We start from the raw sequence: 72,089 nt of genomic DNA on the forward strand, positions 1-72,089 counted from the left end.
TCCTGCTTGTGGATGGACAGGGTGAAGGGTTTCTCCAAGTCTGGAAGGCCTAGACTCGGGGCCTGTGTAAGTGCCTTCTTTGGACTCTGGAAAGCATGCTCTTATTCATTTCCCCACTGGAATGGGTCTCTCTTGCCCCCTTTGTGACTTCGTAAAGAGATCTTGCTAAAAGCGCATAGTTTGGAATCCAGACTTTGCAGAACTCAGTTATCCTCCAAAACACTCCGTCTCGTTTTCTGGAAGTTGGTGTGGGGATGGCACAGACTACCCGCTTACACTCTGGCCTTAGGTTTCAGGGGCCTTGCTTTAGAGGTTCAGATTTTGGACATGCTACTGGAGGATTTGGGCCTTTATCTGGTAGCCTGCCTGGTTCAGGGGGTGAGGAAGGTGCTCCGTCCATCTCTCGCAGTCACTGAGGGGTTTGGGGGCAAGCAGGAGGTCTTCTATATTCTGTGGGACAGTGCAGTTGTAATCTTTAGCTGGGAATAATTGCAAGTTCTTTCCTAGTGCTTTCCTGAAAATAGTGTGGGAGTTTTTGAATCCCTGAGGCAACAGAGTCTAAGTATACTGTCTTTTGGTTCCCACAGAGAGCCTTTCCCACTCGAAGGGGTGGCCTTGGATTCCCTTGAGAGCCCTCTGGGGGATCGGACACTGCCATATTGCTGCTGGCTTTGCCATCAGTTTCAGGGTGGTCACTACAGGGAGACAGTGTTTGGCTAGGCCTGGTGGATTGTGTACAGCCCAGATGCGTGGAACGTCCAGAAATGGCAGGCTAGGACAGACCTCCCCTCCTGCCTTGGGCTCCTCGTGCAGCTGCCACTCTTTGCCCACTGGTGTGGTTAGAAATAAGGTCTTCTGGGGCCATCAATCCCTAAGGAGCCTTTTCCTCCCGGCCTAAAGGAAATCTGGGCATGCAGCTTCCTGAGGAGGTCCCTCCCCAGTGATAGCAATAGGCATTCAGGCACATGTAGGAATTGGTGAGACACTGAGTGGTCTCCAATACTGCATTTTCTGGTCTTCAGGAATGTCTTTCTTTTTTATCTGTACCATGCTGGCAGCACTGACTATGTCTACTGTTCAGCCTGAAAACGGCTGAGCTCCCCAGAGACTGGGTTACTATCAAGTATCTGGCACAGGTATCTACCATAAATCCAGTGCTTGATCCCCACCCCCAATTTTACTTTGACGATGGGTTCCTGGGGACTAAAAAAATGGAACCCAGTCTGTCGTAGCCAGAAAGCTTGTCACCTGCCAGGGCAATGATGGCAGGATTAGGGTGAGACCTGCAGCCTGCATCCTGCCTTCTCCTGTGTGCACATGGGGCAGATTAGTTGGGGCACCTCTTCCAATGCCCTTCCCCCTTGCAGTAGGCACACTGGTTCTGTCCCTGGGGTGCTTGGGCTCTTCAGGCTTGCCCTTCGGTTTCTTGTGTGGTTCGTCTGCCACTTGGGTGAGGAACCCTTTACCCACCCTGGCTTTTTCTTTGCAACTTCCAGCCAGGTGGCGATATAGGGAATGATCTATAGGGAATATAGTGCCAGGAGTCCCTGACACTACACTATACACCACTTTTAGCTTTTCAAATTCAAAACTTCCCTTGGATGGCCAATCCACCCCAAAGGTGGTCCATTCTAATTTACACAAGTTCCTAAATTGGCTGGGAGTCAGCTTGACTCAGTAAAAGCTTTCTTAAAGCTGGACATCATTCACCATAATGGTGTCTTGCTGACCTCCCCTCCCATATTGCCAGAGCCAACAGATAGAGAAGGGGTTACTAATAGTGCAACAGAGGGTTTCAGACAAACAGTCACCTCATTCAGTCTGGCAGTCCCCAGTGGGGTTGCAGGAATCACGGGGTCCAAACTCAATCATGGCCTGGAACTCAGTTCCTAGGGTCCAGGACTTCCTTTCACTCACACAGTCACACACACACACTTCTCTAACACCCATCCTGTACTGCCCTTCCAGAAACCAAACCTGAAGACTTCTGCTTCCCCTGGTCCTCTGGACAGAGACCAGTACTCAGAGAATCTTGGACATGCCCTTCCCAGAACCAAACCTGAAGACTTCCATTTCCCCTGGTCATCCAGATGGAGACTGTACTTGAATAGTTTGGGAAGGTGATCAGGCTCCCTTTGCACTCAGGCTCCCCTTCCACTCAGGCTCCTCTAGCCTTTTATGAGTGGGCTGATTCCGAACACACCTGGGTGCTTCAGTCAGATGGGCAATGCTCACTGATACCTGGTTCCAGAAAATGTCCTGGATTTGTCTCTGCTCTAGCTGAGACAAGTAACCTGATCAGGGAGATCAGGAGTCCAAAAGATGAGGAAAAGCCCCATTGCCAGCACTGGATTCCATTGAGTCTCTGGTCCTGGCAACATTGCTGCCACAGGCGAAGGAGGCGAGAATATCACCAGCCTTTCAATCCCAGAGAAGCTCCCAGAAATGTAGCAGAAAACCAGGAACAAGGCTTTGCAAGAGCCTCCAGGAATGTTACCAGACACAGGGCTGGATTGTGCATAACCAGCAACAAGGCTACAAGCCTCCAGAAACGTTACTGGGGAAACAGAACGAACTGAGATCAAGGTTCTGAAGTTTCAGGAAGTAGGTTTTATTAGTCTATGGCCATAGGGTTCAGCCACGTAACCTCTGAAAGTCTGAGCCCCAATCAGGGGCTGATAGGTATTTATTGACAGAATGGCTGGTAGCATCTTCCTAATATGGCAATTGGTTACACACAAGGGCTACTGGCAGCATTTTCTTAATATGGTGACCAGGTACACTTGAGGGAGGTGATTGGCTACTCACTGGTGGGCAGAACTAGGAAGGGTTGTGAAAGAGCAGTTAGGAAGGAAGTGCCCTGCTTACTGCCAGGAGCTTGCTTGCTATAGCATGAATTCAGTGCCAAAGAAACCCAAGCAATTCTTTATACAAAATAAGAAAGTGCACTATGTGAGGTTAGTACTATAAAGTACAACCAAAATGTGGGCCATTGTTTTCCTATGAATGACAAGGGCCAGTGGAATTGAGACGATGGAGTTCAGGCACTGGGACCCCAAACTCCTCTCCACATTGCTTCTGCTTATTTCTAACAGGTTAGAGCCTAAGTATATATTGTCGCATATTACCTTTTCCTTTTAGCCTTTTTATCTATTTTGATGAATTGCCAATTTCTGATTATCTTTGTGGTGATAGTTATTTATTCCAAAATATAAAAAGAAATGGAATATAAATGTGAATGATTCATATATAGAACTGAATGTAAAGTTTAAAAATATTTACAGAAGCAGCAACATTTCATCTTCTGGCACATTAGTCAATGAAGTAATTATGGTTGTCTCCAAAATTTCAGTGTTTTTCATTTACCATGTGAAAAGTGACAAGCGAGATACTCTTTCCAACTTAAGCTTTATTTTTGAACTCCAGTCAGTAAGTTATAAACTTTTATATAAATGTGAAATGCAGAAAAGAATTTTTAATAAGGTTCAAGATTTTCAAATTAACATGTCTAGAGGTCTAGTACCTAGGTCAGAGCTTCTAATGTTAAATTACAAAGCAGTTATTTCTCCATAAGATATTATCAAATTAGAAATAACAAAAAACACAAAAGAACTCTGAAATACTTTCTAGTTCATTTTTCCATTATAGAGCAGATCTGAACTATAGCAAAAGATTTTCAGCCCTACTTTTTAAGATAAGCGATGATGGACAGTCTAAAGTCTTTAAAACCGTACTCCTGACTCCGTTTGCTTCCACCCAAATAACTTCTGTTTATCATAAGCTTAGTGAAGATGGAAAATAGCAGGTCAATGTCCTCAGTATAATTCAGTACCAGACAATTTTCTCTTCATTCCTTTACCTGCTCACGTATCCTGCACATATGGAGAATGTTGCACCAAATCCTTAGTATTCTTCGAACATGCTATGCCTTTTCAATCTCCTATTTCTCTGCCTAGGCTTTCCTCTCTGTTTCTTTCCACAAGCAAAATGTTTCCTCGATATTAATGTTGAAATCTAAAGGTCATTCTAGTGAAAACATTTTTACTTCTAACCTGAGACATTTCTTTGTTCTTGCTCATAAAATAGAGTATCTTGTTGTGTTGGAATTGTTTATTTAGATGCTGTTTATGAGGACTGTGGTAAAAAAAGTATCACATGTTAGATGACTTAAGAACAGAAATTTGTTGATTCAGTTTTCTGGCATCTTGAAGACTAAGATCAAATTTTACATGGGACAGGCTTCCACTTAAAGGTGAGAACACATTACATGCCTCTCCTCTTACTTCTAGTGCACAACTGGCAAACCATGGCCATTTTTGACCTGTGGTAGCAGGTAGCAGAGCTCAATCTCTGCCTCTGTCATATGGTCATCTCTTTCTCTGTCTAGTCTTTCTTATTGTCTTTGACCAAATTTCCTCTCCTTAAAAGGACACTAGTCATATTTGATTAGCGCCTTAGGTAATTTAATTTGCACTCATCTTAAGTAATAACATCTTCAAAGATCCTATTTGCAAGTAAGTTCACATTCACAGGACTGAGGATTAAGACTCGAACATGTCCATTGTGTGGATACAATTCAATCCATAACAGATGCCAGTATCCTCCATTGATTATTGATCACTGATAACAAGTGCATATTTTTCTTCCCTAAATCTGGCATAGAGCCTTGCAGATTTAATATATGAGTAAATGTACAAATGTTATTCTTAAACAATAGCTTTTCTGTTCCAGTTATACCTGAACCTTTTTTTTCTCCTCACAGAAGTACTATAGGGTTTGAAAATAGAGATTTATGAACCTATAAATGAAGTATAATAAGCAAAATGAAGGGAGAAAATTCTGTGACTATTTTAACTCTATGCCTTTTTTAACTTAATTAATTTATGTATTATTGTACCTCTGGATCTTTGCTGGGCCTTGGGTGACTGGTGGTGCACTAAACAAAATCTCTCCTTGGGAAGCTTACAGTCTATTGGTGGAGGCAAGCCAGAGACAAATGATGATAACATAAGTTATGTGATAACACATAAGTCATCATAAAATGTGAAGCACAATAAAGGCAACAAAGGGTGAATTGAAATAAGGAATCATAGGCTTTGGCTTATTAGGTACAGTGATTGGAAATTATCTCATTAATGAGGTTGGATTCTTTACTAATTCCTTCTTTTACATTGTTTAATCATTTACCCATACGCAAATACAGTCTCTCTCTCTCCATTTCTCCCCCCCCCTCTCTCTCTCTCTCACACACACACATACACACACACTTAAATTATGATCAAACTATCACATGTTTGCTAATAAGTTCTTTAGGAATTACTGCTCTGTGCCTTTCTGCAATATTGAATTATTTCATTTCATGAGATACCATTTCCTTTACTTCTTTTGGCTCTCTCCTGGTATCTGGTAGGTGATAGTTAGTAAATTATATATTTCGAATGCTTTCTTTAAATGAATGAAAATGGTATGAAAAGGATTCTGAGGCTGAAGACATGATCAGTCTGGAAAAATATACTGTTGCCTTTTGTTATAGCCGAATGGATAAATCTACACACCAGTGTGTGTGTACTTTCTTCTTTGCTTTGTTACAACGACTCCTGAGGGCTGGTATTTTCATCTTTCCAAGTCTGCACTGACTCAAGGAAACTGCTTACCAGAATTTCAGGGACTGGAAGTTTCAGAAGCAAGATTTTAGAGTTTTAACTAGCTCCAAAAATTAGATTACACTAGAAATTAGGAAGATTGGAGATTTTAAACCAGTAAAGATGAAGAGAAGGGACAATAACTTTCAAGGTGGAAGATATAAGAAGGGTTTTCTGTGAAGAAAAGCAGAAGACAGAGAGGAGATTCTCAATTTTAGATCTGTATTTTCAATCTTCAGTTATGAGCATTTACAGTTGACAAGTCTGGACAAGCCTCTTGAGTGTGTGGGGGCAGGTAGAGAAAGGGGAGATTGAACAACTTTGGTGGACATAAATCCAGAAAGGAGAGACTAATTGACTAAACAAAGTAGAGCTGAGAATTATCAGTTGTAGAATGACCCATAGGCCAGAACAGTAACTGAACGTAACTCAACTGTTCCTCTGTGATTTACTAGAATTACCCACTGTGTTTTGGTATAGGGTGTAACAACTCCAATATCAAATATGTAGAATTATTACTTTTAATGTCATGATTCTGCTGAGATATCCCTGTGCAGTTGGTTTTGCAGAGGTTATAACTCTCTTTCTCCATACTTGGAGAGCTAGTCTTAAACAAAACATTCTTGGGCTACTTTGGCTTGTGGACTTCACGCTTGCAGCTTCCTTTGTCGAAAATACATGCAGGGCTTCTAGAAGCCTAGTTGAATAAGAATTGACTTCATGCTACTAAATTCCCATGTTTTCATCACCTGGGAGTGTATTCACAGTTAAGCGAACTAAAAAAATCAACAGTTCCTATAGCATACATCCATGGAATGGAATGAAATTACCAATATTTTTTGGTTGCAAGGGTGTTTTTGTGAAGACTAAAATGCTCTACTCCATTTTTCTATCACATATTGCATCTATGTCTGGTTATTCATGCTTATTAAATAACTGAAAATTAATGAGGAAATGATTTCAGAATATCTCATAACTGCCACATTGATGGCATCAGATTTCCTATCAAGTCAGGTATATGAGTAAAAATATTCCTACGTATTTAGAAAAATGTTGATCCAAGGAGATTAATAAGAATCCTGTTACACAGGGCCTATCATTTAGCTAAAAATGTTAACAAAATTAGCCTGATTTGTCTCTTCTTCCAAGAATATAGCACCTAACAATTCTTTTTCCCTATGAACATGTTAGGCTGTACATTACTTTAAAAGCAAAGTTTGTCCAATTTATAAAAATTGACAGTCTTTGTTACTTTACTCATTCTACATGTGGTTTAAAAATAATATTAAATAATTTGTTGGTAGCTTAAAATCTATTGATAGTAGATACTAGACTGTTGATAGTAGGTACTAGAGATGACTTCTATATATTCCTTGGAGAAGAAGAATCCATCAAGTATTACTAATAATGATGAGTGAGAGAAATGGAAAAAGTCTAGACAGAATATTCATTTTTGTTGTCTTTCCCTCCCCTCTTCCTTTCTACTTCCACTGATCACTTTATAAAGCTCTTTATAAATATAAATGGTTATAATATGTTTAATCATCTTGAATGTTTAATCATCTTGAATGTATTTGCAATGTTAAAATAATAATAATAGTGATAATAATTCAGTTTCCTAAATTGAATTTCCAATTGATTAAAATTGGAAGAGAAATTTTGGAAAGTGCTGATTCTTTGTTAATTCATATTATGTATTATTTTCCTCATCTTCTGCAGTTCCCAACTAGTGCATACATAAAGAAATAAAAAAAAATAACTATTACCTGTACCCGGAATTGGCCAAATTGCAGTGTTAAGGGTGGAATCCTTTAGACTGCCGAGTCTGCCTAAGGATTCTGACACCAACTGCAAATTTGAAAGTTTCCCAAAACTACTATTAGATTCAAAAATTCATGAGAGATAACCAGAGAATTGAAAGCTGTTAAAATTATTGAATGATTTATTACAGGGAAAGGATACAAAATAGAATCAGTCAAAGCAAGAATTGCATAGCACAGAGTCTAGGGAAGGTCTTCTCCCCATAGAGTCACGAGTGACAACCTCCACTTGGCAACAATATATGATAATACTCTCAAGGGAAGATCACTTGAAATTTGATGTCCAAAGTTTTATAGCGGCTTCATTACATAGGCATAATTGATCAGCTAATTGCTCTCATGATTGAACTCAATCTCAGTCACATCCCCACTCTTTGCTGGAGGTTGGGTGATATCACATGCCCCAGAGCCCCCAAATAAATCATAGCATTGATATTTCTGATGTGTTCAGCCCCCATCTGCAGACCATCAGTTGTGGCCAGCCCTACCATGAATCCATTATTCTTTATTATAAATTATGAGATATGTTCTGAGGGACCAACCATTAAAAGGAAGGAGATTCCTATCATTCAGAAAAATCCAAGAGTTTAGAGGTTACACCTCAGAAGCCAAAGACAAAGTCCTGACCTCCCTTTGTGCAAGGCTAAATTCCTTACTACACACCCCACAAATGGTTTTCATCTATCAAATTTTTCATTTCTCATTTATCACTTATCAATACTTGCTAAACCCATCTCTCACTTATTCTTCAACAAATATTCTTTCATCATCTCCTACTATATACAATGTATGAGAATGGCTCTGAAGACTAAATAAAATATTTCTCAGAAATCCTAAATCTAGAGAGGAAACTCTAGAAAGAACAAAGACTTATGATAAAAGAGATATCAGGAGGCCTACAATGGAAATTTTTTTATTATTTTAATTGTGCTGTGAACAGAAATATCACCAAAATATAGCAAAGTAAGCAATCATATTGATAGTCTAGCCCATTCTTTGCATGATAAGATAAGAACTTTGATGTCCAGAGTAATTGATTTGAGCTGAATTGTATAGGTTTAGATAGAAGAGTTGCCACTGTAACCAGGTAAGTAGGAGCTGAAGAGTCAGAGAGTTTCAAACAGATAGAAGGTCTCTTGTTTCTCTATTTGGTGGAATATTAGTAGAAATGTTCCATGTTAATTGGAGGAGCCAGCCAACACCATGACCCTACCTGCTGGAGTGTTCCCTGATGTGTCAGTTGCTGGGCTACATTGGGGAAGAATACAGGCAGTCAAGATCCTGTCTTATGAAGGGATTGAGGATGAAAAGGAACAAGGCACAAGTTTCCAAACAATTCTAAAAGTCAGTCACGTGTGGGCCACTGTGGCTTAGCAGGCAGAGTTCTTGCCTGCCGTACTAGAGACCGGGGTTTGTTTCCCAGCACCTGTCCATGTAGTAAAAAGAAAAAAAAAAGTCAGTAACTAAGTCAGGACACTGAGTCAGGGAGATGGTGCTACCTGAAAGCAGAGCTGATAGAAAGAGAGAAAGTGAGAGAGAGAGAGGGAAGGAGGGAGGGAAGGAGGGAAGAAAGAAGAAAAGTAAAGAAAGCATTTGTAATAGATTCTAATAGCTACAGTAGCCTAAGGAAATGGATGGAAAATAAGTAGTGGAAAACATATTAGAAATGCAAAGACGTGAATTGTAATATCAGCTTTGCCACTAACCAGTTTTGTAACTAAAGGCAGTTTGCTTCATGTCTGAGCCTCACGTGACTTGTTAATACTTACTTCGAAAGATTCATGTAAGAAATAAAGTTATTCTAAAAGAATCAAGCAGAGTTTCTGTACATTTGCAATGGATTATATATTTAATTGTTATTTTATAATGTATTTCAGTACTTAAAACTCAAACCAGCTGTCACATTCTAAGCTCCTGAACAAAACAACAGGTGGCAGTGATTGGGTTTAATTTTGCCCCAAGTTGATAAGGGGGCAAAATATGGATTGTGATAAAAAAAATCTTCCAACTGCCACTACTCTTTCCCTTATAATATAGTATATCTCATGACACAACCATGTCTAAAGTTTAAACAAACCTCATCCAAACCAAGCCAGATATGTCATACTTTTGATTAACTGGCTACCAATTGCACTATAAATGAATAGAAATGACAATAGGAATACATGCCACTCATATTTCCCACATTAATTACTTAAGTAATAATTCTTTCATAGCAGAATTTCATAAATGATGTATCTAGAGGCTGACAGCAATGAGACATGAAGTAGACCATCATAACATTTCTGGATAGAGGAAGGATACAGCTGAGAAGAAAACAAGAGAGGTAGCAATCCAGAATAAACATGAATAGCTTGAGCTGGAAAGTCACCCAAGAGTATTGCAAAATTTTCATTCACTGTCAATTTTAGTCTAGGTGAGTAAGGTTGTCCCCAGGCCCAATTGATGTTCAAAGTGAAGGTATTTCATATACTGAATTCAAATATCTCAGTGATTTAGCAAATAGATGTGACTTCTTTTATTTTATCTGTGTGCTTCTTTTGAACAGATATGGTATGACATGGTTTGAAAAGAGCAACTGAAAGAAAATATGTATAATATTTACACATTGTGCATCGGTGATTGGAACATACCCACCATAAAAAGCATGTTAAGATCCCAATCTCTGGCTGTGGATGCAAACCAATTCATTAATAGGACTTTTGAAGATGTTATTAGTTGAGGTGTTCCCACACTGAATGATGGCGGATTTTAATTCAGTATAGCTGAAGTCTTTAAAAGCAAAGGAATTTGGACAGAGAAAAGAAGCCACAGAGAACAGCCAGAAACAGGAGAGCAATGGAATGAAAGGAAAAAAGGAGAAGATGCTGCCATGTGCATTGCCATGTGATGGAAAAGCCAAGAAACCCCAAAGATTGTTGGCCAACCCAAAGATACTTTCCCCATAGTATCTTTGAGATCATGAACCTATAAATTCCAACTGTTAAGACAACCTGTTAAACGGTATTTGTTTTAGCAGCTAGGAAATTAAAACAGTTTTGGATACCAGAAAGTGGGGTGCTGCTCTTGCAAAGACCTAAAAATGTGGAAACAGCGTAGGGATTGGTAATGAGTAGAGAATGGAAGTATTGTGAGGGTTCAGAAATAAGTGAGAGTTGTAGAGAAGTTTGTAACATCCTAGACAGTAATTCATCATCAACAAAATGTTGGTAGAAAAACTAATGTTAAAGTTATTTCTTTCTGTCAATTCTTAGAAGGAAATGGTGACTGTATCTTGAGAAATTGGAAGGGAGGTGATCCTTGCTATAAAATAGCAAATATCCTATCTAAATTGAGTTCAGATGCCAGATGGAGGCAGAATTTGAAAACAATGAAATTGGATATTCAGCTGGGGAGATTTCTAAGCTATGTGGAAAGTGCAGCTTGGCTTCTCTTTGCAGTTTATAGTAAAATGTGAAAGGAAAGAGATACACTGAAAATTAAACTCTAAAGCAAAAATGAACCAGCAATTAATAATTTGGAAAGTCTAGGTAGCATGCTCTGAGACAAGAAACAGAAGTGGCTCTATGAGGGCTCTCCCATAGCTTTCAGGAAGTGAACCTTCAGAGGAAAAGTTGCATGCGAGGCCTTAAATGAAAAACCCTTTGCTAAAAGGTGGCTGAACATGAATCAGTCATTCCAGTGGAAGTCAGGATTGGAAATGTAATTATCCAAGATTAATTTGTGAAAAAGTTCTGTTATCTGAAGATTTGGACCCTATTTAAGTGTATACAAAGCTGACAAGGTTTTTTTCAAAATTGATATGAGGAAAACCACTCACAGTCTGAACTGAAAGGGTCAGAGAAGAAACAAACTAATCAAAAATTACTTCAAAAGCAGAATCATGGTAGAAAAAGATCTGGACTGAAAAGATCTTGGGTCAAGAGAGGAGGTCCACATACATGTGTGGAGAGGGCAGTTTGTGTCCCGTTCTTCAGGGAGAGTGCTGCCACCCCAGTGGTGGGTGGTGGGGTCTGTGCTGTTGCATTCATGGAGAGCCTTCTGGCCTTTCTGATGCTAGAAGATGATGCAGCCTACACCTTACTGTTTGGGGAGAGTGTGGCCTTAATACAATTATTTAGGAAGGGTGGGGCTACTGCTTTTTCCAGGTTTGGAGGACAAAAAATCAAGTAAAAAATGGCTTTGAAACTCTGAAATCTGATGGAGTTTTCCCTGCTGGTTCTTGGACTTGTTTGGACCCATGACCCCAGTTTTCCTTGCAATTTCTTGCTTCTGGAATGAGCATGCTTATCCTCTGCCTATCCGTCCATTGGATAATGGAAACAAACAAGTTGCTTTCTAGATTTCACAGCGCTGCAGACAAGAAGGGATTTTGCTCCAGAACATACCATACCCATGATCGATTTTGATGAGAATACTTAGCATTTTTATTGAAATGACTTAAGGTTTTCGGGATGTTGTGATGAAAAGAACATATTTCGCATGTGGGAAGAGAATGTCGTTTTGGGATCCAGAGAAAGGAGTGTCGGGGTTTGAAAGGCATGTTCAGGTCCCAATCCCTGGTGCTGTATGTGTATACCCATTTGTAAATAAGAACTTGGAAGATGTTATTAGTTTAAGGTGTGCTCAAACTTAATTAAAATGTGCTCAGACTTAATTCAATATGACTGAAGCCCTTATAAGCAGAGGAAATAGGATACCAAAGGATAAACCATGGAGAGCAACCAGAAGCAAGAAGTAATAGGAAGTCAGAATAGAAAGAAGACACAGCTACCACGTGCATTGTCACACGATGGGAAAGCCAAAGTATCATAGAGATTTCTGTGGTCGAGATTTCTTGACCACAGCATGCTGTCTAACTTCTAAAACCATGAGCCAATAAATTCCTGTTGTTATGTTAGCCCATTTTACGTTATTTGTTGCTGAAGCAGGAAAGTAAAATGATGTAAAACCAAATTTCACTTTAATCCTCACATTCTGTTGATGAAATAGTGTTGCGAGTGATGAAATGGCAGAGCCGTGACCAGAACACTATGATTTTTATGACAAGTTCAGTGCTTTTTAGGCTTACTCATTACTGCAACTATGCCACTGAAGCACCTGCCTAATCACAGAGGTTAGAGCCATTCTTATATTGGGTGTCATTTCATTAAGGCATTACTTACACCCGTTTCAATGAAAAAGGAAGCTTTTCAGAAATTGACACATTTAAAATCTAAAAATGTTTAAGAAAACAATTTTTGGTAATCCCACAAACTAAAACAACTAAGACAATTTGAAATAATTTATTCTTAAATCCTACTTTTTTTTCTATTTTCTTTTATTGTCTTTTCATATCTGAAATATAAACTCACATACTGTCAATTTATTATGTGTACATACACCTTTTTGAAGAAATTTTTTAAAATATTTACACAGTAAATATGAAACTCAAAGTTGAATCTTATCCAATTTTCAAAGTTTAATAGGACATATTTTCTGTTATTGTATTGTTTCTTGGGTAACATTTACCAACATTTTCTGAAAATACATGATTTGAACATTTTAAAGAGTAAAAGCAGTTTCAAGGTTAGTAAAATTTTGAAATTTAATTTTGCATTTATGTTTGCTAAAAATCAGCAGTCTTCAAAATGTAAATTCTAATTTATGCTAAAATGGAATATATAAATAAGTAAAACTGCCTCATGAGCATGTGCATGAATCCATTTGTCTACAAACAAAGAAGCATTGAGTTCTGGAAATTTTAGTTGATGGTAGGTAGTCTTTACAATTCATATATGATATTTAAATGTAGTAGAGTACTTCAAAAATATGAATGAAAATCCATACTTTTTCTTCACTTCTGTAGCTTTGATATTACAGCATTCCTTGGACTGTGCAATTCTATTGCTTTTTTAAAAATATCTTGCCACAAGGTATTCTGGCCTCATTTAAGTGATTTTATGATTGACAGAGTTATCTGTGGATTGGCAAACGTGGCATAGCACTAGAGCAAAATTTCGTGAGCAGGTGTTAAACCTATTGCAGAGAATATTTCTTTATCAGCCTCTAATCTTCTAACTTTAGAGTTTTTAGACAGATGTTTTAGACAGATTTTCTTCATTCTTTGGGTTTCCATGGGGTTATCTCTCACCTGCTTAATTGCTTCTTTGCCAAATAAAGCAAAACAAAAGGAATATGAGACATGCATTCTAACTTCTCCTATGAGACGAAAGTTTCCTATTGATTTTGATTTTCATCTTTCAACTTACCAATTTTGGCATTTCCCCAGCAGAGTTCCCCGAATATCACAGGTTTTCAACACATCCCTTTCCTTTATCCAGTCTGGTGGCCAAAAGGTTTATCTTAAGTTCAAGTTTGACAGTAGTTTGGAAACAGGAAAGGTTAATACGAATACACAGATGCGGATGCAATCTCTGGTGCTGTATGTGTATACCCATTTGTAAATAAGTACTTGGAAGATGTTATTAGTTTAAGGTGTGCTCAAACTTAATTAAAATGTGCTCAAACTGAATTCAATATAACTGAAGCCCTTATAAGCAGAGGAAATAGGATATCAAAGGATAAACCATGGAGAGCAACCAGAAGCAAGAAGTAGTAGGAAGTCAGAATAGAAAGAAGACACAGCTACCACGTGCATTGTCACATGATGGGAAAGCCAAGGTATCATAGAGATTTCTGTGGTTTGAGAAGTTAGTTTGCTAGCTGCCAGAATGCAATATACCAGAAATATAATGACTTTTAAAAAGGGGAATTTAATAAGTTGCAAGTTTACAGTTTTTAGGCCATGGTAATGTCCCAATTAAGGCAAGTCTATAGAAATGTCTGATCTAAGGCATATCTTGGTTGAAGAGGGATGTTGAGGTTCAGGGTTTCTCTCTCAGCTGAAAGTATACATGGCAAACATGGCGATGCCTTCTAGTTTCCTCTCCAGGCCTCTTGTTTCATGAAACTCCATGGGGCATTCTCCCTCTTCATCTCCAAAGGTTGCTGGCTGGTGGATTCTGTGGTTTTCTCATCATTCTGTCATCATTCTCTGCTCTCTCAGAATCTCAACTCATTTTCTATAATAAAATTCCAGTGAACTAATCAAGTCCCACATGGAATGGGTAGAGACATATCTCTATCTAACCAGGTTTAATACCCACCCTTGATTGAATCACATCTCCGGGGTGATAACGCGATCAAATTTCTAACCTATAGTGCTGAACAGGGATTAGAAGAAATGGCTGCCTATACAAAATGAGATTAGGATTAAAACATGGCTTTTCTAGGGCACATAAATCCTTTCAAACCAGCATATTCAGGTTCCTAAAAAAAGAGCAAAGAAACAACATACTTAGTTCAAAGGAAACTATATTACATGTCTGTTTGTACTCTCAGCTGGACATCACGTGGGTCACATTTCTCTGTGAGGGGAGACTTGTTAGGACTTTATATATATATATGTATATATATATATATATATATATATATAAACACACACATATATATATAATATTATGTATATGTAATCTTTATATACATATATAAAGAGAGAGAGAGCTCCAAATCAGCATACGGTGACCAGTTTAGGCTGATTTGTACAGGATTTTCCTGATTTGGGAACTGAACATTCTTTATTGGCAACTACTCAGTGTCTGGCGACCGAGATAGTTGGTCATGCTAAGCCAAGCACTTGAGCTCAGGAATTCAATAGACCTCTGTTTGAGCTCCATTTCTACATTAATCGACTAGCTTGAGCCTGCATCAACATCAAGTTGTGAAAAAGCTTCTTGAGACCTCCCAAAGAACTGCAAACCCCAGGACAAAATTCATTTTCTTTGTCACATCGTCTGTTTCCCAACCCCAGTCCTGAGAGCAGTCTCAGGTATCCCATCTCTGTTGAGGAAGCCATGCTCTCCCTATAGGGAAAATTATGTGTATGTGTATATATATATATGTATACACACACACACACACACATATATATTCTATATATATATATTCTCTCTCTCTATATATATATAGAAGAGCATCCTGGAAAAGATATTTTAAGGTAAAAAATAGCCAGATAAAATTAGCTTGATGTCAGTAGGAAAGCCTTAGGCATAGAAGTGATATAGTGAGGCTGAAAGCAGAATAGTTTCATTAATTTACATTCTTGCCTAGCCAAAATGAAACACGTCCTTACGTCTCTCTACCGTACCCTGAAAAGAGATTTTTTCTTGTGGAAAAAGAATCTGTTAAATGAGCCAAATAATAGAATCAAAACTCATTTCTTTGGGACCTCTCTCCTGCAAAGCTTTATTACCATTTAATTTTTATTTTCATTTAATCTTCATGACATCATTGATGAAATGAAATGAAAAATAAAAAGATTTTCATTTAATCTTTGTGACATCATTGGTGACATAAAGACATCAATTTGGAAAGAAGCAGAACCAAGAGAGAGGATGTGGACTACCAAGGGGAAATTAGAAGTACCCAGCTAGAGTTCTTATAGAAATGGTTGTTAGGGGTTCTGTAGAAAGTTACATACAAAACCTGAAGTAGCAATTCAGATAGAAGGCTATTGTAATTTAAACTGCCATAGATCACATTACTTAATATCAACTATAAATTTCTAGAATCACTTCTATATTGTACAGGTTGGAAAACTAAATACTACCTTTCCTGGATTCCTGTAGACCTGGTTTGTATATGTGATTTCGATTTTGCAATGAAATGCAGTGAGATGAAATACAAAATGTCAGGCATCCATTCTAATGGTAGTCTGTAGCTGAACTGGTGTAGTTATGAAGGCAACCACACTGGCCTTGGTTTCCCTTATGGGTTTTTGCAGTTGTGACAGAAGCAGATGTTTCCTTTCTATCCAGTTTTGTAATGTGGCTTTTTGGGTGTATCTTCATCCTCTAATTTGTGTCTTCAACTTTTAATGGAATCTGTAATACAATTACAACCCTCAAAGCAATCACTTTTTGTTTAAAATAATTATATTGCTATTCTTCAAAACTGAAATCTGGCCAATATATACAGTTAATGTTACTCCATTACTGACAAGAGATAAGGGAAAATATATAATGCATGGCACAGGCAAACCAAAGTGGTTGGAGATAGCACACTGAAGAGAGTCTACACATAAACAGAAATCCAGCTAAGCAAGGACACAAGTCCCAAAGGAGGCTTTCATACACATAAAAGATCTCACCTAAGTGCTCTGAATGGAATTTTGTCTGTAGATAAATGGACCTACATTATTCTTCCCATACTTACTAGAGGGTCTTGAACTCCTGGCAACCATCCTTGTGATGGTGGTAAGTCAGCAAGTACAATATGCATTCGTTGATATCCGCAACTTCTCATTCTCCATAACTTCAATGACCTCTCTCCACTGTGTATTAGTAATCTGCGTGTATGCCACAACCAGTTTTCATCACCCATCAGAAGCGCTTCAATTCAAAATGTAAAATTGCTGCTTTTCATTTCTTTTCTTCTTCACGACCTTCTCTTACCTTGTGGAGCCTTATCTTGGACACAATGCTGATTTTGTTTTTGTTTTTCCTCCCGTCTAGAATGACAATCTATATTCCTCCCAGACTTACATATTTTGCTTCCTGGTGTGTATCTGACAGTTATTTTGATTGTGCCTTTTCTATAAGGGGGCATATTCAATTTGTTCAAATAGATGTTGGAGGGAGCTGTCATTAAATCATGGCAATAATTTCATTGATTTATATTTGACTTTAAAATGCACTTCAATATGCAACAGCATATTGTCTGTTATACTCTTTGCAAGACAATGCAAATCTACTACACTACTCTTTAATCCTAAAGGATCATCTGCTTTTCTATTTCTCTAAATTCAAGACTATCTTAAGTGGGCTCCTCCTCTTTGTTTTTGTGTTAAAAATCGATATTATCACACATTGACTAATGCCCAAAGCTTATTTTCCATCAGATTACATCTTTTCTCCTTCCTTTTCCTCTAGGATTTTCATCCATCAGTTATCACCTTTTTCATTTATATTTTCAATTGCTGTAATACTGTTGGTTTTTCCTCTTAATACATGTAAGTAAGTGCAAGCCTTCATTTTCTTGAAAAACAAATAAACAAAATGAGAAAACGAAAGACCATTTACACTTTCAATGTTTAATCAGAAATGTGAGAATTCAGAAAGATTGCTCTGTAAGCACAAGTATAGTAGATGTAAAAGGGATGCCAGTAACACCAGAAAGGCATTGCAGGACATCACAACATGGGTATGAAGAGAGTGGCAGGGGCAGGGTGTATGGTGCAACATTTTGAAGGCAGAAGAAGGTTAAAGAGGATTTTTAGAACTTTTGTTATATTTGTGAGATAATTTCCTTGTCACTGAACATTTACATAAAGCCACAGTAAAGGCCTCCGGTATTTTTCCCATCTGGACACAAAGTAGATACAAAGTCGAATACAAAGTAGCAAGTAACTTGTCTTCTGACATATCTCAGACTGACCACGAATTCTGTTACTTTGAGTTTCAAGTACATTTTAACATGAGCACAGGGATTTTTATGCAATGATGGTTTGAGGACACTGGACTGATAGCATCTTAGAAATTAGTCCTAGTCTAACATAATTAAAAACTGTTGCTTAAATGATTAAATAACACATCTCTGTAAAAAATTAAACAATGTAAAGACATTTAGAAAGTAAAACTCCCATAAATTAGATGAGGAAAAGCATTGGAATGACAGATTCTTTTTATCTATACTGCTTGGTTATAAAACAGTGTGCTTTTGTATTTTCTTAGGGCCATTTAGACAAAGCTGCTGCATTAAAATGGCTGCTTGCTGTCTCAATTTATCAGATATACGGCTTAGAAGCAAATACATGAAACTCTAAAACCAGAAGCTTAGCTGAAAAAGTTTTAAAAACTCATTAAAAACAGAATAATTTTTGGTCATGAAATGGAACTACAGTTTAGAATTATAATTGAAGAAGTGATTTGCATAGGCAAAGAATAATTATGTAAATTGGAATTTAGCCAAGCCACCTAAGGTCCACTGAAAGTGCTGACTTTAATATATATATGTATATTTAAGAATACAAAGTAGCAAGTGTCTTGTTTTTCTGAATACCCAAAATAGCATGTGTAAGATCACATTTTAAATTGATGTGTAAGAGAATGAAAATCAGGCTAACTGTATTTCTAGGAAATGCTTCTGATTTAAATATTATATAGCATTTCTTTGAGAGCTGCACCTTCAGTTAGAAAAACAAATCTGGGTCCAGGAATTGTTATTAGGTCACGTCAATGAGCTGAGGCCCTGTGGAAAGAGAATAAAGAAGTAGTGAAAGACACAGAATTTGCTTTTTTGCCCAGTAATTAAAGGTGCTCTTCCTCTGCAATAGAGGAATTCCTAATGTAATTTCTTAAACTAGCCATTACCATGCAACATCTTAAAACACTTAAAGGTTTTGCTTACATATCTTGCTTTGTTCAACATGAGTATCAATAAAGTTAAAATGATTTCACATGTCACTGTTGGGCAAGCTTAAGAATGGGTTAATGGAGGTTAGAATGCAAAACTCAGATCTAATTTCATGTAAGTAAATGAAGATATTTCTTTATTGAAAGTCTTTTTAGCCTAGAATAATGAGTACAGCAGCCGTGATGGGTTATGAATGAAAATGTAATCAGGTGGCAGCTGGGTTCAGGATGTAATTATGTTACTTGTATAAACATGTTATGGTGGCCCTATGTAAACCAGGCTCTGACAAGATATGTAATTTATCCAAAAGTGAATTCAGGATCAAAATGTCAGAACAGTTGTAGCAAATATTGTAGTAGTACTGGCACACTTTTCTAATTGCAAAGGAACGTTTTTCTAGGCTATTACTGGAGCTAATAATTTATTTTGATCATAGAGGTTTATTAAATTATTGATAATGAAAATACATGGTACAATACAGTCTTAAAATAGTATTAATAAAATTGAAACTCTACCTTGCTCTGTTAGCAGCATTTATTTCAAGGCCAGAGTCAGAAAGATTGGCATTGTTTCTCTAACATTTTAGGCACACATGGAAGAAATTCCTAGAAATAGAAAGTTGAAAATGATTATCTGTCATAATTAAAAAAATTCCATCATCCATAAATTATTGATCAACATCTTAAATTCCTTCAATGAGCTAATATAAAGTAAAATGTCTCCAGTGCTGGTCTTGGCCCGAGTTCACTTTTGCTACTGAATCCTAGCCATTCCTCTATTCTGTGGGACAACCTACCTCTACCATGGGTATTCATGTACTAGGCTGTGAAATAGTGATATTTTTGTGCTTTATTTCTTTTAGAGATTTTAGTCTTATGATCTTTTTATTTAAATTTTCCTTCACTATTGCCTATTCTTACTGAGTGCTTGGTCAAAACCAAACTAAATGCCCCACTCGCTGCCACTGGGCTGGGAGCAGCTTCCCAGCATCATCCAGATGAATACGCTCCCAGCACCACTGTCTAGAATGTTAATTGGTGTTCTTTGTGTTTTGACATTTTAGGGAAAATTAGTTCTAAGTTTCTCTACCATACTAATCTATCCAATCATTTGGCTTCCCAAATTCACACCTGCTTTTCAACTATGACCCTGGCCCCCTCTACTGACTCAGAATCTTCATAATTTTACTTGAATTGTGTCTCAGTTTGCCAGGGCTGCTGTGATATATACCAGATAACGGGTTTGCATAAACAACAAGGATTTATTTTTTCGTGGCTTTTAAGGCTAGAAGTCCAAAATCAAGGTACCTCGTTTGCTCCAGTGGTCAGTATCGTTCTGGTCTTAGCAGTTCCACACGACATGGTGTTTTAGTTTCCTTAGCTGCCCAGGAAACCCATGCATTCAGGCAGTTGAAACAATTGGAATTTATTAGCTCCCAGTTTTTGAACTGATAGAAAATCCAAATCATGGTGTCATCAAGATAATGGTTCCTTCTGAAAGACTGGCTTTCTGGAACTGTTTGCCGGGGATCCTTGGTCCTGGACTCCTCTGTCACATGGCAATGCACATGCCTAGTCTAACTTCTTTTTCTTCTGGATTCCACTGAATTCAGCCTCTTACTTCCGTGGCTTTCTCTCCATCTGAATTTCATTCTCTTATAAAGGACTCCAGTAATAGGATTAAGGCTCAGCCTATTTGAGATGGGCCACATATTAATTGAAGTAACCTCATCAAAAGGACCTCATTACAATGATTCCATGCCTACAGGAATGCATTAAGTTTGAGAACATGTTTTTCTATGGTCTCTATAGCTCCAAACCACCACCTATGTTGATCTCTCTCTCCCCTCTCTGGCTCCTTTTGACTTTTGGCTTCTTCCTATTGACTGTGCCCAAATGTCTTGTTTATGAGGCCTCCCAGTCATAAGGATGAAAGGCTACCTTGATTCGATTTCGCCCTAACTCTAAAGAATCTTTTCAGATCCTATTCACATGAGTCCACACCTAATTCGTAATAACATCATCAAAGATCTTATTTACAAATTACTCCATACCCACAGAAAAGTGCGTAAAGACTTAAAATGTGTCTTGATAGGAGGCACAGGATTCAATCCCCAAGAATATGCAGTAGAGGAATTGCTACAGCCCAAATTGGCAATGAGTATTCAAAAGCCCATGAACATTTCTTATTATTTTTTTTCTTTGCATTGTATTATAGCTGTGTAATTTTCAGTCTCTTTGAAAAGTGAAACTGCTTATTTCTTCAGCATTCAAAAGCCAGTAAAAACTTTCTAGCCATTATTTTGTTCTTTTTCTGGCATGATAGCAGTATAATTCTCAGTCTTTTTGAAGAGTAAAACTACTTGTTTCTTTAAGTCAGCAAATATTTATCATTTTCTCATCTGACAGACATTATCGTATGATTTCATTTTGACTTCAGGGTGATAAACATCACAGAAATTCTATGAGTTTCCTAAAACAGGTTAATTATGGTGTTCAAAACTTTTAACTTTTGTCGAGATAGACTTTTCACAACTGAAAACAGTTGTTAAAACTTAATAAAGGCAATGTCAAACATTTAATCAAATATAAATGTAGTATTATATATAAAATGCCACTGAATAATTGGTCAGAAAAACTGGATTCTTGCCATTTCAACTCTCTGGCTATAAGGAACTCTTTGTGACTAGATTTGACAACAATCTGTTTTAACTAAACTTTTTAGTTTATTTGGTAAATACCTTATTGAAAACACAGACTAGTAAGTGAATTCTTCTGAGAAAAGAAGTAAAAAATCAAAAGGCAACACATGAGGATAAAGTGAGTAAGTGCAGTCGATTCTTGTTATTTATAGTTGTTATGCTCTATTAAGTTGCCACAAACACTAATTTAGCAAATATTGAACCATTGTTCATGGGGGATATACAGGGTTAGTTTCCTGTGAGCTTCTGTTCTGAACATTTTCATTGGCTAATCAATACATAGCCTTGTTTCTGAGTGTTTTCTGCTATGTAATATATATTGTTGATTCATTAACATCAAACTCATGGCCAACAGCACTATAACACATACCCAAATGAAATGTGTTAGTACACATGCTTTCTATATAAGGAATATCAGAGCCAACTAGGGCCTAGGAACAATTTGATAGCTCTTCAGTATTTTGGCTACTTTGAACACTGAAATCACCAACACAAGGTGTAAAAATGCTAAAAATGTCCTGTTAAATATACTGTGCAAATGATGCTCGTTTCCAATATAAGAGCTAAAACAAGGAGGCAGAGCATGAACTTCTTCCACTTTTGCTGGGAAAGTTTATGTTGGGTGATTCAAATTTTCACCAATTTGTGCATGTCTGTGAATGACCATGGAGATGCTGCAAGAATTGATTTTGTAAGAACAAATAAATTTTAGTGAGTAGGTAAATTTAAAAAATTGGAATCCATAAATAATGATTGAGATAGTTGGATTGTATCAGCTATTTGATTTAATGATATTGAATTTAATAAGCTATATAAATATTTAAGAGCCTTATGCAATATATAAAGGCATTGCATCAAATGTATATCTTTGAAAAATAATTTGAAAAGTGTGAAGCCAGAAGAATGGGCAGAGATGCACATAAACTTCGTCTCTGCTCTTGTGTTTTCATGTGTGTAAAGCACAGTCTGGACCAAATATACTTGTGTCTCCCAGGGCTTGGAACACAGCTCTCAGCAAGTTAAAAATACTGCGGCAGACTGTAATCTCATCAGAGCTCAAACAGACAATTTATCTCAACAGCATTTCTTTTGAGGTCTGAGCTACTATATTGACATTTTTTCTGAAAAATTTTAAGCATACCTGGAAGAAATTAATTTCTAAAATAGTAAAGAAGAAAAAAAGATTATCAAATATTACTTAATATTTCCATTATTCTAAAGTTATTGAGGATAGATCAAAACTAACCTCTAATACTAACAACATGAATTGAGAAATATTGTATTCTCTGGTTACAGGGCTATTTTCCTTCTCTTATCTTCTACCAAGTCAGCGACAATTATATCTCAAATTTACTTCTCAAATATGATCTTTTTAAAGTGACTTTTCCTTACATAGAATTAATGAAATCTAGTATATAACAAAATTATGCAGTGTCCTAGGAATTATGAGAGTATATGGTGAAAACACTGAAATCAACAAATCTAGCATATAGCAAAATTATGCAGTGTTCTAGGGATTATGAGAGTATATGGTGAAACACTGAAATCAACAGCTCTGATCTAACAGTATTTCAAAAATATATTTTCCATTAATATATAAGCATTTAAGAACAACATAAAGACACTAGATTTGGTTTAAAACCCCAAATCAATTTCTAACATTTCCTTTTACACACATTTTTGTTTTCATTTGTGTAAATACAGAAAATGCCCAAGTATTTCATCAGGAATTTACAATCATCCACATTTTGCATCAAGATATGATGGGGTTAAGTAAAACTAAAGTGCATATCCTTGGTAAGCATATTAACTCAAATACAGCCATGTAATTAGAATGCTGAATTATTACTTGGAGATTAGATGGGTTTTTCTTCAGTGAATGAATATTCACTATATATCCCAAGACACATTCTAGTTTCATCAATATTCTGAATGTGCTGTTTTCTTATTGTCACTGTTGTCTCCTGATATTATAGTATCTACCTTACCCATTCAGCCTATGTTTTAATGATCTTTATGGCCATCAATAACATACTGAAAATCATGAATTGAGTTCAACTTTTCCTTTCCTTGTTTAGTCTCTTTAACACCTCTTGCTTCAAAAACTGTGAAGGGAGTTGTTATCCAAGTGATTTAAATATATGAATATGTGGTTGAGCAACTAAAATCACTATGCAAATGTTTCCTTTCAAAATGGTTCAGAAGATTTCAGACAAACTGCTCAGAATATTTAAACACTGAAACAAAATGATTTAAAATCCACTAAATAATGCCATTAAACAGTGAAGAACATCCTACATATTCTACAAATTTACATATTCGGACATATAATTAACACTTGCTTAATATCAATTAAATACGTCAGACAATTTTCTAATTGGAATGGTAATATTTATACATTGCCATTTATGAATATCAAATTCCATATGCAATTTGGAAGATAATATATGAGGAGAAAATTAGAATAGTTAAGGTGCTCAAAATGGAGAGCAATGTTTTGTATTTCCCTTGAAATTAGTAAGAGGACATTTGTCTATTTTTAATAATATACTTTAATCTATGAGAGAGCGGTTCTGGCCTGGATTCAAATTACCACTCTCCGCTTTGTAGAGTAAGATCTTAGTCATGCTACCCAACAATTCTAGGCCTCAATTCTCACTTGTAGACAAAAGGATGATATTGATACTTCCACTTCAGAGTACTGTTGTGGAGAGTAAAAAGTCACTGAGAATAAAACATTAATAACAACATCTCACACATCAGTGCCCCTTTAAAAGTAGCTGACATTAGACACTATTTCATGATTTTACTGAAATGATCCACTTAAAATGTTTGCATATATGCCATTTGTAGGAAAACACTTCTCATTGCTTTTGTTTTTGTTTTTATTTGGTTTTCACATGCTGGCACCATTTCATCAACCTGGGTCTCTGGCACGTCAGGTGAGAACTGTCTGCTAAGCCATCATGGCCCCACCCTCTCATTGCTTTTATACTGGACAAATAATAAACATTAGAAATATATTTATCCCGTTTGGGGTAAAAAATAAATTTAATCTCAAAGAATGCATTGTTGGTATCTTCAAAAGGGGTGCTTTAGTGTAAAAGTCATTGAAATTGAGTTAGGTTGTCAAATCCTTGTCAGCAATTTATTCTGTGCACTGCCATAATACATCTCTTGATTTTTCTGTTTCAGTGTCTATCCCGTAAATTATGTATAACATTTTCACCACCTGTGCTGATTTGAAGTTATATACCCCAGAAAAGCCATGTCTTTTTTCCTGATTCAATTTTGTGGGGACACCATGTTTTTTTAATTCCTGATTCAATACTGTGGGGTGGAAACCTTGATACTTTGATTGGATTGTTTCCATGGGGATGTGATACACTTAGTTGTAGGTGAGACCTTTTGATTAGATGAAAACATGACAGCACATTCTTGGTGGGTTTTGATTAGTTAACTGGAGTCTTTTAAAGGGAAAACATTTTGGAGAAAATGCAGTTGCTCCAGAGCAGAAAGAGACACAGACATTTAGAGATGCTTATCGTGCTGACAGAGAAAACAGGAGTGTAGACACGAATGTTTGGAGATGCTGAGCGTAGCAAATGTTACCAAGTTCCTTTGCACGAGTTACTAAGCAAACCTGAACCCAGAGTCACTGTAAGTTCTAACCAGAGAAGTGAGGCAAGAGAAAAAAAAAGTCATCCAAATTGGAAAAGAACACACAACTAAAATTGGTAGTATAAAAGACAAATGAGCAAAATTAGTAGTGTTTCTATAATTTTAAAGTAAGGAAGTGTGAATACTCCAACTTTGTTTTTCTTTTTCAAGATCGGTTTTGGCTATTCAGGATCTTTACATTCCCATATAAATCTGATGATTGCTTTTTCCATTCCTGCAAAAACTGCTGTTGGAATCTACAATTGAACTAAGAAATTAATAAAAATTTTATTTACAATAGAGCTAAAAGAATAATATATCTAGGAATCAATGTAACTATGTTTGTAAAGAAAGTATATATAGACAATTATGAATCTTGCTGAAAGATATCAAAGATCTAAATTAATGGAAATACATTCCATGTTATTGAATTATAAAACTAAATATTGTTAAGATGCCAAGCCTACCCAGAATGATTTACAGATTCAATTGCATCCCAATAAAATTCCAACAGCCTTCTTTGTAGTATTCATACTTCCTTACTTTAAAACATATTGCAAAGATACAATGAAAACAGTGTGGTACTGGCCCAAGGACATACATGTAGACAGATGAAGTTGAATTAAGTGTTCAAAAATAAACTTTCACCACTGTGACTAACTGAATTTTGATAAGGGTACTGAGTCTATATAATGGGGGAAGTATAATATCTTCAAAAAATTGATTATCCAAATGCAACAGAATGAAAGTAGTCCCCTTCCTCATACCGTATGCAAATGTTAATTGAAAAGGATCAAAGAAATAAATATAAGAATCCCAGATATAGAACTCCTAGGAGGAAACAGAAAAATATCTTCAGGATATTGTATTGTGCAAGATTTTTAAGATTTCACATGAAAGAATGAATGACAAATAAAAATAAATAAATAAATGGCACCTCATCAAAATGACTGTGCATCAAAGGAATTCATCATGAAAGTAATAGGCAACCTACAGAATGGGAGAAAATACTTGAAAATCACGTGTCAGCTAAGGGTTTAATGCATAGAATATACCAAGAAATCCTACAACTCCACAAGAAAAAGATTTAAAAAAGCTAATTAAAAAATGAGCTAGACTGGAATAGGCATTTTTCCAAAGAAGATATAGCAATGGCCAGTAAGCATATGAAAATGTGCTTAACATCATTAACCATTAGGGAAATGCAAATGAAAATTGTGAAATACCATTTCACACCCACTTAGAATGGCTATTCAAAAAACAGAAAATGTGTTAGAGTGTGGTGAAATAGGAAAACATTCATGGGAATATAAAATGGTGCACCTGCTGTGGAAAATAGTTTGACATTTCCTGGGAGAGTAAGTATAGAATTGCCTTATGATCAGGTAAATCCACATCTAGGTTTAAACCCGAAAGATTTTAAAACAGGGTCTTGAACAGATATTTGCACATCAATCAATGTGCAAATCTTTCTCTAACTAATAGAGAAAGAAATTAGAATACAAGTTAGGGAGAATACAAGAAATTAGAATACAAGTTAACAGGGTAGGAAGAGGAAGCTAATGCTTAATTGGGGCAGTCTTTCTGCCTGGAGTGATGGAAAAGTTTTGATAATAAGATGGTGGTGAGGGTAGCACAATACTATGAATGTAATCAGAAACAGTGAATTTCATAATTCAATGTGGTTTAAGGGGTACTTTTATATCGTGTCCATGTTACCAGAATAAGTTTTAAAAAGCATAGACTTTTACAACAAAATGAACTCTAATGTCAAATAGAGACTCATGACATTGTTTCATCATTTGTAACAAAGGTATCACAATTATGTACAATGTTAATAATAGAGAAAACTGGGTTTCTACTTTCTACATGTTTTGTCTGTAAACCTATAAGGATTTATTAAATGTTTATAATGGGTAATAAATGAAATACTACCTATAAAATCACCTGTAACTTTCATAGTATTATGCAAAGATAAATCAGTATAACTGACTTATTTTCTTAGTCGAACCAAATAAGTTATTGGCTACTATCTTTATTATAAATATTGAGAATAAAATATACCATAGACACTTTTCATAGAATTGCTCAAATATATGGTCTGAGGAAATAAAAGACATTGGCATTTCTTTCTTATTTCATCTTACATTGCATTTTCAATATTAACTTATGTCTTAAACAATGGATCACAGGGTATGTAGATTCAATAAAAGGCAATTCTAATATAGCCAAATACTTTAATTTTTCTCTTGGTATTTTTGAGATTTGTTGCAGTGAATATTTATAGTCAGAAAAAAAAGGCAATGAAAATGAGTTTCAACTAACATCTACTGCACACTAAACTGACCTGACTGTAACGCATTTGTCTTTTAAAATGATGACAAAAGTCTGTTTCCAACTACAGTCATGCTGCAAAAGCATTTCAAAACTCATGTCATTTCGCAACAAGCACTTGTTTATAATTTGTGAACTATTAACTCTCATTATTTCCTGACAAAGTGAGTGAAGGAAACAAAGACCCTGAATCCATTCTGACTTTAGATCAAAAATTTTATTTCCTAGTACATATGCTGGCCTGCTAATTGCTTGAAATCTAGATTCATATTTATTACCATATTTTACTGAAGTTATGTAAATGCTAATATCTTTTCTCTTTCTAATGTCTTCCATTATATGACGTGATATATGAGGTACTCTCAAGATGAAGTTTTGACATAACGTTATTAGCAGAACACTTCTATATAAATTATTTACTGTATATTTTTGAGGAGTTAGTGAGAATAGAGAACAAAATATATAAAGAATAACAGGAAAGGAAGTAAGGGAATTGAACCCGGGTCTCCCACATGGCAGGCAAGAATTCTACCACTGAACTACACTCTCCTTAACCATGTGATCTTGACTCAAATATTGATTTCTTTATTCTTAGTTTCCTCATCTTTGAAATAGTGATAAAAATAGTAACTACTTCAGTTTGGAGGGTGAGATGAGACTTCACAAAACATCGTGAGGCCATATTCACCAATATCAGCACAACATTGAAATGTCAACATCGAAGAGTTCAAGGAGGAACATATAAAGTTTTAACATACATAATGGGAGATTGGAGTTTCAGCATCAAAAATATCTATATTTTTAAAATTTTTAAAATTTTCGATTTTTAGAAATAGACATTCTGCACAGACAGCCCCCCAGCCGATGTTGTAATAAATTCATCATGCCAAAATAAGCCCTTTGCTGAAAGATTGTTCCCATTCAAGTTTAATTTTACAGGTCAGACCATGGATTCCAGAAAAATACTACAGATTGTTTGGTATCCTGGTAAAATTTCAACTGAGGTTAGAAGTGACTTCTGAAAATATAATAGTCTCTGATCTAGAACCCAGGAATTGTTTTGCTTCCTAAATGTGGTAGGTGTATAAACCAGGGGTTTAATAACTTGGTTTATCTGACTGACTTCTTAGAATCCTTAAAAATTAGACTCTCTAGAGATTTGATATTTGAGTAATATGATTTGCAAGTACAGGAAAAATGATTGCTATTCTATTTAGAATTCAATCTGCAAATGCTGAGAGACCCTACTCTACCTATATGTCAAGAACTCCTTGAGCTCTCATTTCCTCTCATTTAAAGGGTTCAACAAACTAGGTGACTTGGTGAGGCTGAATTTTAAATATCTAATTTATTTAGAATGTTACCGACAAGGGTCACATACTTCAGTTTTGAACTTTAATTCCATCAGAAATAAATTGTCATAAATTAACAATAAAATTTTATTTTTAACATTTAATTCCTTCTTCAAAATTGGATAAAAAGAGAATTTATATTGAGTGAATGAAGAAGTGGTTGAATTTTCAGCCTTGAGTAGAATGAGACCCAGGATTAAGTTTAATTTATGCACTGTTTGTAATTTATGAGGGTGGCAGTAAAATTGCCCCTGCAGTTGATTTTTCCTAAAGGGGATAAACCCATACTTACCTGACCATAACGGAAATGTTTCCAAAGGAGAGTCACTGAGTATTGTGAAGGGAATCTCTTTCCCTCATTGTTGATTTTTTCCTCTCATTTAAAGGGAGGTTAAATAGTTTAAGAAGAGTGAACTCTGCCTTCTTTCTACCCAGATAATTTTGAGAGACTTCTTTGCTAAATATGGGGATAAATGGAACATATTTTCCTTAGTTTCTTCAGTTTTCCTAATGGGACTAACTAAGTGATGGGAGCAAGAATTCTCCTCCACTCATTCACATCATAAATCTTGGGTCGAAAATTTGAATGTGTGACTGTGTGTGTGTGTGTGTGTGTGTGTGTGAGTGTGTGTTTGTGTATGAAGGGCCAATCTACCTCAGTCAGTACAGGTAAATAAGCATAATTCTGGCAGCTTTTTTTACAAAGCAGATCCTCTCTGTGTGCATTAAAAATTAAATCCTTATACGTAGCCTTTATCAGTAAGGTGATAAATTGACCTCCATCTGCTATCACTTACTTAGTCTTGTCTCTCAATTTTATCAGGTGATTTACAGTGGTGCTATGGGACCTCACAAAAACCTTTGATGACCCTGGTATATGGGTTGTGACAGAGACACTTTAACAGATATTTAGTCATAGAATTCAGTAGTCAAAACCAGTATTTTTGTCTATCGTAACTCAACATAAATTAAAGGCCAATAAGTTGAACATGCATGCTGCATGTTCATTTTTCTCATGTATTCAACTGAACCAATCCATACTGTAACACTATTAATATATTATACATTAAAATAATATATACACAATTTTAGATATGTAAAACATATATAAGTATCTTCCAGTTAAATTCCTTTTATAACCCTGTTGTAAGAGTCATTGAACACCAAGTTTGTTCTATGTTTCAAATAACCCTAGAGTTCAAATTTAAGGGTATATATCATTATTCCATGGAAATAAACTGATAGGAATCCCTTCAGATGAAGGTGCTGATATGAATTCATTTATTTATTCAAGATAATTTCAAATATTTCTCTAATATCAAATGCATGCCAAAAGTATTTTAGGCCATGGGAATTCAATACTGAACCTAATAGATCAGGCTTGCCCTTAGCTTTTTTTTGTTTTTGGAGTTTATTATTTTTTTTTATTATAGAGTTCACATTATACTGAGGAGACACATTCAATAAACAAAGTAAAATGAATAAGCTTGGTAATTCCAGATAGTAATTGCTGCCATTAAGAAAACAAAAAATAGGTAATGTGGTGGAAAATAGATCAAATTGCTATGCATCAAACCACACCAAATTTAGAGGAGCAAAATTACTCTTATTTATTGGCTCATGATTTGATGGGTTGATGATTTGGGCTAATCAGTTCTTCTAGTCTGATCTGCAGCTACCTACACAGATATAATCATATGGTGACTTGGCTGGAGCTGGAGGTTCAAAATAATTCCTTCACATGTCCAGAAGTCGGTGATGGCTACTGGGTGGTCTACTTCAGGGTTTTCCAGGACTTATTTGCATGGTGGTCACAAAGGACAAAAAAAACAATCCCCAAAGCACAGCAGTTATCAAATTTCTTGTATCAGTTTGTTGATACCTCCTTGGTCTACACAAGTCATATTGCCAATCTTAGGGTCAATATGCGAGAGGACTGCACATGGCCATAGATATTGCAAGGTGTATTTATTTAAGGCTGTTAATGTGACAATCTACCAAAGAGAATCATTGACATGCATGTCTGTGTATATGTGTTTGTGTGTGTGCATGTAAGAGATAAGGACTGCATCAACTGAAGTAATCATTGAAGGCTTTGAAAAGAAGTGATAATTGAGCTCAGATCTGAATTTGAGAAACAAGCAGGATTGGATTATAATCTAGTCATAAAAAATATATTATTATTTCTCTTTTTATCTATTATGAAATAATTGAATCACACTGAGAAGTAAAGAGAAAATGCAAAACACACTGTCAGAGCCACAATTTAACTTTAGATATAATTATAATATCCTTTCTAAAATTTATTATTAAGCCTTCCTTTTGATGAATGTTAAAATGAATTTTTTATAGATTTATTTATTTAAATATTTACTTAATTATATAGCAATGCAATTGAGTTTGTATATTGATCTGATAATCCTGCAATCTTGTTGTATTGGTTCATTGGTTCTGGTTGCTGTTTTATAAATTCCTTTGATTTTCAAACTAAATACTCATGTTTTCTGCAAATAAGACAGGTGTATTACTTTCTTTCCAGTCTGTATGCCACATGTTTTCTTTCCATGCCTTATTTCAGTGATGACAAAAATGATGGACACTCTTGCTTTGTTTTAGACCTCATGTTTATTGTGAATTTAACCTGTGCAATATTACTGGTTAAGGGTCATCCTGTGAATATGACTTTTCAGGGTAGTTTTTTTTTTTTTTTTTCCTTTCCTCAATGCCAAAGAGAGAAGGATAGATTGTCTTGCTGTCTTCTTCCATGTAACCAGATTATTTTCCCATTTTTCTTTACATTAAACGTACATACTCTGGAATCCCAGTTTTATGTGTAATATCTTATCAATTCTGCAGCTTTGGAATTCCCTGGTTTTATCTCCCTTTGCAATCCAATCATCTAACTGAGACTCAGTATATCCAAGGTTCAGGGAAAATCCTGAAAAACAGCTTTGGCATGTGTTTGCTTTCTAATATTATCAGTTTCATTTCATTAAAGTGGATTGTTATATTCCTTTCTTCATGCCAGGTCACTGATGCATCTACAAAGATGGATCAAAATTCTTCTAGTCATTGTTTTACTCCATATATTCAAAATGTTTTCTTATATTTTAAAAACCCTGGGTGCTGGATACAAAAATTCCAACTAGCTCTTTACAGGAGCCAGGGCTCTTTTACTGACTTCACAGGATTTGGAGGGATAATTAAATAAGTCAATATGTGTAAAGCAATTAATATAATACCTTGCCCTCAGAAAGTGTTATATACTTAATATTTTCTCATTACATAATTTAAACATTTTATATGATATTTTTGTACTAGTAAATCTGAGGGACTCCCATCCACTAACATAAAAGGCCAATATATTATTATAAAAATAAAACCATTTTATGTGAATATGCTTATAGAATAATTTTCTTCTGCAAACAATTCTGATATGGGGGAGAGAAATTGGAAGAAATGAACCCTTCCTGGGAAAGGAGGCCTGAGTGGCTAAGCTAAGGCCTTGGCTGAGAGGATGAAGAGGGAACCAACATTTGATGAATGCTTAATATGTGTCAGGCACTGCGTTATGCCCTCTAAGTACAACAGTCATGTAATTTGAAAACTGCAGCTCTGGAAGGTGGGTATTAATATTAACACTGTTAGATGAGGAAATTAAAAATAAGAATGAATATTTTATCTTTCCATTCTAAAACAGCTTGTAGGTAGTGAAGCTGTTTTCCAATCAAGGTCCATCTTTTAAATTAATGAATACACTGATTATTTCTGGTTGGGGTTTAATTATATATCTATTGTACATAATGTGGAATTTTTCACATTCCTTATCATAAAACATAACTGATTATTTCTGTATGAAAGCTGTCTCCCTTGTTCGTGCACTCACCTAGAAACCAGCACTGTTTTGTTCTGTTTTGTTTTGTTTTAGAGGCATCTTATTTACATAACTAAAAACAACTGGATGTTCAGAAGCAGTATACAATGAAAGACAAATCGAACCAATTGCTTTATCATGTATTCCCTCCTCTTTACAACTAAAGCAAAAAAGACTTTTCTGACTTAAGGGAAAAGTCAGAAAAAGAGGCCATTATATATATTTTCTCCATAATAACATCAGCAGCTACAGGAAATGTAATCATAAAAAAGAGAAATTGGATGTTGGCTTGCACATATTCATTCAGAAAGACAGTAGGCTTGTTGTTACTATAAGAGCACTAGTCCATCTGCCTTTGTAATCTCAAGAGTTTTCACTTACAGGTAACACTGCGTCAGTTAGTTCCAGCACTGGAGGTAATTGATATCCCCATTATTTATTGCCCATGCTTTCCTTGAGCAGAGAGTAACTCTGGAAAGCCGATGCATTTCTCTGCTTGCTTGTTTTTGATTATAAGTTTATATTATCTGTGGCATGTGCCTTAATTTCAGGAGTTGAGCTATAAATGAAATTGGAATTATCTGAAGCAATTTCTTCTATGTCTTCTCCTGTTGTCTCAAGAAAATTGATTTTCAGCTTTGCCAGTTCACCATTATCTTTAGGAAGCACACATTTTCCAAAGGCCATGTGTTTTTCCTACCATAGTTTGCCATGGTCTCATTGCTCCATCTTCAGAACCACTGGCATAGAGTTCTTCATCAGGATTAAATCTCACACAGTGAATAGAACCAAGATGTCCTTTGTAGAACTCTAATTCTTCTCCACTATTATAATCATACTTATAAAATTTAAACTCTTCGCCACCTGCAACAAGAAATTCTTTCTCAGAATGAAGAGATGTGGAATTGTTGGTTGCAGGAGCTTCAAAGGATTTATTTGGCTCTAAATTTACTGCATTGTGAAAAAGCAATAGGCCATCCATAAATCATTACCCAGATCTCTCCTTCAGGAATATATACTAGTAACAGACATTAAAATTTAAAGATTTCACTTCTGTCATAGTAATCTGATCCCAAGGGCCGAAAACTTTATCATCAGCTGATAGAATCTGTTTATCATTACTACAGCCTAGACCCTTTTTAAAAGCCAGCGGTTTGACCACTGATTTCCTTAGGTTCTGATTCAGGTTTGTTCAAGTCATATATGCGTAACAGTTTATACTGTCCCCAGTTAACACATGATTACTATCCTGAGTGAAATGCATAGATTTGACAATGTGTTTAAGAGCCAGGGTAATCAATTCACCTCCTGAGACAGCATCCCATGCTTGGTGAAATCTGCAGCTGCTATAGTGGCTTTGGTTGCATCCTTATTCACTGTTGTAACCCAAATAGTGAATAAGCACCCTTATGACCCAAAAGTGTTCCATTTCCTATATCTCCCTGGCATAGCATAAGCTTACCATCTTTGCAAGCTCTGTTAAGAAATAGCCATAAGTAGTGATGCCGCTGAAGGCCAAGTCAACCCTGGGTCTTCTGTGGCTCAAGCGGGTGGGAAGGGTCTGCCTCATTACCATGGCTGCGGGGAACCAGTGATTTGGCTGGTGAGTGGAAGGTCGCTGTTGTCTTTTCTCTCTTCAGCTGTGGCAAGTCTGACTCTGCAAGGCTCCCCTCTCTGACACTGGGGCTGGGCTGGGAAACAGGAAAACAAGGCTAATCCTGTGGCTCCAAGGTCAGAAGAGAGTTAGAGAAAGGTCAGGGAGTCAGGGACCAGTGTATGACAGCCATGGAGGAAGGGAAAGAGAGGAAGGGAGGAGAGTAGGGGAGGGGGGACAACCCGAGAAGCAGCTGGGCCATGGCCCACGCTGTCCACACTGGTACCCGCAGGAAGTGACGATAAAGCCAGGCACTGGTTTTATAGCTAATAAAGGAGAAGTTGTCATCCTTTGGCAACTATTATAATAGTTACCATTCTTTTTATTCCTTATATAACGTGCTAAGCATCCTTACAAAAATCTGTAGTTATAGAATAGCATTTAAAGTTGATACACTTGAGGCACAGCAAATTTAAACTAGAAAACATTCAGGTTAAATCCACATGCATGATTTTCTGGCTTGAAACTTTTTGTACTTAAATTATAATTTGCAGCTTAAGTAAAGAGATAAAATCAATATGTGATTTGAAAGTTCATTATTCAAGTATATATGGTGAAAGTTTACTTGAAATAGAATAGAACGCATACCTTGGCCTATAGGCAGACGATGGCAGTCCTAAACTTTACACGAACATAGATATAAAGGTAGATATATAAGTAAGACATAGATAAATACACATAAATATGTACACATCTAGGCATAGAGACATACAGGCAGAGACATAGACATGAGCACAGACATCAACATAAGTATAGATACATAGACTAAATGAAACAACTGTCCTCTATGGCTTATTTTTGTTTGAGTTTGTTTCAGTAACATTCACTAGCTCCATATAAGGAAGTAATGAAGTATATCACATGTGTATCATCAACTACAAATGGTGCTGGGCATTTTTATGGTTCTGGCAGGCAAACTGATGAACAAAATCTCAGTGTATTAATGCAATGCAGATTTATGTATTTCTACTAAGTTTATACCAATTAGCAGGAGGCTTTATTTTCTACAATCACTAAGAACCCCATTCTTGGTTCATAGAGTAGTGCTGCCGTTGCAAATTACGTGTGCTGGTCTGGAGAGATACCAAACATATTTCTTCTCATATTCCCTTGGCCAGAATTTTAGTTGCGTAGCTATACCTAACTACAAGAGGGAGATGTGTTCCAATTTTTTTTTTCCAAAAAGAGTAGTAACACTGTTAAAATTCTAGCCTGAATAGGACACAGTAATTTAAAATTAGGGGAAATGAAATAATTTAATCCACATACTAATCTTCAGGTTGTTTGTATCTCAGAGCAACTTGGGGACAAAAGAACATAAACTTGATGATACAAAATCAAGAACCATGAATTTCAGGCCCAAATCTACTAATTAACCATGGCTTGATTTTGTAAATATCATATCACTTATTGATGATTCATTGCCCTCATATATAAAGCTGGGATAGTTGTACCTAATTCACACGCTTGCACTGAAAATTTAATTAGAAAAAATATGTGCTACTATATATAACAATAATAATATAGTGCTACTAAAGCACTATAGATTTATAGTGTCTATAATGTTGGTTTAAACAAATTCTACAGACAAAAAGAGAATGGATTAATTATGATGTTGTTTGAGGAATTATGGAATGCCCCAGCAAAGAGTTCATTTAGTGTTGACCCTGAAATGGTGGTTAGAATTTATTTTTCTCCCTGAAACAGGATATAGAACTTTAGATACACGGTGTAGGATGAGAAACATACATGGGGGAGCAAAAGAGTTTTACGTGAAAATTAGTGGACAAGGGTCACATATACATCTAAAAATGTCAGGTGGGAATGGAAATTCGGGAATATAGTTCAAGTCTAGCTGAGAGTAGTTTGTAGAATCTAAGAGTGGTGATGGAACCAATGGTCGTATATAGATATTAGAAAGGTAATTTGCAGTTTGAGGCACAAATTAGAGAAGATGGTAGAGACAGAAAATTGGTGAGAGATGTACCCCCAGAAGATGAAGCCAGATATCTAAGAAACTGAACTTGAGTGTCACTGTAGAGATGGAGAAAGACAAATTAGACATTTTTCTGAGACAGAATAGAAAAGATGTGATATTATTGAACAGTGGAAAGAAGTGTAGTTGAGAAGGCAAATTTATAAAATGAAAATACCTTCACTTAAATGTAGTCATCCATGAAGTGTACCTAGATGCAGCTGAATAATTTCCCAAGTGCCAAGAAAATAACTCAAAATTAACCATGAAAGGACAGTTTACAAGAACACATGAATGAAAGAAAGAGTGACACGAATGCTAATGGCTACCAGTAGGTCCTAGCTGTTTGTGTGGTTGATAACATTGTGAAAGAAATTACATTTAGTTAGTGAAGAAATTACTGAGCATAGCACCGTATTGTTAATTCTCAGGAACATGGCTATTGTTTAAACATGTCCTTCAAAATCTAAGTTGGTTTAAAATCTTGAGAGTAAAGTGACAAAAACTAAGGCATTACATAAAATTTAATAGATACTATTTAGAGAGGTTTATGTGTTTGTACTTGGAAATGTCCCAGCTAGAAAGAAGTATGATATCTGTTGAAACTTATTCAGAAGATTTGCTCAATGCATTTTAAACTAGAGTTTCATGGTATAGGACATATTCTTCAATTATTATAATATTTGCTTCAGAAAAGCACATAAAATCACTAATTTATAATAAACAGAGTTTAAAAATTAGGGTCTCAAGTGTGTAGCTGAAATTCTAGAGCTAGATATTATTTCATTTTATAAAATAGAGCTTATGAAAATGCATTTGCCTTCTGAAAAAGATGTTCTAATATTTCTATCAGAATCAATAGACCTATGCTCCTCTCCTTATTTAAATGGAGATTTTTATTTCGAAGGACAGTTTATCAAACTCTCTTTCAAATGAGTTTTTCTACCAAACAACAGATTGTTCCTTATGGTTCCCCCAGTTAGTTTTGTTTGTTTATTGTTTTGCTGACAATGTAACTGCAAACTGCAAGTGATTTTAGAACTCCTCAAAGCAGGCAAGCACAGTCATCTGTCATCTGCCTACGGGTCGAGAGATGCTTATAGAGTACATTTCTGGAAAACCATGCTCATTTGCTTCTTATAACAAATTTACCTGATTTATCAAACAGGAAGCAAACCATATTTTTAAAAATATTTTGTATTTGTCCTTTAGACTCACTAGAAAATCACTAGAGCAAAGTACAGAACTTGTTCTTTGTTTTTTTAAAATTTTAAGCAATGTTTCTCAAGGGAAAGAACATGTCCTATCTGTAGATGTTAACCAGTATAATAAGTTTCAACTCTAGGCTGATTAAAATGACTTACATGAACCTCAGTTATTGGGTTTATAATGAAATGATGATAGATCATGAAGTATACTGGTCATTAATGGTCATTACAAAGCAAGTTAGAAATATAGTACTGCTTTTTTAAAATAGAGTGATATTTTCACATTTAATTTGCAACAACACTGTGACTATATATGTCATACTTGGATTATCATATTTTATGGAAATATGAATAATGGGTGAGAATTAAAAAGGATGAGAAAAAAAGTTGAATGTTCTAAGAACACAACATTGATACTTGCTAAAACAAATACCACACATGGATTGGCTTAAGTAATTTGTCATCTCATGTTTGTGAGCTAGAAGAAGTTCAAAGTCAAGATATCAACAAGGCTTGCTTCCTCTCTGGGGTTTTACTTTCTGGTGCCGGCTGTCAACTGTACATTGGATTCTGTAGTTTTTATATCTGCTTCCCATTTCAAGTGAAGTCCTCTCCATTCTTGCTATTGTGAAATCAGAGTTCTCTTTATAAGTTCTTCAGTAACCAAATTAAATCCCACCTTGCTTCATTTGGCACAAGTTATCTAAAACTACCATCTTCAAAAGACCCTATAAATGAATTCCTATCTACAAGTATGCAGATTAAAATTAAGAACATAATCTAATCTACCATAATCATCAATAGGAGATGTAATAAAGAATTCATTCAGCCTTATTCCATCACATTTTTCTTCCTTCATGCTGAATAAACATAAATTATGATTTCTGAAATAGCCTCACATGGTTTCAGCTCAGGTAACAAAACTTTCAGTAGTGGAAAATCAGAAAAAGTTTGAGTAATAAGTATGTGCTGATAGTTTCTATATAGTCTTTAAAATTTTTCTGGCTTGCGTTCAAGGGAAATCTAAGTGATTTCTCTACATTGATTGTATTTCTGAAGAAGTAAACATATTTTTGAGACTTCCAGAAAGTGAGCATTCATATATATATATAGCAAAACTATTAACAAGGATAGATATGATACAAAACAATTATTTTCTTCATTACTCAATATGTACATATGTGCAGTTATCAGAGAATATAATCAGATCTTAGGAGCTACCTATTTTGTTGTAAAGGTGAGAAAGAAATGGTGCAAAAATGTGGAGTGATATTAAAAAGCCATACAACTAGTCCGCTACATAATATAAAATAGTCTGGCATGCATTGTTTTGGTTGAAACCTAGCCATGAAACAAAATGGCAATAGACTTTGAATAATTTATTAAAGATGCTTTCCTGTATACAATGTGGAAATGACATAGCTATTAAAACATATTACAGAATTTCGTTCTGTAATTACAAAGGAGCATATGTTCCTAAAACATAGCAAAATAATAAAAGGGCATATAAGTAAGTAAAATAAGAGTAATATCATCAATCAGAAATTGTCACTGCTAACATTTTTTCCACATACACACATTTGTATCCTTGTTTTCACTTAGCAATATATTATAAAGATCTCTAGCAAATGATTTCCTTTTTCGCTGACAATATTCTAAGACAAAATAAGAGTAATTATAAATATTGTACAAAACACAGAATTAAACACACATAACATAAAGTATTCCATTTGTTATATTTTTGTCAATTTGGTTTGTTTACATTATAGCTCATTGTTTAACAATCTAGATTTGCGCTTCTTAGATTGTTAAGCAGACTGAACATTTTTCTTTTTTATTGGCCATTTGTATCCCTTAATTTGTGGATGGCCTGTTCAGATGTTTTATTCCTAATAAAACTCATACAATTGCCAGTTACAGTTTCCAAGTAAGTAAATACAAATACAGATACATATTGGAATAAATTAACTTAAAATGATCAGCATTACAAAGGTCACTGAAATATGTTATAGAATTTTTTTTTTAAATCAGGGTGAAAGAGAAAGTTAAAAAAAATGCCATTACATTCTATAAAGTAACACTCAAGCAATCAGCATAAACTGGCTAATATAGTGTGGTATGTCTTTGTCGCTGCTTTTCCTATACAGATATGATTTCATAAACCTCTTTCTCTAAGCAAAACTAAGTAAATAAGTAACTATTTCTCACAAAAATTCATGCATTCATTCAAAGCACACTCAAAATGTTTTAAAAATGCGTTATTTTACTTATCTACTTAAACTTTTACAAAATTAATGTTAAAAGGCCTTCCTTGTATGGATATACCACATTTTATCTGTTCATTTTTTTTATTGGTCCTGTCTTTTGAAATCTGTAATTCCATGTATTGGAATTTATCTTAAGAAAACAGACACAGATGCAAAGTTTTATAACGACATATTTTAATGCATTTAACAGGCATTTATTATCTAGTACAGGCAGTGTGTTACTGCATTAGGCACTGGAATGAAAATCACGAATAGCATTGATGAAATATCTTTCCACTAAGCTAACAACTTAATTTAAATAATAGATAATAAGAGCAGCAAGTCCTAAAAATATATATTGTCATGTCAGATAGTGTTCGGTACATATATGTTTATACATAATATACACAAGTATATAAAATATTCCATAAGGAAATCAGGCAACAACATGAATAAATCTCAAAGTTTCTATGTGGGATGAAAGAGGTCATACAACTCGACGTTATCAATTCGCAGCATTAGCATCCCTCAAAAAAGCCTCCCCAGAGATGAGCAAATAACAGGACAAGTTCCACTTGTTATAAACTCAGGAAGATGGTAAAGATTGGAGAATGACTACACAAACAGTGAATTGAAGAAAAAGAAGGATCTCAGGTAGAAGTCTATCCTGGAACACCAGTCAGTTCTCATCCCCCTTCCCGCTCATTTGGTCCTGCACAGTTTGGGAGCCACTCAGGGACCCGTGGTCACACAGAGAACCAGTCGCCACAGTGAGGTAGGACTCCATGAATATCCAGGCGCATGGACCAAAGTCCACAGAGAGTGAGGGCAGAACATGAGCAGCTGAGGAGTGTCGCACACAAAAGCGCTTCAGGGGGAAAACAAAATGAAAAGAAGAGGGATCGTCATAGAAAGCCTGATAAGAACATTTGTGACCAATCCAGTTTCAGTCAGCTGGATCACCTAAAGGCAAAACAAACTTTTCTGAAGCGACCTACCTTTCTATATTGACCCCATCTGGTTCTGCAGTGGAGAGGGGGGTACTTTAATGGGGAAGAAACTAGAGATGGGAAAGCCTCAGAGAGAAAATAAAAAAGGGGCAGAATTAAACTGAACTGCTATACAATAAGATATTTCTCAGAACTGAAAAGTACACGGAAAATGGGTCACTGAATAAGGAAGAGAATTTAAATAAATCATAGAAGCTGGGGAGAAAAATTTGAACAAGAACAAATAGAATAGGTCTAGATTCCCAGAGAAGGAACAGTGAAAAGGAAGCTCTCTCCTGGTGGTGAAACGATTGCACAAAAAGTGCAATCTTAAAAATTGCACTGCACATCCAGGACAAGAATCAGATGAATAAGAGTTGAGACAATCTGAACAAACAGGGCAATTCTAAAGGTCTAGATTAAATTAGACTGTGTCCAAGAAGAGCCTTAACACAAAGCCAATCAACAATAAAATCCCAGGTAAGAGGGGGAAATGACATTCAGAGTTAACCCATCAAGAGGATCAAATACCTAAATATCAGCCAAAAGCCATATTGAGAAGCAGGAAGGTATAGCACAGTCAAGGGCACAGACTAAAAAAACTTCAGAGGAGATACAAAATTTGGAAAAACTAATCAAAGAAGAGCAAACAAATCTAAATCAATTCAAGAAGATGAAGGAAAGTATGCATAAAGAGATAAAGGATATTAAGAAGACAATGTGCGTATAAAGAAATATTTAAAAGTATAAAAAGAAATATAAAACAAATTCAGGGATGGAAGGCACAATAGCAGAGATTAAAAATACACTAGAGGCATATAACAAAAGAAAAAAATCAGTGAGCTAGCAGACAGGACAATTAGAATTGTATAGTCAGAACAGATAGAGGAAAAATAGAGCAGTGACTCAGGGATTTGAGTAACAGCACAAAGTGTACAAATCCATATATCATGAATTGATCCAGAAGGAGAAGATAAAGGCAAAAGGGCAGACAGAATATTTGAAGAGATAATAGCTAAAAAATCCCTGACTATTATGAAAGATATAATTAAATGTATCCAAGAATTAAAACATACTCCAAACAGAATAAATCCTAATACACCTTTTCTGAGAAACATAATAATTAAAATGTTAAATTCCAAATAAAAAAGAAATCTGAAAGCAGTAAGAGAAAAAATGATCCATTGCATGAAAAGGATCCTCAATAGGACTAAATGCTGATGTCTTATCAGAAACCATGGGGGCAAGAAGGCAGTAATATGATATATGTAAGGAACAGAGTGAGGAACCTGCGAGATAACACCTCTTGATTTGGCAAAATTAATCTTCAAAAATGATGGAGAACTGAATGTATTCACAGATTAAACAGAAACTGAGAGAATTTGTCAACAGATCTGCCTACAAGAATTACTAAAGGAAGTTCTGTAGATTGAAAAGAAAAGACAGGAGACAGTGGCTTGTAGTAGTGTGAAGAAATGTAGACCAGCAAGGGTAACCAAAAGAATAAATGCAGAATCCAATAATACTGTATCTTCAACATAAACTTTATTCTTTAATTCATATAAGAATCAGAATACAATTAAAGAAGGAAAAGGCATTTTTCTTGATAATGTTTGTGCAAAATATGAAGTGGTAAAGTGGGACTAAAACAACTTAAAGGGTAAAAACAGAGAGATATGGAAGCAGAGAGTGTATATGCTATTGAAGGTAAATTATCTTTACAAATTGGTAGATTATCAATGTAGGTGCTATAATATAAACCCCAGGATAACCAGATAAACAATATTTAAAATTATACAGAAACAGAAATGAGAACATGATCTGTCAGAAAACATCACAAAAGATGAACTACACAGAAAAAGAGTTTGCAATAAGGGAAAAGAGAGACAAAAAGAGGTTATGACACATAAAAACGAAAGGGCAAATAACTGAAATAAGTACTGCCTTTACAAGTGATAACACTGAATGTTACTAGATTAAAGTCACAATTCAAAAGACACTGAATGGCAGAATGGATTAAAACAGCATGATCCAACTATATCTTGTTTAGAAATGACTCACTTTAGACCGAAAGACAAAAGTAGGTTGAAAGTGAAAGGATGGGGAAAGATATTCCATGTTCATAACCAAAAATGAGCTGGAGTAGCTATAGTAATATTGGATACAATAGACATTAAGACAATTGTTGTTATTACATGAGGCAAAAGAGTACACTATGTATTAATAAAAGGGATCTTCCACCAAAAAGCGATAACAATCATAAATATTTATGCACTACCACATTGCCACAAAATACATGAGACAAACACTGGCAAAACCAACAGAGTAATAGACAACTCTACAATTATAATTAGTGGCTTCAATATACCACTCTTACCAACAGATAAAATATCTAGGCAGAGGATCAATAAGGAAACAGAGAACCTGAATAATATGATAAATGAACTAGATCTAACACACATATACAGAACATTGTAGCATAAAACATCAGGATATAAATTCTTCTCCAGAGCATATGGATCACAAAATAAGTCTCAGTGAATTCAGAACAATTGAAATCATACAAAGCGTCTTCCCTGATCATAATGGGTTGGAACTGGAAATCTACCAGCAGACAGAGAACTGGAAAATCCACAAATATTTGGAAATCAAATAGCACCCTCTTAAACAATCAGTGTTTCAAAGTAGAAATTCCAAGAGAAATCAATAAATATCTTGAGATGAATGAAAACATGAAAGCAGCATATTTAATCTTATAAGATGCAGCAAAGTCAGTGCTGAGATGGAAATTTGTAGCACTAAGTGCTTACATTAAAGAAGAGGAAAGAGTTAAAATAAAAGACCTAAATGTACATCTCAAGTGTGCAAAGAACACTAAATTGACCACAAAACAAACAGAAGGAAAGAAATATGAGAGATTAGAGCAGAAATAAGTGAAATGAAGAATTAAGAAAACCCAAAGTAGGTTCTTTGACAGGATCAATACAGAGAACCCTTACCTAGACTGACAAAGTAGAGAAGAAAGAAGATGCAAATAAAATCAAAAATAAGAGGAGGACACTAATATTGACTTCATAGAAATAAAAAGCATCATAAGAAGATACTATGAACAACTCTATGCAAACATACTAGAAAACGTAAGTGAAATAGACAAATTTCTAGACACTCAAGAACAATCTACACTGACTTCTACAAGAAATAGAAAAGTCCAATAGACCAATTACAAGCAAAGAGATTAAACTAGTTATCACAAATCTCCCAACAAAGAAAAGCTCAGGGCTAGATGGCTTCACAGGTGAATTATAGCAATCACTCCTAGAAGAATTAATAACAATCCTGCTCAAACTCTTCCAAAAGTTTGAAGTAGTGGGAACACCACCTAACTCATTCTATGAGGACAAAATCACCCTAATATCAAAGCCAGATAATGGTACTCCAAGAAAAGAAAATTATAACCAATTTCTCTAATGAATATATGTGCGAAAATCCTCTACAAAATACTTGCATATTGAATCCAATAGCTTATTGAAAGAATTATACAACATAATCAAGTGTATTTTATCTCAGATATGCAACGATGGTTCAGCATGAGAAAATCAATTAATGTAATAATCAAATAAGGAAGCAAAAGAGAAAAAACACATGATCATCTCAAATGATGCAGAAAAGGCATTTGGCATAACTCAGTGTTCTTTCTTGATACAAACACTCAGAATAATAGGCAAAGAAGGAAATATTCTCATATTCTCAACATGATAAAGGACATATATGAAAAACACAGATTTAATCTTGTACTTAATGATGAAAGACTAAAGCTTTCCCTTTAAGATCTGGAAGAAGGCAAGTTGCCCACTCTCATCACTGTTATTCAATGTTGTGCTGGAAGTTCTACCCAGAGCAATTAGACATGAAAAGAAATAAAAAGTATTGAAATTGGAAGGGAAGATGTAAAACTTTCACTATTTGCTGATGATATGATCCTATATACAGAAAGCCCTGAAAAAGTTACATCAAAGTTATTAGAGCTAATAAACAAATTCAGTAAAGTGGCAGGGTACAAGGTCAACATTCAAACTCAGTAATGTTTCTATGTATTAGTAAATGAGAGACTAGAAAGCACGTGAAAATATGCTCAACATCACTAGTTATTAGAGAAATGCAAATCAAAACCAAAATGACATGCGATTTCACATCCATGGGAATAGCTATGATTTTTAAAAAACACCAAACGTACAAGTGTTGGTGAGTGTGTGGGGAAATAGGAACATTCTTTCATTGCTGTAGGACTGTAAAATTATGTACAGCTGTGGAAGATAGTTTGGCAGTTCCTTAGAAAGCTAAGTATAGAATTACCGTATGACTCAACAATTTTACTAGTAGGTATACATCAGGAATAACTGAAAGCAGGGACTCTGACAGATATTTACACATCAGTGTTAATAGTGACATTCTTTCCAATTGCCGGAAGATGGAAGCAACCCATGTGCCCATCAGCTGATGAATGGATAAGTAAAATGTGGTATATACATTTGATGGAATATTATTTAGCTGAAAAATGGAATAAAATCCTGATATATGTGACAATATGGATGAACTTTAGGGACATTATGTTGAGTGAAATATGTCAGGCACAAAAAGACAGATATTGTGTGATCTCATTGATCTGAAAGAATTAGAATAAGCAAACTCATAAAATCAGAATACAGAATACAGATTATCAGGGGTGAGATTGGGGTAGAGAATGAGGAGCTGATGCTTAATCTGTACAGAATTTCTAGTTAAGTTGATTGTAAAGGTTTTGAAATGGATGGTAGTGATGATAGCCCATTATTTGAGTGTAATTAAAAGCACTGAATTAATATGTGAACGTGATTGGAAGGGGAAGTTTTGGGTCATGTATGTTACCAGAATGAAAGTTAGATGATAAAACACAAAAGTATATACACAGTGAACCCGTTGTACATAATGGACTGCAGGTAATAGAACAAGTATAAAAATGTTCTTTTGTTTATTATAACAAATGTACAACACTACTACAAAGGTTTAATAATAGAATTGTATATGAATAAAAAATACTATGGACAATATATTTTCATCAGTTTTAACAAAGTTACCCCAATAATGCAAAGTGTCAACAATAGGGGTGTATGTGAGAACATTGCATTTTTTACATGACTTTTCTAAAACTTACAAACTTCCCTAATTAAAAAAAGTAATAATTTAAAAAACATTATGCTAAGTGAAAACCATACATCAAGCATTACATATTGTACAATTCCATTTACATATAAATATAAATAACTCCATAGAGACAGAAATAGTTTAGTGGTTAGGTAGTGTGGAAGGATATCAAAATTGAGAGGTGACTTCTAAGGGATATGATATTTCTCTTTTTGAAATAATGAAAATGTTCTAAATTGATTTTGGTGATGAATGCACAACTCTGTGATTATACTTAAAAACATTGATTGTACACTTAGGATGGGTTATATGGCATGTAAGTATATCTCAATAAAACTGTTTAAAAAAAGGAAGCCATTCAGCCAAAGTGAATATATTGTGATACCATTTATATACAATTATAGAAAACACAAATTAGTCTATAAAGATAAGAACCATAACAGATATTTCCATAAGCTGGAAACAATGAAGTGTGGACTGTCAAGGGCAGAAGGAAATTTCTAGTTTGCCTATTTCACAATACTTTAACTGAAATCTTGACTATATTGCATTCCTTTAATTTTTTCTTTCTTTTGTTTATTGGAGGGAATTATTTTTTCATCAATTAATTCCATAAATTATCTTTGCCAATAATCTTTGCCTTTTTCTCCACTGAAATAGTAAAATTTTTGTTATTATGCATGACTTCTTGAGATTCAAAAATAAGTCATAATACATTTTGCAAATAATTTATTAATTTATTTTTATTATCTTTTTAAAAAATCTTACTGAAATATATTACATGCATAGATAATCCTCAATTCAATTCAAATTTTTCATCCATTCAACCAGAATTTTAGAAGTAACCATGTTGGAGAGTGAATGGCTGTACCGTTATCTTTTCCCAAAAACCTGGGTTCCAAATGAGTCCAATATGCTTGGTGGACAGACTTATTTTCGTAATGAAAATTAAAAATATAAAAATGACACATTTTTACTGAACTATATATATATATATATTTGTGTATGCTAAACTCTTTTTCAATTGGTGCTAACTGGAAAAAGCTGTTTGTTGGTATGTCTTCTTCTAAGGAGCTTAAGGAGAAAAGCTTTTTCTTCCGTAAAAAACAGAGCTCTGAAACAGCTCTCATTATCTGATGAGCTTTGCAGATGATTCCTCAAGGTAAAATTATATGCTTCTTGGTTTGCCAAGAAAAATGGGATTTTATTTTTAAAATCTAAAATTTCTAAAATTTTATAATTAAATCTCCAAAAGTCTGTCTTAATTTATAGTTTTCTATAAAATATTCCGTATAAAAACAAAGAACAATAATGGAATATTTAATGAATTGATATTTTATACCAAAATTGTTTTCATCTGCAGTCAGAATCTTTGACTCCAGGAGTTTACAAAGGTTGTCTATCTTCACATTTTGTGTAAGTATAATACCATAAAAAATGACACGTTATGACATCTCAAAGTGTTTGCTTTTTTCTTTTTTGCACGGGCAGACACCGGGAATCGAAATCGGGTCCCCGGCTTGGCAGGGGAGAACTCTGCCTGCTGAGCCGCCATGGCCCGCACTCCAGTGTTTGCATTTTAAACTTGTTTTTTTCCAGATAAAAATTAAACTGTATGTTTTTAAGAAAAAAATGAGATTACCTTGCTTTTTAAAGAAAAGAAATGGATTCTAATTAAAAAGTAAGTTTGGTATTTATCTTTATTTTTAAAATACAAATAACTAAATCTTTTCAAAGTTTCATATTAAATTTCAAACACGCAAAATGATTTGTTGGTTTCACATATTGCAAGTAGACTGAAAAACAGTTACATATGACATTATTATTTTAATTTAAATTAATAAGAGTTTGTGGTAAGTTTCAATGTTACAAAGTGCTTTCAGGAAATATGGTTTGATATTCTATTCAATAAGGGGTTATGTATGATGCATCTCAAGCATTAGATTTATACATTGTACTAATCAAACCTTTAAATTTTTTGAATAAGTATTTTTTATTATTGTAAATTTCCTTAAAATAACAATTTTCTTTTAATTTCTAGAAATTATTGGTTGATCTTTAAAATCTCATTGAGACTTTTATTAAAAATGTGAAAAAAATAAATAATTGGATCTTACTGAAAGTCAGTAACTACAGGGGAAGAGTTCCATTTTGAATTATTTCAGACAGAAGTTCCAGAATGTACATAGAATTGTCAGTAGTTGTACTTCCTTTGGAATGCTCACTTGACTAAAAATGAAGAAATTTGTAAGTACATGAGCAATCATCCTTCCTTAAATTACCACCATGTTCCTCCAGCTGAGTAACATAGCAGAGCAAATATGTATCTGAGAGATTGTTCTTGGTTTCCCTGCAAATAAAGATGGGATGTTTGAACAAATACACCAAACTATAAAGAAAACTTGTTATAGCTTATTTCCATTTGTCAATCAACCCGTGTATACTCTGCTCACTCTATTTTCAAAATTCATGATATTTTATCTAATATTAGAATAGAAAAAATGAAATACATGTTGATGATGCTAATAGCAAAGATCGGATGAATGAGATCAAACCTGGCTTGGAATCACATATGATATCTTTGCAATTGAGAACTAGATTCCGAAGTACCATGAACGCAATCAATAATGACAACGTCTAGAATACTTAATGTGGATTAGTTGTGCCTCCTACATTAACTGTCATCATTTTTTTCTTTTTGACAGTTAAAAAAATGTAACTATTCCATGGTCAAAACTTACTATAGAATTTAGCTCAGAAATAGGTAATTCTTTATCTGAAAAATTAGTGTCTATTCAAATGTTTACTTACATTTTCTTGCATAACATCCTAATTTCTCAACTTAACATACATAACAATATTTTCATCTATTTACCTCTCCTTTTGGAGGCATAATCAATACACTCACACATGCACAAATAAACTTCAAAAAAGTTCTATCTATTAAAAAATTATAATGAGTTTCTTGGGAGCAGAGTAAGATACATAATCATCAAATTAGTTTCGATGTATGCATTAGTGAAGCATAGAAAGCTCGAGTCTAAATAAAACAGATGAGGTTAATTCTTCTCTAACAATATTAATATAAACATCATACATGAAAAGATGGAGAAGATAGAAAAATTAAATTATGTTAAGTAACAGATATCTTTTAAAAGTCATGTAATCGTTCATTAATTCTGCACATACATATTTTTTAAATCCTCTTTCTTGTTCTTGAGTTCTCTATTAACACCATATCTTCAGTTTGCAATACAGTAGCCACTAGCTACATATAGATATTGGATACTTGAAATATATCTAGTAAAAGTGAAGAACTGAATTGTATTTCATGTTAATTAACTTAATTTATGCTTAAATACTGATACTTGATTCAGTTTTTAGTAATTGTTTAAATATAAATGGAACACCCTGTGTCAGTAAAACTGTTTTTGTCAATTATTTTATAGGAAATTCATTGAGAATGCTGTAAATGTAAAATACACATTGGATTTCAAATACCAAGTGCAATGAAATTAATGTAAATTTTCTCAATATTATTTTTATGTTGATTAAATATTAAAATGATATTTGGATATATTTAAGGAAAATAGATGCTCAAAATTAATTTAACCTTTTTTCCTTTCGCATTTTTAAGTGGCTACCAAAAAATTTTAAATTACATTTGTAGCTCACATTTTATTTCCATAGGACAATACTATTACAAGTAGTAATTCTGTATTAAAGAAAACTTTTTCATACACATTAGGATCTCACAGCTTTATTGAGTGATTCATGAATTGGGTAGCATTCAATCCAAAAAGTAGAAGGAAGCTCCAACAAGGGGTTGGAAAGGCAAAATTCATATTGAGCAAACATAGAAGCAAGCTATGATTGGCTGTCATTAAGTTCTCAGTTTGCATAGGAGGTTCTTACCAAATGGGGAGCAGATATATGCTGATGCGTAGGGCATGCTTGTCCATTCTGATAAGCTGTCTCTTCTTGACTGAAACTAGTTTTATTACCAGGGTTGCTTAACAACACCCTGTAGAGTTTGTTCCATTTTCTCAGAAACCCCTGCAAGTCAATTGCTTTGTTTTCTGGAAGAACCCTTCTTAGAGATGGGTCTTCTCACAGCAATGTCCAAAGAAGTGACTATTTTATTTTACATAACCCCTGACAAGATTACCTTTCAGAGAATTAGTAAAGATAATAATCCTCCTAGCAACCTCAAAAGGTTAGGAGAAATAAAGAGTTAATGTGGGTAAAGGACATAGGAATTCTTAATATGTCACTAATTCAGTAACATCAATAAATTTCTCTTGGATCATACTAAATTTAATTAATTTCTCCTGCATGAAACCAGGATCATCTCCTAGCAAAAGAGGAATCTTCCTTTATAATTTCAAGTTGAACAGTGAAGACCTGCTCAAAAGTGTTAAATCATTCTAAGCTGAAATGGTGTCTAGACTTTTTTTTTCTAAACCCTTTAGAGAAGAGAGAGGTTTTTATGAATGCCTTTAGATAAGAGCAAGAAATTCCTATCACAGTACATGTCAGCTAGCGTATCTGCTTGATTTCAAACTCAGATGAGAGAGCATTATTTCCTATATTATCTTAATTAATTTTCAGAACTCAGTGAGATATGTGCCATTACCTAACTCTAATTATATAAAGAAATTTACACATTCAACAACAACATGTGCATTCAACAATGTCTTCTCCTGAGCATCTCTCTTGTTGCAGGGCTTTTCATGTCAAACAAAAGCAGCAGGGCTCTTACCCACGTGGAGTTTATATTCTAGCTAGTAAAGAGGAATTAAAAACCAGGTGTACTTTATTCTAATTCTTATTTCCACTAAATTATACTACTCATAACAATTTGGTGAATTTGGGATAGTTATTAGACCTTGTGGTGATTATTAATTTTATTTCCAAAAAAGTGTTAAAAACAAAAAAATAACAAATACTGCCATGTCAAATTTGGATGAATAAATGCCATATGTGAACACTACTTTATTATATATCTGATATATTTACTTTAGAAAGAATTTGCATTATTATTTCACAGTATATTTAATGATATACTGAGAACTTGACATAACTGAATTTTATATTTTAGTACTAAGCATATTATCCAATATTATAAAATTAGTGCTATAAGTTTCTTTGAGTGAATGATCATTTATTTTGTAACTTTGACTTTAAATATTACTGTTTCTAATCTTCTTTTAGTTGTACCTGCTCAAGACCCAAAGTGCATGAGGGCTTTTGCTTAAGCCCAAATAATATTATCCTGAAAAAAATGTTAAAAAATTTATAGTGATCTGGTATGTCTGAGAATTAGACCACCGTGAACTTCATAAAAACATATGCCTCAAAGTTATATCAGTTCAATATGAACCTTTTGAAGTGGAAATTCAGCAGCTTAGTTAAAAATATTGTTTTGGGACTTCCGGAGAAGATGGCGGCTTAGTAAGACGCGCGGATCTTAGTTTATCCTCCAGGACAGCTACTAGGGGAGTAGAAATGATACAGAACAGCTCCCAAAGCCATGACAGAGATAAAACAGACAGTGTACCCCATCCTGGAATGACTGGCTGGCTGAGAGAACCCGCTCCGGTGAGATCACCAAGGGGTGCGGGCTTCACCGGGCCGGGCGGCAAGCGGCCGGAGTCACTCCCTTCCCCCTTCCCGGGCCGGCTGGGAGAATTGGGTAGGCGGTCCCCTCAAACCGCAGTGGCTGGCACCCACACCACGTGCGGCCCCCCGACCAACTGAGAGAATTGAATCAGAAATCCCAAGGCCGCAGAGAACGGTGACGGGGGGGCCCCTTCCAAACCCGTGACTCCCCGGGAACGTGCACTCTCCCAGGTGGGCCGCTGCGGCTGGCACCCTCCTGCTATGCTTGGCGCCCCAGGCCGACTAGGAAATACGGACGGGCACTTTCCTGGGCTGCGGCAGCTAGCAACCCTCCCCGCGTTCGGACCCTGGGCCAGCTGGCACTCTTCCAAGCCGCTTCGGCTAGCGAACCTCCCAGACGGCGAGAGTTTTCCAAAGTTAAAGGACCCACAGCACCTTTTACTGGTGGGACCTGCAGACAAACGTGTGCCATGAGCGCCACCTACTGGGAAGGATAAGAAAAACAGAACCCAGAGATTTCACAGATAAATCTTACAACCTTGTTGGGTCCGACACCCAGGGAAATCTGACTAAATGCCCAGACGCCAGAAGATAACTGTCCACTCTCAGAAGATTGAGAATATGGCCCAGTCAAAGGAACAAACCAATAGTTCAAATGAGAAACAAGAGCTGAGACAACTAATGCTGAATATACGAACAGAAATGGAAAACCTCTTCAAAAATGAAATCGATAAATTGAGGGAGGACATGAAGAGGATATGAGCTGAACATAAAGAAGAAATAGAAAAACTGAAAAAAACAAATCACAGAACTTATGGAAGTAAGGGTAAAGTAGAAAAGATGGAAAAAACACTGGATACCTACAATGATAGATTTAAAGAGACAGAAGATAGAATTAGTGATTTGGAGGATGGAACATCTGAATTCCAAAAAGAAACAGAAACTATCAGGAAAAGAATGGAAAAATTTGAACAGGGTATCAGGGAACTCAAGGACAATATGAAGCGCACAAATATACGTGTTGTGGGTGTCCCAGAAGGAGAAGAGAAGGGAAAAGGAGGAGAAAAACTAATGGAAGAAATTATCACTGAAAATTTCCCAACTCTTATGAAAGACCTAAAATGACAGATCCAAGAAGTGCAGCGCACCCCAAAGAGATTAGACCCAAATAGGCGTTCTCCAAGACACTTACTAGTTAGAATGTCAGAGGTCAAAGAGAAAGAGAGGATCTTGAAAGCAGCAAGAGAAAAACAATCCATCACATACAAGGGAAGCCCAATAAGACTATGTGTAGATTTCTCAGCAGAAACCATGGAAGCTAGAAGACAGTGGGATGATATATTTAAATTACTAAAAGAGAAAAACTGCCAACCAAGACACCTATATCCAGCAAAATTGTCCTTCAAAAATGAGGGAGAAATTAAAACATTCTCAGACAAAAAGTCCCTGAGAGAATTTGTGACCAAGAGACCAGCTCTGCAAGAAATAATAAAGGGAGCACTAGAGTCAGAACCAAAAAGACAGAAGAGAGAGGTATGGAGAAGAGTGTAGAAAGAAGGAAAATCAGATATGATATATATAATACAAAAGGCAAAATGTTAGAGGAAAATATTATCCAAACTGTAATAACACTAAATGACAATGGACTGAATTCCCCAATCAAAAGACATAGACTGGCAGAATGGATTAAAAAACAGGATCCTTCTATATGCTGTCTACAGGAAACATATCTTAGACCCAAAGATAAACATAGGTTGAAAGTGAAAGGTTGGGAAAAGATATTTCATGCAAATAACAACCAGAAAAGAGCAGGAGTGGCTACACTAATATCCAACAAATTAGACCTCAAATGTAAAGCAGTTAAAAGAGACAAAGAAGGACACTATATACTAATAAAAGGAACAATTAAACAAGAAGACATAACAATCATAAATATTTATGCACTGAACCAGAATGCCCCAAAATACATAAGGAATACACTGCAAACACTGAAAAGGGAAATAGACTCATATACCATAATAGTTGGAGACTTCAATTCACCACTCTCATCAATGGACAGAACATTTAGACAGAGGATCAATAAAGAAATAGAGAATCTGAATATTACTATAAATGAGTTAGACTTAACAGACATTTATAGGACATTACATCCCACAACAGCAAGATACACCTTTTTCTCAAGTGCTCATGGATCATTCTCAAAGATAGACCATATGCTGGGTCACAAAGCAAATCTTAACAAATTTAAAAAGATTGAAATCATATACAACACTTTCTCGGATCATAAAGGAATGAAGTTGGAAATCAATAATAGGTGGAGTGCCAGAAAATTCACAAATACGTGGAGGCTCAACAACACACTCCTAAACAATGAGTAGGTCAAAGAAGAAATTGCTAGAGAAATTAGCAAATACCTCGAGGTGAATGAAAATGAAAACACAACATATCAAAACTTATGGGACGCAGCAAAGGCAGTGCTAAGAGGGAAATTTATTGCCCTAAATACCTATATCAGAAAAGAAGAAAAGGCAAAAATTCAGGAATTAACTATCCATTTGGAAGAACTGGAGAAAGAACAGCAAACTAATCGCAAAGCAAGCAAAAGGAAAGAAATAACAAAGATTAGAGCAGAAATAAATGAAATTGAAAACATGAAAACAATAGAGAAAATCTATAAGGCCAGAAGTTGGTTCTATGAGAAAATCAATAAGATTGATGGGCCCTTAGCAAGACTGACAAAAAGAAGAAGAGAGAGGATGCAAATAAATAAGATCAGAAATGGAAGAGGAGACATAACTACTGACCTCACAGAAATAAAGAAGGTAATAACAGGATACTATGAACAACTTTACGGTAATAATACAACAATTTAGAGGAAATGGACGGGTTCCTGGAAAGACATGAACAACCAACTTTGACTCAAGAAGACATAGATGACCTCAACAAAACAATCACAAGTAAAGAAATTGAATCAGTCATTCAAAAGCTTCCTAAAAAGAAAAGTCCAGGACCAGGTGGCTTCACATCTGAATTCTATCAAACATTCCAGAAAGAATTAGTACCAACTCTCCTCAAACTCTTCAAAAAAATCGAAGCGGAGGGAAAACTACCTAATTCATTCTATGAAGCCAACATTACCCTCATACCAAAACCAGGCAAAGATATTACGAAAAAGAAAACTGCAGGCCAATCTCTCTAATGAATATAGATGCAAAAATCCTCAATAAAATTCTAGCAAATCGTATCCAACAACACATTAAAAGAATTATACATCATGACCAAGTAGGATTCATCCCAGGTATGCAAGGATGGTTCAACATAAGAAAATCAATTAATGTAATACACCATATCAACAAATCAAAGCAGGAAAATCACATGATCATCTCAATTGATGCAGAGAAGGCATTTGACAAGATTCAACATCCTTTCCTGTTGAAAACACTTCAAAGGATAGGAATACAAGGGAACTTCCTTAAAATGATAGAGGGAATATATGAAAAACCCACAGCTAATATCATCCTCAATGCGGAAAAATTGAAAACTTTCCCCCTAAGATCAGGAACAAGACAAGGATGTCCACTATCACCACTATTATTCAACATTGTGTTGGAGGTTCTAACCAGAGCAATTAGACAAGAAAAAGAAATACAAGGCATCAAAATTGGAAAGGAAGAAGTAAAACTATCACTGTTTGCAGACGATATGATACTATACATCAAAAACCCGGAAAAATCCACAACAAAACTACTAGAGCTAATAAATGAGTACAGCAAAGTAGCAGGTTATAAGATCAACATTCAAAAATCTGTAGCATTTCTTTACACTAGCAATGAACAAGTGGAGGGGGAAATCAAGAAACGAATCACATTTACAATTGCAACTAAAAGAATAAAATACCTAGGAATAAATTTAACTAAAGAGACAAAAAACCTATATAAAGAAAACTACAAAAAACTGCTAAAAGAAATCACAGAAGACCTAAGTAGATGGAAGGGCATACCGTGTTCATGGATTTGAAGACTAAATATAGTTAAGATGTCAATCTTACTATACCTAAATTGATTTACAAATTCAATGCAATACCAATCAAAATCCCAACAACTTATTTTTCAGAAATAGAAAAACCAATAAGCAAATTTATCTGGAAGGGCAGGGTGCCCCGAATTGCTAAAAACATCTTGACGAAAAAAAAACGAAGCTGGAGGTCTTGCACTGCCTGACTTTAAGGCATATTATGAAGCCACAGTGGTCAAAACAGCATGGTATTGGCATAAAGATATATCGACCAATGGAATTGAATAGAGTGCTCAGATATAGACCCTCTCATCTATGGACATTTGATCTTTGATAAGGCAGTCAAGCCAACTCACCTGGGACAGAACAGTCTCTTCAATAAATGGTGCCTAGAGAACTGGATATCCATATGCAAAAGAATGAAAGAAGGCCCCTATCTCACACCCTACACAAAAGTTAACTCAAAATGGATCAAAGATCTAAACATTAGGTCTAAGACCATAAAACAGAGGAAAATGTAGGGAGATATCTTATGAATCTTACAATTGGAGGCAGTTTTATGGACCTTTAACCTAAAGCAAGAGCACTGAAGAAGGAACTAAATAAATGGGAACTCCTCAAAATTAAACACTTTTGTGCATCAAAGAACTTCATCAAGAAAGTAGAAAGACAGCCTACACAATGGGAATCAATATTTGGAAACGACATATCAGATAAAGGTCTAGTATTCAGAATTTATAAAGAGATTGTTCAACTCAACAACAAAAAGTCAGCCAACCCAATTACAAAATGGAAAAAAGACTTGAATAGACACCTCTCAGAGGAGGAAATACAAATGGCCAAAAGGCACATGAAGAGATGCTCAACGTCCCTGGCCATTAGAGAAATGCAAATCAAAACCACAATGAGATATCATCTCACACCCACTAGACTGGCCATTATCAACAAAATTCAGAAAATGACAAGTGCTGGAGAGGATGCGGTGAAAGAGGCACACTTATCCACTGTTGGTGGGAATGTCAAATGGTGCAACCACTGTGGAAGGCAGTTTGGCGGTTCCTCAAACAGCTGAATATAGAATTGTCATACGACCCAGCAATACCATTGCTGGGAATCTACTCAAAGGAATTAAGGGCAAAAACTCAAACGGACATTTGCACACCAATGTTTATAGCAGCGTTATTTACAATTGCAAAGAGATGGAAACAGCCAAAATGTCCATCAACAGACGAGTGGCTAAACAAACTGTGGTATATACATAGGATGGAATATTATGCAGCTTTAAGGCAGGATAAACTTATGAAGCATGTAATAACATGGATGGGCCTAGAGAACATTATGCTGAGTGAGTCTAGCCAAAAACTAAAAGACAAATACTGTATGGTCCCAATGATGTGAATCGACACTCGAGAATAAACCTGGAATATGTCATTGGTAACAGAGTTCAGCAGGAGTTAGAAACAGGGTAAGATAATGGGTAATTGGAGCTGATGGGATACAGACTGTGCAATAGGACTAGATACAAAAACTCAAAAATAGACAGCAAAATAATACAACTTATTTTTCATGTTAAAACACTGAATGAAGCTGCATCCGAGCTATAGGTTTTTGTTTTGTTTTGTTTTGTTTTGTTTTGTTCTTACTATTATTACTTTTAGTTTTTTTCTCTGTATTAACATTCTATATCTTTTTCGGTTATATTGCTAGTTCTTCTAAACCGATGCAAATGTACTAAGAAACGATGATCATGCATCTATGTGATGATGTTAAGAATTACTGATTGCATAGGTAGAATGGTATGATGTCTAAAAAAAAAAAAAAAAAATGGACCGCACAATACTACCTAATTGTAATGTAATTATGTTAAAACACTGAATGAAGCTGCATCTGAGCTATAGGTTTTTTTTGTTTTTTTTCTTTCTCTTATATATTTTTGTACTTTTTATTTTTATTTGTGTTTTCTCTGTGTTATCACTTTATTTCTTTTTCTGTTGTCGTGCTATATCTTTCTCTAAATCGATGCATATGTACTGAGAAATGATGACCATACACCTATGTGATGATATTAAGAATTACTGATTGCATATGTAGAATGGTATGATTTCTAAAAAAAAAAAAAAAATGGACCGCACAATACTACCTAATTGTAATGTAATTATGTTAAAACACGAATGAAGCTGCATCTGAGCTATAGGTTTTTTTTTCTTATATATTTTTGTATTTTTTATTTTTATTTTTATTTTTTCTCTATATTATTTTATTTCTTTTTCTGTTACTTGCTATTTCTTTTTCTAAATTGATGCATATGTACTAAGAAATGATGATCATGCATCTATGTGATGATATTAAGAATTATTGATTGCATATGTAGAATGGAATGATTTCTAAATATTGTGTTAGTTAATTTTTTTAATTAATAAAAAAAATATTGTTTTGAATTTTTTACCAGAAATCTTTAAACACATATCTCAGTATTTGAGTTTATTCACATCATAACAGATGTACTTTTAAGGAAACTTTAATAAAATACACCACCAAGTTTCGAATCAGTGAAGTGTAGCAATAAAGAAGGAAACACACAAATATTTTTACTTAAGGAAGGTAATGTGCAAGTTGTATAAATTGTAATGGTTCAATATAGTGAAATTTCATCAGAAAATTCAGATTCGTTTTTAATTTGTGAAGTCTTAGGTGCTTTCATTAATTTACTTTTATATATAGCCTAAGAAAATATTTTTGATGCCTAAAGATGTGTCGATATCTTCAAGGGAGAAGAGGTATGGGACAGCCTGGTTCATTTTTCATATCTGCTTCATATTCCTAATTATTTATTTGCCATTTTGAAATACATGCATATTCAAAGGTAGAAAATAGTATTTGCTTCTTGCACCTTTTGTTTTCTGAAGTAAACATATTCATGAGAAACAAGTGTAAAATATTCTTAGGATACTTTAGTTAATATTAGTTACAATTACTTTCCAAAAATTGGCATATTATTCAATGGAATGTCAGGTTTTAATTTTGTGGTCCTAGCAGTAGATTTTAAAATATGTACAAAATAACCTTTGCAGTTCAAAAGTGAAAATAATGGTCTTTGAATTTTGAATATCAGCTTACCATTCAGCAACAAATAAAGAGATTGCCAACATAATTTGAACATGGCATGAATGCTTTTGTACATAAAGTATAATTTTATCACACTTAATGACTAAAATATTGCATGATTGCCAGGATCCAGCTAGTCTAAGGCTTTAAAAAATAAGCACGGCACACAGTGATTCACAATACCTTGCAGAAAATGACCTTATAAAAGAAATGATTTAAAAATACATTGTTTTGTCTATTTATTTAAATTGTTTGATTGATTTAGGTTGCTTATTTGGCCAAAAGAAGCAAATGATTGTTCTGTTGTGGAATATGAAAGTGAGTACGGCCATACAGAACAATTTTGCTACTTTAGGCAGTAACGTGATAATTTGCTGAAGATGAAAACAATAGGTAGAAAAAAGTTGTTTTAAGGGCTTTAATATTTTATTGAAACTTGATTTTTCTTAAGAAAGATCTGTGGCATTAAAATTAGCATATATATGTTATTATTTCTAGTCTACTTTAATTGATATCTATTTTGTAAAGAATTATGCATCGGCATCAGAAAATGTTATTAATGCCACTTTTGTGATCTTAAAACTTTAATAGAAATGATGTTCTCACAAGCTTTATTCTCAATCTTCCTGTGAGATGTATTTGTTGAACTTTAGCATGCCAGCTATCATGGGTTATTCGATATTTGTAAAGGCTAAAGAAAAAAATTGAAGAATGAAAATAAAACTCTCCTCATTCTACAGAGAGCATACTTCTCTCATTCAGACAAAATCAGAAACTACTACTTACCAAAACCCTATATTTATGTTACAAATGAAAGTTTATTTTATTAAAAACAAGACTTTCAGGAGCTATTGAAATCAGGCACACCTCTAGACAAATGTATGTCAAATGGTAGGCATTTGCTTGCTACAGGTGTTTGGAGCATTTCCCTGATAACAGTATTAGCTTACGTAAAGTTAATATTGTTTGTTTAAAATAGGCTCTGCTATCAAAGATAAAAGGTCAGGGGAGGTACATATTTGACATGAACAGATTTATGTTCATTTAACTGGAAACAAGTCTCTAAGAATTTTCTAAGTAAAAATAAATGTTCAATAAAAGTACAATGAAGTACAGAGAAATGTTGTAGATTGAATTCTAAATCACTCCCAGTTCCACACTTGAAAATTATGAATATAACAGTAGCAGGATTCTCTAGTCATCCCTGATAGATGTTGCAAATTATTCTAAAAAAAAAATGTGTTAACAGAAAAAGTGAAAACAACAAACCATAACACTTTTGAGCACTTGGGCCAGAAGGGGAAGAAAAAAAAAAAAAGGGAACAAAAAAGAAAAAATAAATAAATAAACAGAAAATTGAAAGAATTAAATAGGTTACAGATTGTAAGCAGAAATAAAGAAGTTAATGCGAACAGGTAGTGATATTCATAGACTCTTTTGTAGGAAAAGTAAGGGGGTCACTAATATTGTAGTCATTTAAGATGAAGTAACAGAAGTTGGAAGTTAAATGACTTGTTCAGTGATGGTGGAGAAAGGACAGAGGTATGTGGATTGCAACCCTAATGGCTTTCTTTTCATTGCATCATCCCCATTGGCACACTAGTCATTAATGATGTTCGAGATCTTTGAGGGATCTTGAGCTTCAATTCCCTGGTAGAGAGAATTGGGAAATGTGATTAGAACCATTGCCTCCTTTGGAAAGTCTAGTTAGTGAACAAGATGCATCATTATGTTCTTGGGCTAGCTCCACTGAACTCATTAATATTATTTCAACAGTGAAGCCATGAGTATAGTTTTGCAGCATACTGTACTTAGTCTATGTCTGAAGCAGACAAACAAATAAACAAGTTAATGAATCAGGTTTTTTCTTATTTATCCAGAAGAAAATAGTGTATTATATTGTTGGGTTTTTTCCCTCTCTTAAATTGAAGTTTTTTTTTTTTTTTTAACAAATGTGAATAGTAGACACTTGTCCTATTTATGTTCAATCTATAGCTTATCATTAAGGAAGGAAAAAATATAGAAACCTTGGGTGAGGTAAAGAATTATTTATCATTCTAGATATATTTCAAATCTTTATATTTAATAACAAAGACCCAGGAGAAATCAAGTCAAAGTTAAAAGAGATGTCAACAAAAGCTATTAAAATAATTAGGGAATAGACTCATTAACTTTTCAACTAAATTAATTTTCCATTTTCAGTTCTTTGTGTTAATAAAAAGGAAAAATGATTTTAAATTAGCCAAGGAGAGGAAAAGCCACTCTTCCTCTATATCTTATTCTGTGGCTAAAAGCATATCTTTGATTTAGTGTTACCACAATATGCAGTAATTCATGCTTTGCATACCTTACTTTTCAGTAAGAAATTTCTTGAAGAAATTGGATATGTTTTTATCCATTATCCATAGCATCTGGCATAGTATATCTGAGATAAATAAATGCTCAATAAACTTTAATGAAGAAAGAGACTGGAAATAGTTCAGCAATTGTTCAGCTAAGAAATTGATAAAAATACAGCGTGTAAAGATTACCATGACAATGACATTTTTTAAAAGGTGTTGAAATACCTGGACATGAATATTATTGAAGATTAATCCACTGTTAATACCAATTAAGAAAACTCCTCTAATAAACAGTACACCAACGGTAACTTGTAGGAAAAAAATTAAACAATAAATTTATTTTTTTTTCCAGCATATCCCTGATCCCAACATTAGTGCATTTTGATGTTAGTAAGCAATTCTTTACAGCCTGAAGAACTTACAGAAAATATCTAGATGTATGATAATCAAAACCTTGAGCTGTAGAGAATTTCCTTCTATCGTGCCATATTTGGGCTGATTTTCAGAGTGCATTTTTTCATTGTTTATTTACCTCTTGTTTTTTATATGTTTATGGAATATCTCCTTCCATTTATCTCTGATATTTTGTCATCATATGTGTTGTCAGAAAAAAACAAATGGTCTTTATGATGATGATAATTAAGAAGCTGGGATCAAAATATTGCTTACAGAACCCAATATGATTCTTTCAAAATATTTGGTCACTTCTTTAGTGCTAAGACAAAGTGACTCATTAATACAAATGAGGATATTTAGAGGTATTCTTTAAATCTAACTTGATTGACATTTGACGGTTACATACATTTGACTACTAAGGTAAAGATTTTTACATATAAAGGGTATTACATTTCTTTTTATCCTCTATAATTACTATTTCTGAAAACAACATCATTTAGCATTTCGGAATCAACCTGAGTGGGACACACCACATGCCAGATGGATTTTAACTGCTTATCTCTGGTTGCCATCTCTTTTGTCATTTCTAAATCAGTATTTACCTTTCAGTTTGCATCTAGAATACATTAAAATTCATGTTGGCATTTGAAATGCTCTTGTAGCATTCATTGTTATTTCCCTGCACTCTCTTTGTTTTTATAGCTAAGCAGTTTATAGATTCGGGATCACTTTGGGTCTAAGAAAGTGTTATGAATTTCCCTTTCACTGCATTGAATCAAATTACTTCATGTAGCTTAGATATTTAAAATAGATTTTTCAGACTAAAAACTCTCACTTACATATGCAAGGAACTGAATTGTAAACTTAAAGGGAAGAATAACAATGATAAAATGTCCTATTAAATCTTGAGTGAATGTCTCTGTATTCATTTTTTTTTTCAATTTTCTTTGAATGCCAACTAAACACCATGCACTGTTATGTTACTGAAAATATAGTGTCAGAGTGTGCTGGATCTGCCGGAAAAGAACTTATTCTGTCAGAGAAGCAGACATAAAAAGCAAAAAAAAAACAATAATACCGCACAATGTGATCAATTCTATTTTGGCGCTACTCTATATAATGAGGTAATGGGAAATTCAAAGCAGAAGTACCTAATTTGATCTGAAAAGGTTAGAAAAGACTTGCCAGTACATGTAACACCTGAGTCTTTGAAAGAAGAGAATGTGTTTGATCAGAGTAGAAAGCATCAGAAGTTAGAAATTCCAAGAAAATTAAAGTAGCCATTTCCAGCTTTAAAAGGTATTAAAATGTATGGTTTGGGGAATGACAAATAACTCCATGCAACTTTATTCTTACCTCTTTTGTGAAGACTTCCCTGCTCAGCTCAGTTTGAAGAAATCTTTCCTCTGTGTGTGTGTCCTGTTGTTACCTTTCATGTGATACATTTTTATTTCTGCCTTATTATTTTCTAGGGAATCTACAGAAGATATAAATTATAGAAACTGCGTTCAAAATACCTAAATTTATAATAATTATAATTGCTTAGAATTGAAAAAAAGAAAATAAGAATCTCGATTTAGATCAGTGGCATCACTGGTTAAAATGAAATTGTTCTTCGATATTTTTAATGTTAATGATGGACAAATAATTTAGAATTTTTAGGATTGTTTTAACATCACGCAAAATGTTTTTTTCTTAATACTATGATGCTTGTGATCTTATGCTCATAATGCCTGTCACATGTGGGAGTTTCCATGTATGCATGTATTTCCTATCATTTTAAATTTCATCTCTACCTTTTCCTTATAAAATTCTTTTGTTGTAAAAGAAATAGAATAATCTGCCAATCAATACACTAAAATATTGAAAAGGTCAAAAATTTTCTACGAAAATGTTCTGTCAGAGTGTTCTTTGTTCCTCATATTGTTCTGAGCAACAATTAATTCAATTAAACTGACTCTAAAGCTGTGAATTGTCGTAGATCATAACCTTTCAAAGTGTCTTTATGCTCTTCTTCAAATTTACCTTAGTTAGCATATTTTAATAGTAACAGACAAAGGAATATCATTAACTCTTCTTGGTGTTAAAAAATGTTACATCCCTGCCAATTGCATTATAAGGAGATTGAGAGTAGAAGTATTTCAAGAAAGACAGACGCCAGCACAATGAATCACATCCCAAAAGATGAAGAATGATAGGAATAAATATATAAAGTGACATATCAACCTCAAACATTTATCTTGTTGGCATCATATTTCTTATACCTTTATCTCTTCAAGTGTATTCAGAATGAAAGGAATGTCACTGAGTGTGAAAATCTAGATATCATTTATAAAAGGTAAGGGAGAATTGATATTAATGTCTTCAAATTTAAACTAGGTACATTTTCATTACTGGGATATTTTGAATTGATATATGTCATTTCTTTCATTCTTTTTGCTAACAAAAGAAGTTGGAAAGATCATCTTTATCCAGAAGCCAATGCTTTACTATATGCACTACCTGAGTGTCCTAAAATAAATAAGTTCTAAACAAGATTGAAATACAGTAAACACAGCATTATTTATCTTATCTGAACCTACAGTGCTTTATTTAAAATTCATTATTTACAACAAATACGTTTATAGAGAAAATGTATCTCAAGTTTTTAGCTATGATTATATGTGCCTGTTAAATTTCTAACTGAATTTTTTTTTTGTAATTTCATAAGTGATAATCCAATGGTACAGACATTTTGGAAAATTGAAAAGAAATGCATTATCCATGATCTTTCTAGCAAAATCTAACAATTGCAGTTTTGAGCATTACTTCTCCAAGTTTTATATATGCTTTTACACATTTTTAATGTTCAAACTATCAGACTATGTATGTCTTATTTACTTAATCATATGTTGTCTTAGATTGTTTCTTTCTTTGTTATGCAAAAAAACTAGCTATAAACATATTTATACATTTTTTTTACCACATATGAAATTATTTCCTTAGAATTGATTCTGAGAAGTAAGATGTAATGGGCGTTTCTGTATATAGGTGGATATGTGCAGCCTTGAAAGAGTGACAGTTTTTTTTTTTTTCATTTTGATTGTGCTCATTTGCACTGATATATCTGTGATAGGATTTAATTTATTATATTTTTGCAGCGAATCTATTTATGTTTCCTATAAGACTATAAGGTAGTAAGAGATCAGGTCCCATATTGCCATTTCTTTTATCAAATATAATGCCTGACATACAGCACACCCTCAACAATTGCTTAATAAATGAAAAATGATGCTGAACAAAGTAACATAGAAATAAAATATTCTCTATAGCTTTGAGTTAGTAAATCAGAAATGTCTACTTCTGCTTTTATAAAATTAAGAATTGTTGACAAATCCCTTAAAAATAATGCTTATTTATTTCAATAAAAGGCACAAGCTGATTTAATATTCAAACATATTTTAACACCCTTGCACTTGGGGTGGTGGTAAATACACAGAGGCTGAACTGTTTATAGCAAAGATTATTCTTACTGCTTGATACCAAATATGTACCATACTCTATAAATTGGGTCTGCAGTTTCAGAAAATAAAGAAATACGGGATGCTTAGTTAAATTTGAATTGTAGCTAAAAATAAATCCATTTTTTTACTAGAAGTAAGTTTTGCAAGGGTCTGGCACAGACTCTAAGACTTAAAATTACAAGAACCTGAAGAGATGGTGGTGGGATTTTATGAGGAATGTTAACATGTGACAGTCCAATAATGTAAGAAAGTAAAAATATGTTCTCTTGTCCTTGCCCAAATCACTCCAAGCATCTTTTAAAGGATTGGTGAAACAATAACCCACATTTTCAACTGGCATATTACAATTTACAATTGTAATTACAATTACAATCACAATTTAGAAAATATATGTTAACTAAGAGAATAATAGTCTCCAACAAGATCATAAAGACCATTGGACTGAAGGAGAAGGAGGATAATTTATAAATAGAGTAATTATAAGCAACAAAATACAGTTTATTTAGAATATAGTTAATTTGAGGGTAAAGGAACATCTAGTCTCCATCCATTAAGAGACCATGAAAATTGGAGACTTATAACATAGAAGAGATAGTTTCCCTAACTCTCAAGGATATTTGTTTTTGTTTGCAAGTTTTTCTCTCATGGTAAGTGTTTACTCTCTTAGGTAAATATTCAAAGTTCACCCATTCAAACCTTAATGTTTACTCTGCTTCCATGGTAAGCAGATGCTAATTTTCCAAGTTATTACTACTCTTCAAAAGATGTCTAAATATTTTATACATCTGAGCTTTTTCAGTCATGTTTTCCTTATTGTTAAAATTCTACTTTATTTTTATAATGTCTGTTATGAGGTGATGTTTAAATTTATACGCTCAGTTATGTTGCTTGTAAAAAAAACGATGCGGCTAGCCCATCATGTAATATAATTTTCCACCAAATCAAGTATTCTACTTGCAAAGCCACTATTCTAAACAAAACTGCTTCTTTTACTATAATAAAAATTTTCAAAAGACTGCCACAAAACATTTTCTTCCATAATTATGAAGCATATTTTATGTTTGGTTAATAAAATCAAGGAGAAAAATAAAACAAAATGTTTTTTTATGGAAAAAAAAGCCATTTTTAAAATCTGAACTTTTAGATGTGAAAGATTTCTCAATAGAAGCAGTATGCAAATGAGTAGTGAGATGAAAATAGTGAGTTCCCAATTATTCAGTATACATGGAAAAATAAAAAGAAGGGCTTCAGTTTCAATAATAAGATTATACTTCCCCTAGTCCAAGAAAAATGACTATTGAAAAATTACTATAAAATTTTATTGATGTAGGTATTCATCATTTGGTAAATAAACACTGTAAACATTTATACAAGTCAGATGTAAGAGGATAACAAATCTCATTTGACCCTTTCAAAATTGTTTTCTTGACTTAGAGCTCTTGAAATAAAAAAAGTTTTAATTCAAGGCATCATCAGAAAACAGTTTAAACACCTTGAACTTACATTTTGATGACCCAACATATCTTTTGCTAGGTGATAGGCCTTGGAAAAGTATAAGTTAAGCGATGTACTGCATGATAGTTTAAAGTAAACAGTCAGGAAGAAGGAAGAATATGTGATGGTAAGTTGAAACAAATCATTTAATGTGGTGACAGTATTTGTAAATGCAGTGCCTTGTGTGTGATGCTTTTGTCATGTATATATTTGATGATGTTCAGGTCGTGTGAACATGATTGGTGAGCCAGCCATGTCCCATGTGTTTAAAGAGCAGTGGAGCAAGACTCCATGTGCTATCTTAGCTTTTTTTGTTATCCTTGATGACAGCATCTGATAGCATCTTATCTCAACCATTCCCCTAAGAAAGGCTGAATGGTGTTGATGCATTTCCAATTTCCCACCAAACAATTCTTTGGGAACTTGACTTTACTTTTATTAACCCCAAAGGTCCTTCCATTTGTTTTGTCCTCCCAAACAGTATCCAACTTTCAGAATTCAGCAGAATTGATGGTGCACAGTTCTATGCAGTACAATTCCTTGTAAGATCCCCTTAAAAGCTTCAGCACTTAAGGAAAATCAATAGTGCTTGATGTGGTTTTGTAGCTTTCAGTCTCAAACATTAAATTCAACTTGATCCATTGCTATTAGTAGCTTCGTGTTGCAGTTCAAGCATCTAGAAAAGTGTGTTCAATCCATCATCTGCCATAGAATCACCCACATGACAAAATTAGTGAGTTTTAAATTTAGACTTTCTTTTACAAATAAATTATGAATATTAATGTAATGTTTTATTTTGTATATACACAATCTCATGAGGTGGAAAGCTGCTTTTAATGTATCATTAAAACATTTATTAACATAGCCCCAGTTTTGATATAAGTTTAATTTAAACAAGCTTTAGCATACATTGCAAATTTGTATCATGGGTCTGATCATTAGTATACCTGTATAGAAACTGTAGATCTTCCTGAAAGGGACACCAAACTGTTTCTGTGAGGGTTCTGATATTGGCAGATATGTCTTATGGAACTAAAACTACAGAATTCATGAACATGGGAACGAGAAGTTGTCTATTATATAGACCATCTATTCTTAGGTAAGAAAAATCCAGGAATCACTATAATGATTTAAAACTAAGCCCTTACTATTTTTTGGGGGGAGGCTTAAAAAATAATTAGTGGGACTTACTCTTCTGAGTTTAATGTGAAGGACATGTGTCTAGAATCTAGAAGTAGAAAGGTGTATTTTCAGGAAATTGTGGCACAAAAATTCAATCTCACTTCATGTTCTCAATGTTATAAAGAAAACTGAAGCAGGGGACTGATATTGCAATTGCATTTTTATGGAGAGATGACTTTGAAATACCCTACAAAATACTTTAGGTGTACATTTTTTTAGAAGAGAATTATTTTCTAAGCTACAATTGTTGAAAAAGCTATAAATGTTATACGTGTTTACTGAAAATATCGATGCTTTGAGCTCCTTTTAGCTAAAAGTCGTTTGAAGGATATGGCAACATTCTTCTTAAATTTGTCCCTGACTCTCTGAGTTCTTTGAGAGCCCCAGTATACAGATATTAGTGCCGCAGAATAGATGAAGAGGCAGTGCCTGAAAGAAAATAAATGGAAATTGGTAGGAGAATATTGGTTCTTCAACCCCAAAACAAAGCAGAAGTGAACTCATAATATTATTGGAGTTCCTTACACAAGTATTAAAAACCTGATTTATATGCATATATGAAAAAAGTACTATAAATTCAATAATTTATTTGTGTAATGGAATACTTTATAACAACTAGCATACACTGAGATAGAGCTGTATATATCGACAGGGAAACACTTCAAAGACATATTGGTGATTTGAACAAAAGAATTTCACTTAAGTGAATATTGAAATGTCGATGTCAAAATGTGGTGGTTTGAAGCTGTATATACCCCAGAAAAGCATGTTCTTTAAGTCAATCCATTCCTGTGGGCATGGACGCAATGTTAAGTAAGATCTTTTGGTGAAGTTACTTAAGTTAAAGTGTGACCCACCTCATTCAGTGTGGATTTTAATACTCTTACTAGAGGCCTTTATAAAGGATGGAATTCAGAGAAAGAGAGATAAAAGTTATAGAAGAAGGAAGCTGAAAGCAAAGAAACGTGTAAGAGAAGGGAGAGACCTGCAGATGCCATAATGTGCCTTGCCATATAATGGAGGAGTCTAGGATTGCCAGCAGCCATTCTTCAGGGAGAAAGCATCAGCTTGGGGATGCCATGATTCAGACATTTTTGTAGCCTCAAAACTGTAAGCCTGTAAGCTAATAAATTCTGATTGCTAAAAAGCCAAACCATTTTGTGGTATCTGCTTTGGGCAGCTCTGCAAACTAAAATGCATTGTAATTCTCAGCTGGATCTGAAGGCTTCTGAAGTCTGTGGAAAATTCAAGTTCCACCTTAACTTATGTTAGGGGCTTTGGAAGAATGCTTGTGTTATGTTCAGGAAAAAGATGCATAGACTTAAAATTTATATAATTAACTATATGTTTTGGATTGAGAGTCCATAGGAAGTTATTAGATATTATTCCCTTGAACACTGAATGATAATATAATAATAAAATGTCTATTGAGAGCATCTTAATTTTTAAAACAACTATTAGGAAATGCAGTCTTGACAGTGACAGACATATAAACAATTAGTGCTATATGATTCGGTTTTTGAAAGCCAAATATCAAACGTTTGGCAAATGCTAGGGAATGTTATTACTTCATTTGCTGGACAATATTTTAGAAAAATAAGAAGTAGCTAGGCCTTACTTGAACAGCTCCAGAACACTTAATAAAACTATGCCTAAGTGGATTTAGAAGTGCAGTTTTTAAAGCTTAATTAAATGTAGAATTTTAAAAAAGTAAGTTTTAATACATTAGGACTTAAGCATTATACGAATTTTCTGAACATGTATTCCATTCAAAAATACATACTCAAGGAATGTTAGGGCTAAAAAATAACATTAAATATCATATACTATAGCCCAATAATTTGCCTTGTAATTAACACTGATTGCCAGATATAGGTAGTCTATTAATCTTTATGCCAGAAAGAATGGAATAAATAAACAATGAAAATGTAGAAGTGTGGTTTCTCAAACTTTTCTGTTTCTTCACGAGCGTCTTTGTATTTTATTCATCTGCTTTAATTTTCGATAATATAATCTGTACAAAAATCATGAAAACTATTATCTTTCATGCTTATTTGGGATTTTTGTGAGGCTCTTAAGCCATAAAAGTGAAAGAGTTTTGAAGAATTATGAAAATGTATAGCAATTAAAATGTTTGTCTTTGGTAAGAACAGATTAAAATTTTCTGTGCACACTATCATATTTTATGTAGTATTCTATTTTATATCTACATAGACAAAAAATTTACTGAATGCAAATTATGCGTCAAACCTTATTCTAAGCTCTTTAGACATATTGACTAATTTAAACCTCACAACAATTCAATGTTGTAAAGCAGAAATTATTCCTTCAATTTACAGATGAATAAACTAAATCTCAAAGAGGTTTCAGAATAAAATGGTGACCATTCCTTATTTTCAAAAAACTATGGCACCAAGCTCTTTATCCCAGTTCATGCTGTTAATCATTTTGAAAGTCATGGAAAGAGGGACTGATTTTATTCTTAAAGCTATGCTAAAGTACCTTAAATATTTTATAAGCCCATCCCTTTAAAAATACTCTTGCATTATTGCTCATGATCATTTACTTATGAAGCTATAATTTTCAAAATTATCTATGAAAGAGCTACCAGTAAAGCATTGGACTAGACATTAGAGAACGAAAGATGATTAATCAATAATCCTATTCTCATAAGAATTACAATCTCATGGTCATTACTGTTTTACTAAGCAGAATTTCTTGGTTTTACAGGGAGTATTAGTGTGTTGCTGCATAATAGCTTGCATTATACTTACACCTTTTGAGGTTTAATTAATAAAGTACTTTTCAATCCTTTTATTGGTTTTCTTAATTTAGTTTTTCCAGTTATTTGCAATATACCCCAAGAAATGCACATAAAAATTTTATGGAACAGAAAGTTCAATGTAAAACAATTGACTCTTTTATCAACTACTTAAGATAATTTCTCTATAGAACAATAATATATATGATGTTATTAAACCAACGTTACTTTTGAAAAAACACATTGAACATAAAATTTTTTAATTAACAAAAAATTTGATAAAGGCCTTTTCATTTTTGCCTTTTTAAAAGTTAACTACAGGGGCAGTGCGATGGTAGCTCAGTGGCAGAGTTCTCCCCTGTCATGCTGGAGACCTGGGTTGGATTCCAGGTGCCTGTCCATGCCAAAAAAAAAGCTTACTACTACAACAATGAATATCATATCCTATTTCTTATTTGACATCAGTTCTAGTCTATAAGACACTGAAATAAGAGGAAATTAGAAAGTAATTAAGTAATGGGTATTCGATTTATAAGGCTGACTCATAGCCTTTAGCAAATAGAGTCATATTAGGAAATATATTTCTTTTTTTTTTTTTACATGGGCAGGCACCAGGTCCTCTGGCATCGCAGGCAAGCATTCCTGCCTGCTGAGCCACCGTGGCCCTCCCGGAAATACATTTCTTAATGTAGGCATATAAAGTATTATAATTCAGGGAATTTTTACACCTATATGTGTTTGCTTTATTGTTTACAATACATATGAATATGGCCTGTCACTTAATAAACTGTTTTCAGATTTATCTAATCTGATAGTTTTATAGATTTGTATGCCTTAAGTATTGTGTCTTTAAATTATTGCTTTCTTGCTATTGTCAAGAAATAATGTAAAAGTGATACTGCTCTAGGAAAGGAAATAATAGACCACATACTATGCACTATGCTTGAGGTGCTTTAGTATACTCACTTTATCACTGTAGTAATCTTACTATTTAACAACAGTTTATTCATCCCCCCAATTTTTCTTTACTTGTATTTTTAATTCTTTTAGTTTATCTATCCCCACTTTATATTGGCTTATTCAAATGCATGCTTATTATTTTGAACACCTTCTTGTATTTCACATAGAATATCCTCTACCAAGTTAAAGTAGAAAATCCAGCACTTACTTTATTAGTAAAATTGTAAATAAAAATTAACTTCTCTTTATCAGCATATTTTAAAGCTTACCTAATATTCATAAACCACATTTTTGGTTTATGATCATTTGAGAAGGCACAAGTTCAATGTGTTAAAATAAATCTACTTACATGGTCATAAATTTTACCATTTTTTTTTCTGTATTCACAAGACCCTTACCAAGACCCTTGACTGAGATTTTAAACATTTCTACATTGGAGACATATGAATCAACTTATTGTTGAAACTTACACAACACTAGAGGACAATACTAAAATATTTTTCCTCATACTTCTATGGACTTCAAATACTCTAGGAAGAATAAAGACTGAAAATGATTGCAAAACGTGAGGAAAAGTCTTTCTTATATAGCTTATATCTCTTACATGAATACCCACAATT

The 72,089-nt window shown here is 34.3% G+C and overlaps 1 pseudogene; it reads right to left on the reverse strand.

Moving 5' to 3' along the window:
* Window positions 1-33,347: 33,347 nt before the first annotated feature.
* Window positions 33,348-34,413, reverse strand: LOC143647688 (serine-threonine kinase receptor-associated protein pseudogene; annotated as a pseudogene).
* Window positions 34,414-72,089: the final 37,676 nt, after the last annotated feature.

The sequence above is a fragment of the Tamandua tetradactyla genome, chromosome 10, assembly GCF_023851605.1.
Source record: "Tamandua tetradactyla isolate mTamTet1 chromosome 10, mTamTet1.pri, whole genome shotgun sequence".
Taxonomy (NCBI): domain Eukaryota; kingdom Metazoa; phylum Chordata; class Mammalia; order Pilosa; family Myrmecophagidae; genus Tamandua; species Tamandua tetradactyla.